This window comes from Brassica rapa, chromosome A08 (genome assembly GCF_000309985.2).
Source record: "Brassica rapa cultivar Chiifu-401-42 chromosome A08, CAAS_Brap_v3.01, whole genome shotgun sequence".
Taxonomy (NCBI): Eukaryota; Viridiplantae; Streptophyta; class Magnoliopsida; order Brassicales; family Brassicaceae; genus Brassica; species Brassica rapa.
In genome coordinates, this window is record NC_024802.2 from 11,311,614 (window position 1) to 11,374,559 (window position 62,946).

Sequence of the window (62,946 nt, forward strand, 5' to 3'; positions counted from 1 at the left end):
ATAGTCTGGTAAGTAATACATGTATTTAAAAAAATAAGTTAATAAAGTATGATAAATAATTATCACAAAATCATGTTGTACTATAGAACCGATCAAACTTAGTAGTATATTATATTATTTTCAGTTCATAAAAAACGATATTCACATATAAGTACTGAACAAATTTGAAAAAATGCATATGAAGTTAGTTAAAAATTATCCTCGCGCCAACTTATTTAATTGGATTTTTACTATAATTCAGATACAACCACTTAAACTATATTATGGAAAATTAAAAAATACAAATAATTTAGAAAATATTGCTCCATATTCTCTCTTTTTTTTATAAAAAAATAAGTTGACTTGATTTTTACTTATGAAGCACAATTACTAAAATCAAAAATAATTATTAGTATTTTGTTTTGGGCAAAAAATAATGTTTAGTATAAAAGATGCTCAAATACAAGTCCACTTCTGTAATTCAATTTAAATAACAAAATAAATTTACAAATATAATTAGGTCCAAAATTAATATTTATATTATTTGAGTTTCAAGCTTGCAGGTTTCTGCGGGTTATTCAATCATATATTATGTACTAAACACATTGAGATTGGTATAAACTCTTCACTAGGTTTGGAATACCCAAGTTAAACAAGATTTTTCTCTTTTGAAAAAGTATTAACCCCGTGCTTCAAAGCTTGATTCAAAAGTTTGAATTGAGTTTTGAAAAAATATCATCCAATTTATATGGGATTTTATCGGGTCAACCAATATTGGATAGCGGGTTAATGATAGTTTTTACGTTTTTACCGACTTTTATCAGATTCTTATATATAAGGTTTTAACAAAATTCAGATCAGATTTATATGAATCACCTGATTTACTTCTGAGACTGTAGGTTTGGTTCGGGTATGAAAACACTGCTAAAACTATTAAAAATTCTACAATATATATACTATTAGATTAGCCCAAAATCTGCCAAGTAATTTTTTTGTCTCATCAACTCAACAAATATAACTCTTACAAAATACACAAAAAAATGCAACGATGACGTTGTAACATAAGAATACACATATAAAATCTAAAATAAACTATTTGATAAATTATATAATTTTAAACTAAAATTATTTTACTTTTTCGATATTATCTATACTATTAAAAGAGAAACATTCTGAAAAAATCTACTTATAAAAAGTTGTTGGACCATTTCATTAGAATTATTATGTTTTGGTCCTAAATTAATGACTCTAATTATACACAATTAATATAACAACCCGTTTATCTTCTTGTGTTACCATGAAAAATTAATAAAATCTCCTAATATCGTGGGATCACAATCATTTGTTGTGCGTGGATATTAAAGTCACTAAAATCACAATCATATGAAAGATAAAGTAATATTCATATTCTATACATCAACTAATAATATCATTAAACATATTGTACAATAACATCTTACATTATATAGTTTCAAATATTTCCAAAATAAAATTTAATAAAACCACTTTCACAAATCATATGTTAAAACAAAATTATATATATATATATATTACGTTAACTTAATTTTTATAATAAGCATTATAATTAAAAAAGTTATTAAGAAAATTTTATAACTATTAATAACCCTACAAATATGTTCTATTGAATTATTAAAAAAAAAAAGTATCAAGTAAACCTTAAGCCATATCAATTTAACAAATGTAACTCTTATAAAATACACACAAAATATAATGAGAGAGTAGGTTTAAGTATCTGGGTCGGTTGTTTTCTATCTGAGTATTTTAGGTCTAAAACATTTGGACCCAAATAAATATTTGAATTTTTTTTCATGTCAGAATTGGTTTGTAATCATAATTCGAATACATATTAAATACATGTAATATTTGGATACATAGCAGGTCTAGGTCGGTTCAGATATTTAAAGTCTAAAAAAGATTAAGTACCTGAAAACCTACATAATGATCTGAAACTTGAAAAATATTAGAAAATCTAACAAATACTCAAAATATAGTTTAATATCCGAAAAAGATCTAAAATTCTTCCCGAGATACAATCCGAGAAACTAAAAATATCCAAACTTTTATCTGAATATCTGAAATAAATGTTTTAAAAATTTAGAATTTTACCTGAACCCTGAAAGTATAACTGAAAACTCAAACCCAAAACAAACAAAAATGAATATCTATAATACCAAAAATATATTCGAAATACACAATATACTAATATACTCAAAATATTTCATGTACTTTGGGTATCCGAGTCTTGAGTAGGATCCGTACTAAACCAAGATATGTTGGTCCGAAAATTACCCTATATATACATTTCTTTGGACCCGGATCTGATCAGTTTTTTTTTTTGGATTTGAATAAATGCCTAAACTTAAGAGAGAGAGTTATATAAAAATGTATATACAAAATCTCAAATAAACTAATTCATAAGTCATATAATTTTAAACAGATTCTCTTCTCGATATAATATGATTTTGTAATATAATAATGTACAACAATCCTAAAATACTAATTTATATCAAACTTTATCTATAATCCAAAGTCCGCGTTTTCGAAGCGCGGGTCAAAATCTAGTTTTCCTTTGTAATGTCTGCAACAATCTGATTTTAGCCCACTGATTAAATCAAGAATCTAAGAAGTAAGCAAATAGTTATCAATGATCTTGAAACTGTGGAGTTCCTCACGAAATCAATGTCGGTTCCTAACTTCGTCCGAGCCTTCTCTTCATTCCTTACCTTTTGATGATATTTTCACACAAAGTTTATGACTGCCCACATTTTTTTAATATCGAGAAGTACATCCAAAAGGTTAGTACCAGAGCTTTAACTGTCGAGCGTCTTCTCCTCAAAGATATCAACAACACCTCTACCTACACCACCAGTAGCTCCAGCCAGAAGAATATTCTAGAATTGTCCATTGCACTAACCAGTTCCTCGGTTGATCCGCTAGTTAGTTTCTCAAACACTGAATAAGTACAATGTTTCGATGAACCTACCAAAACAGATCAAACAACATCGTTTACTCCATTAAGCTTAAAACAAAAGAGTACTGAAAATGCGTCTGCCGGGAGTCGAACCCGGGTCTATTGCTTGGAAGGCAATTATCCTAACCGTTGGACTACAGACGCTCCTGTTAAATAATAGGAAACAATGTATTTAACGTATACTATTTTTACCAGAAACATTTGTTAAGTACTTGAGTGTTTTTTAAACAAAACAGTATTAATTTGAGATCTCTTAAATATGCTGTGATTGACTGGGAGCAGATGAAATGAGGTCTTAAATATAATTGACTAATACTTTTCTTTTGTGATACTTCACCATTCATTTGACCAGATAAAGTTTATTTGCATCAGAAATCATCTCTAGTGAAATCATAAAGGAAATTTCAAAGACATTTTACTTGCAAGTCACTTTCTGTGACCTCCAAGTGCATTCGCAGCTAGTTCATTGTGTGTGTCCTATGATTTTTATGATTTTTATCTCACCGTTTAGAACTTTTGGTGCTTTATATTAAGTTGTTTATGCGGTTATGTTAATGTTTCCGGCCGTCCAGCTTTTGATGCAACAGTATTTTTAATCAGTACGGCTACTTTGTTGTGATTCAATGAGTTTTCCATGGTTGGTGTATAAGCTTTATTATGAAACTTAGATTGGTAAAAAAAAAAGAAGAGAGCACACTTGCTTTAATCAGCATTAACAATGAACATGACATGATATAATCTTGAGTCAATTAAAACAGTCAAAAATTGACTCATCATTCTCAATAGTCGTCGAAATATTATATGCATGATGCAAACCAGCAAAAAATAAAACGATTTGGTAAAAAAATACGACTTTTAAGAAAAGTTATCGCAATGGTTGATATCATATTATGTCGTTTGTAGAATATACCGCATTGCTCTTTGCTTCTTGTTGGCTCAATCCACCAACCACCACCATTCAACCATAGTGTTCCTGTCCATAGTTGGCTCAATCACGTAAAACGATATTCCCATCTTCATTCTTTAAACATTGAAGCACTTGATGTACTAACTAGTTTTTTATTGAAATTAAAAAGATATTAAAGGTGAGCACTATGTTGTATATTTCATAATAGTGAACGTAAAAGTTCAACAAAATTTAGTATACCTAAGGAAATTATATGTTATTCAAGCAACACATTGTATATTTGCATTGGTGTCTGGTGAATGATATTATTGGCACATCTATACTATACTAAAAGGAAGATATCCTCATCAGGGAGGCCCTCCACGTTGGATTAAAAATTCGACCAATCACGTTATAACGTTTTGACACGTCAGCTGGACTTTGCGTTTTTTTTTTAAATCTGTCGTGTTATGAGTTTGGGCCATGAAGCCCATCATATTTGAAAGACGGAGTCCCGAGAAAATGCCGACTCGAGCTTGCCCTTCCTCAGATCTTGGCTGAAATCCAGTTTCTCTTCGATCGGCGGAGGGACGATCCAGTTTCTGTAACGTTGCGTTGTGATTTATTCGTCTTAAATCATCTTAATTCGCAATCCCACTACGAAACTTTCGTTTGCGTTGTTCGTCGTCGAGATCGTGTATAAATATGTTCCACTGCGAATCGTGATATATGCATCTCTCTTCTATACATCTCACTCATATTCATATCTATGCGCTCATCTTTCTTAATGGCTAACTCAAAGGTCTTTTTTCCGATCTGAAGTCCGGGCGGTGTTCATCCGTTGTCGAGCTTCGATTATGGGAGGCTAAGAATGTTAAGTGTGGTGGGGAGCTTATGTGGATGGATCTGCTCATGGTGAGATTTAGCGTGAGTGATCTTTTTCTGTTTTCTTTTGTGTATCAATCGTTATGGGTTAGATTTTTCTGTCGTTGATCCTTCATGTTTCCGGTAAACCTGATCTTGATTTTGTTTTTTTTTAGAAAGAAAAAGTCTTCCTGGGAAGCTTATGTGGGATTCTCATACCCTGCAAATTCATATTGTTTATTGATATACCTCTGAACATGCGACTGATCGCTTTTTTTTTTTTGGTTGAACTAAACTTTTTAAATAAAGTTGAAAGCTTTTTTTTGTCTCTTTTCTTTTTTTTCTGGGACTGAGAAATATTCTTCATTCTGTGTATACCTTGCCACACTTATGTAAGTTGTATAACTGATTGCTTTAAGTACGATGTTATCTTATACTTTTCTTCTCTTTGTTTTTGTCCTCTGTTTCTTTTTGTGTGAATCTAATTGATATAAATGTTCCGCTTGGACATGTAGATTGGTTTTCTGACTGGTGCTTCAAGCCTTGAAGATATACCTCTGGTATATTGACTTCTCTGTATCCAAATGTTACTCTTCTAAAAGGATGAGAGCAGGTAACTAAATTCTTTAGCTTTTGAATTTTTTTAGTTGTTAAATCCTTTACTGGTTTCTGCTTTGTAGCTTTCAAACTGTTTTGATGGTCGTTATATGTTTATAGATCTTGCGGTTTTCAATTTTCAGACAATGACCATACCATTGGAAGCTCGATAGAGAGCTGGAAGATGAAGAGCAAAAGGTCTCAGAAATTAGGAGGAACAATAACAACGTGTGTGAGTTATTCTATGATACAAGAACCGGCAACTAATGGGCTCAAGAGAATGATGGAAACCACTCTTATGGAGATTCTAAAGAGGCTGGAAAGAAGCTATGAGTTGATAACATCAATGCTAACAGTGGTTCTCTTAGACAGATTATCAGGTGTTTTATATGGACAATAATGACATGTTCTGTGATTTTTTTTAGATTGTAGTTTGTTACAAGGATAACAATTATCATGTCTTGAAGGACATATGTTTCAATTAAGGCATGCCTGTCCAGAAGAAGTTCTTCTTGGTGTGAATGGTCAGTGAAAGATATGTCAAACTCAAACCAAACCATTGTGAGTCAGTAGATTTTATGAAAGCAGACAAAGGAATTAGAAACGATGTCCTCATAAGACAGAAACAGTAAGATTGATGATGGTGAGCTTTGTAGTGATCCTAAGATAGACAGAAATGCGAGGAATTTTCAAGAGAATATTTATCTGATGCTGAAGGTTCTAACCATTGCAATCAAGAGCATAGAGCTGTAAACTGGGCGAGCCCATGTCCATTAGCCCATATCCATTTGTCCATTAATGGGCTCAAGAGAATGATGGAAACCACTCTTATGGAGATTCTAAAGAGGCTGGAAAGAAGCTATGAGTTGATAACATCAATGCTAACAGTGGTTCTCTTAGACAGATTATCAGGTGTTTTATATGGACAATAATGACATGTTCTGTGATTTTTTTTAGATTGTAGTTTGTTACAAGGATAACAATTATCATGTCTTGAAGGACATATGTTTCAATTAAGGCATGCCTGTCCAGAAGAAGTTCTTCTTGGTGTGAATGGTCAGTGAAAGATATGTCAAACTCAAACCAAACCATTGTGAGTCAGTAGATTTTATGAAAGCAGACAAAGGAATTAGAAACGATGTCCTCATAAGACAGAAACAGTAAGATTGATGATGGTGAGCTTTGTAGTGATCCTAAGATAGACAGAAATGCGAGGAATTTTCAAGAGAATATTTATCTGATGCTGAAGGTTCTAACCATTGCAATCAAGAGCATAGAGCTGTAAACTGGGCGAGCCCATGTCCATTAGCCCATATCCATTTGTCCATTCATTGTTTGTGGACAGCAAAGTGACCATGTCCATTAAGAACCATGTCCATTAAAGACCATACCCACTAACACCCATATTTTTATGGGCTGCCATGGGGTCCATAATGACCATATAAGAAAATTTTAAATTTTAATTTATAAGCATACAATTATATATAAAAGTTCATAAAATTAAAATTCATCCATAAATTCAAAAGTACAACAATACATAAATTCATAAATACAACAATTACGGTTTTGGTGGGAAAAATTGATTTTGCAGTTTTGGCGGAAAAACTCGATTTTGCAGTTTTGACGGAAAAACTCGATTTTGCAGTTTTGACGGAAAAACTCGATTTTCCAGTTTTGGCGGAAAAAACTCATTTTTGCGGTTTTGGCGGAAAACTCGATTTTCTGATTTTGGCAGAGAAACTCGATTTTTCGGTTTTGCCATGGAGTCTATAATGACCATATAAGAAAATTTTAATTTATAAGCATACAATTACATATACAAGTTCATAAAATTAAAATTCATCCATAAATTCATAAGTACAATAATACATAAGTTCATAAGTACAACAATTTCGGTTTTTGGCGAGAAAAATCGATTTTGCGGTTTTGGCAGAAAAACTCGATTTTCCGGTTTTGGCGGGAAAATTCGATTTTTCGTTTTGAAGAAAAACTCGATTTTCTGGTTCTGACAGGAAAATTTGATATTAAAATTTAAGCGAAAAAATCGATTTTACGAGTTTATCGGAAAAACTTAAATTTTATAAACCTTAGGTTTTGTGACCATTGGACAGTCCACGTCCATAAAGCCCAAAACCAATAAAGACCATTTTCTTAATGGTCTTCCACATTTTGTCCAATGAAAACTAATGGAAAAAATGGGTTTGTCCATATTAAGCCCGTTTGTATATGGACATGGACAACCATTGGACGGCCCGCCCATTTGACACCTCTACAAAAGCACTTGATTGTGACAAGAGAAGCCAAGGACTCGCCAACTGCATACACTCCTTCTGAAATTTCTCTTAATATAAATCTGATGAGATGTCAAATTACGAAGTGGTTACATAGGAGATCGTCTAAATGAATCTAAAAATCTGAGAGATATCCTGTCATGGGAAGATGAACAAGAACCTCTTAACAACAACAAGAGAGATAGACGTGAAGAAAAATCAACACCTCACATAATTATACTTGATATGATTCACTGGTCATTAGTTTGGAATTTCATATGTTACAGATAATGTATTCACGTATGAAGGTTTCTCTTTTCTGTCTTGAGTGTATATGTGTTTGTTGTTGTTGTCTCCGTACGTGTCGTAACTGCATCTTTGCCTGACCCTGTCTTTTTCAGTGAATGAGTCATGACTCATGAGTCTTCTGGGACTTAGACGAATTTGAGATCCCTGAAGAACTCAATGCTGCTCATGTCTTATAGACAATCAAACAGATTAATTATGTTGGGTGTTGGTCTTCGTGGTCATGCCTCGATAAAACAATACAGTAAAGCTAGGTTTTGCAATGGCTTGAATGAAAATATAGAAATCGATGGCAAGAGATCCACCTATGTTCCTAGAATCAGATACCTTCCAGATCACAGAGAAAGAAAGGATCTATAAGCATGCAAAAGCCAAGACAAAGGAAAAGATGACAAAGCGGAAGCTAGACAAAAACAAGCAAGCAAGAGCAACAAGGTACAGAAAATAGGGAAGCTAGACTTCATTGCAGGACCTGCAAACCACCGACATCAATCATTGCTGGAATTGGTTCTCTGATCTGTAACTGGACTAACGGTTGGGCCTTTGCATGGAAAGCCCCTAAGTTAGAAGGAAAGTGAGGAGACAAAACGGCTGTCAAGATTATCAAGCTTCTGAGTCAATTGCTTAGCTATCGGAGGGAGATTCGAATAGAGGAGATCCTCTTCTTGACCCCCCCCCCCCCCCCCCCCCAAATTTTTTTTTGTAGATTCAATTATAATGTTTACACTAAGGTTTGAGTTTTTACCAAGAAATGTTATATATGCTGTTCATAGAAAATAATTACAAACTGCTAACAGTTATCAAAAAAGAAATACTTAAACGTAACATATAACACAATTTTACATTAAATGCTCAACCTTATCAACACAACATTTTTTTAATTTGTCTTTAAAAATATAGAACTTAAAAAATTGACATTTATCAAAAACCAAATAAATTAATATAAAAACTAAAAACTATCAGAAAAAATTAGGTCGACATCTTGGTTAAAATTCTAAAAATATATATATATTTTTAAATGTAATAAATATTTTTTCTAAATTTAATAAATATTAAACACCAAATTTTCCATATATTAAAAATGAAAATCAGTATCAAATAACTATAAATAAATATTGTTAAGGAAATGAATATTGCGCACCTGATACGTTATATGTAATATGTAGGTGTCCATATTGGTGCTACCAGACTCAAGCATAAGCATGGATGTATTTTTATATTCAACTTTAGCCTTTTTCTTTCTTTTGAACTATAAAGACAATCATATTTGAATTTCTTTCAAATATTTTCCACTGATCAACGAGCCATTCATTTAGCGTATGACATTTTCTAATTACCGGGTTGACTAACAAATATCCTTAGCCATGTATGTAACTTAAAAATTTATTCCTACTGCTTTCTGTTCGTACTAACTATAAAGTAAATCATATGTGGATTTACTGATCATGAGTTTCCACAAATAATCAAACCATTTCATATATATCTCATACTATTGAATTGTCGGTAACAATAACAAATTTTATTACCGATTTTTGCTTCTAAGGCCACCAGTATTTAAAAACTAAATCACCCTCACAATCTGTCGAACTCACGGACACCCACATAAATTTCTCTTTCATCTGTCCAATGGTAATTACCTTCTCACAAACAGCATTTTCAAAATATTAGAACATTCACACAACTATTACATGCAAATGCAAATTCAACGTACAAAAAAAATAAAATTAGCTAACAAAATATAGAATATCTCAAACAAAAAATACACCATATCCAAATTAGTGATAGACTAACAGCTTGAATGGTTTAATGGCTTTTCAGGCAACCAGTTCCGTGTTCTTATCTTGCATATATTTAAAACGGATTCAATATTAAAGCACAATGAAACTCTAATGAGACACACAACAACATGTATTTGTTTGTTTTGATTCATTTCTCAGACTAATACTAAATAGTCTCCATCGCCGTAAATCATAACGTCAGGTTTCTAAACAGTACAATAGACTAAAACTTAACTTCATAGTAATGGAGTCAGAGTTACTTACAAAGTCAGCAACAAATGCCAATGCTTGATTACACCACAAAACCAAAAATTTGATGATAAAAAGGTTTTAAAGTAGTACTCTGGTTCACATTATATGATCGTTTCATAAAACTAATCAATTTTTATTTAAATATTATTACTAATATACATTTAAAATAAGTTAATCAATTGAAAATATTAAAGTGTAGTGTTGTTAGTTAACCAAATTTCATGAAAGTTAAAAATATCTTAAAAATATCAAAACATTTTATATTTTCATACATCAAATTTTCTCTAGAACATTTTACATTGTGAAATGGATTGAGTAATATTTAAAATTTATGAACAAAACAAAAATACGGCAAGCTATTAGGTTAAAGGAGAATTTTCAATAAAAATAGAATAAAAAATTATAAATTAACAAAAATTTAAACACGCGGAAAAATATCTATGTAAAATAGAAGTGCAAAAAAAGAATGAGCAAATATTTGCTTAACTCTAAAATTTTAAGAATAATTTATCAACTAAATAAGAGAGAAATAAAGAAAATATACAAAAATTTTAAGTAATTAAAAAATGTCTTAAATCAATGATAACATACATAATAGATAATGATGATATGATGATTTTCTTTTCATCACTGCATTATAAGACTAAACATTCTTAAATATATTCAATTTGCTAGGCATGTATTACAAAATATAGAGTCCAACAAACATTGGAAGACATAAAATTATTATTTTTTGTCTAATCTTATATACTACATTTAGTAATTCTGTGAAATTTACGTATTTTAGTTATCTTGGTTTGTATCATTCTGAAAGTTCATGAAAGATATTTAAGATTTAATAATAATTTCAAGTTTAAAATATAGTAATTAGCTAAAATATCATAGAAAGTAAGAAAAAGTATTTACTTTGATTTCATTTGGATTATGAAACTAATATTCAAAACATATTTGTAATTTGCTAAGCGTATATACCTAAATAAAATACATGTCGTAATATGGTGATAGTTCACAACTAGGAATGGCTACAAGAGTCTCTAAAACCATTCTTGAAATCCTTTTGCATTTGTAGCAATTTTTATACTCAATGATCCAGTCTCAAACAAGTTGTTCTAACTTTAAAATCTTTTGATTGCTTTCTAAGAAGCAAGCTTAGAACTTAAAGCAATAGGTTGTTTCTTAAGCTCTTTAAAATCTTTTGATTGTTTCTTAAAATCTATTGATTGTTTTCTAAGAAGCAAGCTTAAAATCTTTTGACATAACACAATTTCATTGTTGGCCCTAATCGTCAAGATGTGGATCTTACACTATGGGGCAACCAATAATTTATGTTCAAATCATAAGTTATCGGAGATATCAAGTTCTCATGGTGACAAGTATATTTCCAAAATATATATAACTAAAATAAAAATACAAACACAAACTTAAAAGTCTGATACATACTGATTAATAATTATTATTTGCATGAAAACTATTATTCGCTTCATTATCAGCCACACAGTTTTACTTTGACACAACAATGAAAACATCGAAAGAAAAACAAGAGTAAAGTTCAATTAATACATGAATTAGAGCTAAATTTCCAATGTACAATTCATAAGCTTATAATCAAAAAAACATAATTAAGAATTGAGAACTGTTTATGTATTCTGAATTCAATTTTGATATTTTGGTCCAACTAACGAAAAAAATTATTATAAAAAATGCGACGAATAAAATATATTTGCAAAATTTAAATAATAAAAGTCAGAGCATGTTTCTTTTCGTATACTATATCGTACACACTAAAAGTTTATAAACACAGAAAATTTTACAATATTTGATCTTCACACAACAAATCAGTCAGAATATACAAGAGGAACTATCCGCGCGTAACGCGGAAACCGACCTAGTTTGTATAATAAACACAATTTGATACATGGTAAACAAAAATCGGGACTGTTATAGCAAAAAAGTGACAAATTTCTTACAGAGTCAATCGTTGAAATCTTAAATTTTTGTAAACACACGGAAATTTGGAAAAAATATTGTATTTGTTAAAATAATTATATCAATCAAATTAAACTTAACTTACAACATTTAGTCTACTTTTTTCAAAAAAAACACAACGGGTTCATATTGCCATCACTATTAGTCGAACGTCTTGTCGTTTTTATGGACAGTCCAAAAATCATCAGATCATTTAAAATTAAAGTTTCTTATATCATACGCGCGGGGTACTATTCTTTTATTCCTTTTCAGATTATAAAGTAGAAGAGCCTGGATCTGGTGAATTTGCTAATACTTCAATGTCAAGTCTTTACAATATAAGAGAAACAAAAAAAAACTTATTAGATAAAAGCACTTATTTATAGAAGAAAATCCGCTGTATATTAATAGAAGATTATTAAAAAAATTGTAACCTTAAGTTTATACTAATGAAAAAAAGATCATGCTTAGGTGTCACTTAATTAAGATATCAATTTAGTCTACGTGGCAGGTTAAGAATCAATTGAAAAAAATGTTGGTCCAAATCAAATTACTAAGGAATATTATATTAACTTAAAATATAAGAAGCGTGTATTTTTCTTAAATAAAAGCTACGAAATTACTTAATATGATTAACATATATATAGTAATTAATGATTATGAATAATAAATATTTGATAACAATTTTTGCATCTTTCTTCATTTTTGTTTAATTTTATATTATTACAAAAATTAAACAATCACATTAATCATATAATAAAAAAATTAGATTTTTTCTTATATGTTATATTTTGAAAATTTTTAAATGACTTTTACAAAAATGAGGAAACCTTATATGTTATATTTTAGATTTCTTAAAACGATTTTAAATTACAAAAATGAGGAAACCATATATGTTATATTTTTCTTATATGTTATATTTTTCTAATATGTTGGATTTTTTCTTATATGTTTTATTTTGATTTTTTTAAAAAAAATTAAATCACAAAAATATAAGTTTTCCTTAAGCATACGATTAAAAGCATTAAAATGACATGTATCAATTTGATGGTTGATCTGAAACCTTTTAAAACCATATAGAAGATAAATGTCAAAATAATTCAACTGTGGAAACAATACTGTTCACTTTTTCAAGAATGTGTTCGGTGGAAAAAAATAAAGTTTTTGTGTCATAATTTGTTTAATGTCTAATTTGATCAACCCATGATATATTAATTTTAGTTTAGTTCCAAAATTTTTAATAAAAATTAATCCGGTACATCGGAAAGAAATTATATAATAATAACAAAAAATATTATATATGTATAAATAAAATGTTCAAATATATAAAAAAACTATCGATAATATATACAAATAAACTCACTATGCCTAAGATGCATGTCTTATCCTAGTATAAGTTAAAAATCAAAATCATGAACAAGTTGGTGGTTGATGACACGAACCACCATACCTCAAGGTAGGAGATATATCCATATGGAGAGATTTTAGCTGTTCCTCTAAAATCAGGACAACACCAACTTCACAAAATCTCGTACCATAACCCTGAATCCTATAGCTTTACCATCTTCATGATTAAAAAATCTCTTAGTCTAGGACCCGGGAGCGATATGACAATCATATTGTTCTTTTTTGACGAAAACTAGGGTTTGGGGCTAATTCTGTAAACCGGTCTGCTAAATGACTAGGGACATAATAATGTAAATGTAATCATTGCATAGGCACTAGATTCCATGAGCCAAGAACCCAAGTGTTTAACTATGGGTTTTACGCAATTAAGACAGCTACTACAAAACTAAAAGATGGGATGATTCGTGTGGTTCTTGGATCGGTCACGTTACTCCGAAAGAAGACATAGCCTAAGTCTTTGTCATCAATGAAGTTTGGTTTTTGATTGATGCAACTGGTCCCCTACTTCGGTATAAATTCCACAACTTACCCAGAGATTACAAAACCAATAAAACAAAAAGTTCACAAGTTTAAAAGTGGGCACAAGATGATTCAGGCTGATTTGGTTCTCTTTTTCAAACTGCAATAGCTTTAACCCGTTAAAGAAACATCTTCTCATCTCCCTATTAATATTTATAATCCTAAAACAGGTATTTTCTTTAAGTGTGTTTTCCTCTCTTAAGTTAATTCGCATTTGTTCAAAACATCTGGCTTCTGGGATCTTTAGGAATGATGAAATGGGGAAGAAAGAAAGTACATGTCCCTTCTTCATCTTCTTTGTCTCGTGCTCATCATGTTTCTTGGTTTTCAAAGTTGAGAGGTTCTTCTGACTTGAAACCTGCAAAGGAGAAGAAGCATCATGATGAAGCTAGCCAGAAGATGTCTACAAAATCTTCCTTGAGTTCTACTAAACCTGGAAATGATATTCATGAGAGCAGCAAAAGGTTACAGAGAGTATCAGTAGAAAAGGAGAACGTTGCAAAAAGGTCAGCAGGCATGGAGTCAAATGAGAAGTTTGAAGAGATCATGAGCAGTGTGAAGAAGAAAGCAAGAGATTACCGAAGAGAGACGCGTGGCTTCCTAGAAGTAGAGGCAATGGATAGAGACAAAGGAGGAACTGTGATCATGACGCCAAGAATTCACGTGAACAGAGATAAGAAGAGACGTGACCAAAAGCTTCTCCTACAAAAACCAAAGAGATCAGAACAGGAGTCAGAGGTCAAGGTGCAAAAACCAGCCACAAGAACATGTACAAGAAGCTACAGTAGAGAAGATTTTGTGAAGCTGAAGGAAATAAAACTAAGAGAAGTGAAGCTGAAGGCTGACCAACGGAGGAAGTCTATGTACCTAAGAAGGGAGCTAGGAACCAAAGAAAACAGCAATGTTAGAGTCTTTTCACCAAGAGCATGCAGAGTTAAAGCTATGGAAGACTTGAAGAAGGCTAAACTGAGAGCACGCGAGCACGATGGGGGAGGAATGGAGAAGGAAAGCTTTGCAGTTGCGAAATGCTCGACCGATCCTCAGAAGGATTTTAGAGATTCAATGGTGGAGATGATCATGGAGAATGGTATTATCAACCACCCTGAAGAACTCAAAGGGCTTCTGGTTTGTTATCTTAGACTCAATACCAATGAATATCATGACATGATCATCAATGTGTTTCAGCAGGTGCACAGTGATTTATATTTACATTAATTTTGGTGTAGAATAGTAATTATCCCTCAGTTTTTAATATTGAAATTTTATAGAATTTTTTTTCCAAATTAGATGACTTTTTCAATTTAACTTTGTATCACCCTTGGTATTTTCTTGTGTATTTTATTATTGGTTGAATTTTGTTTAAGTGAATAATTAATGATAATTATTTAAAAATGTAAAACAAAATTAAATGTTTTTTTAATCTATGTACACGATCTTGAAATTGTGATCTAATAAAAAGCAGAGGGAGTATCAGTCATAATCTTTTGCATAATAGAGAATGTAGCAGAGCTTCTAGATGATGCCTAACTCTCACATGAATCAAAGTATCAAAGACAGAAATAACTGAACAAAGTTGTCAGGTTAAGCTTCTATAGTCCTGAAAGATTAATGTTACAGTCTGCTACTGAAAGGACATACATGTGATGATAAAAAGCAGAACCATACTCAAAATACAATGAACCGACAAGTAAAAAAGAAACCTATGTTACAAGAAACTATAAACAGATCTGAAGTAGAGATCATTTAACATAACAACTTCTCTATCTCAAGAAGTCAGATGTCCAAGCTGTTCTGTAAGTGTATTTACATTCCTCGAATCCCACCAACATTTCTCAGCTTTATCATCTTTCCTCTCTGATTGAACTTCCTTTTGCCCAGTTGAGCCAGGGTTCTCTGTCAAAAGCTGCTGCCAGAAGACATCATTCCCTCCTGCTGCTGAAAGAGGAGGAGAGGGAGCAACTGTGTTCTGTTCTTTGGAAGCATCAGGCTCAGAGTTCATGTCGATGGTCCTTGGAGAAGTAGGACATGTGTCGATACTTAGCTGAATGCAAGGGAGAGGAGGGCTTTCAGGACAAGTAGATGACTCATCCACATCAAGTGTCATCATGCTTCTTGTTTCTTGTCCCAAACTCTCGCTAGAATCTTCAGATACAAGATTCTCCCAAACCGCTATTGATGACTCTAACTGTTCCACCTGAAGCTCTCTTGCCTGTGAAGAAGGGCTTGTGGAACCTTCCAACCCGATCCTAGGGAACCTTCTTTTCCTCTCGTTAGTCTCCTGTAGACACGGAGAGAGATTGAAAGCAAGCTCCGGTTTCTCCAACACCTGAGAGACAAACGAAGCCATCGTCTTCTGACGCTTCTCCATGTGTTGTAACTGATCTTTAAGTTCTTTAACTTGTTGCTGAAACATCTCTCGTTCCTTCTCTTGTTTATGTAACTCTTCAAGCAACACTTCTTTCTCCTTGGTTAGTCTCTCGATCTGATCATTCATTCTCTGTCGTTCTGAATCAGTCAATGGGTGAGGTTGGAGACTCGGTGAAGAGTGGCTGTGAACAGGTTTGCGTCTGTGAATGTTCTTCATAAGATGAGGCTGACCTCTCACGAAATCATCGTTAGCAAACTCCCATTGCTCTGGATCAGCTTTTCTAAAACCCTACAAACAAAAAAAAAACTTAAAATAAACTCAAGAATGTTCTGTTTAAAAAAAAAAAAAAAAGACAGAACAGAACTAAACAGTTACGTATGTGTTAAGCTGTCGGATAAAGCTTGCGAAGTTATTGTGTTTGAAGAATTTGGGAAGAAGGTCTCTTGAAAACTCCGGTGGGTTCCAAACGATGAAGCTTTTGTTGCTTTGAGGACTCCACGAGACGATTGAATCAGACGAGGAGTCGTCAACCATCTCGTACGTTTTGGTGAGGAAAGGTGGGAGCGAGCCTCCATGGTTACTCTCATCCATCTCTATAAAAGCTTTTCAAGAAAACCAAAGATCAAAACTTTCGATCAAAAGAAGTGGATAAAGCTTCGAACTTTAACCAAGTGAGAGAGAACCCACCAGTGTTTTTGGTAATGAAACCAATCGAACAGAAGCTTCTCAGAAACCCTTTTAAAACTACTCCGAGATTCAATGAATCTAGAGCCCTTTTGTATTAAATTTTCACCTAATCCTATAATATAAAGAAAAAAATGCTTCTCGAAACCTCTCTGCTTCTCGAATTTTCAAAGATCAGTGATTTTTGTCGTGCTCTGTTTCTCTGAGGAAATAACAGAGTCTTGTGAAGAAAAGTAGACAAGACGATTGACCCGGTGCTTGATATTATAAGAAGAAGAATTGTCAAAGCTTTCGACGATATTTATTGGATAGAAATTAAACGAAATAAAGATATTGATTTTTTTTTTTTTTGACATCTAAAAGTTTGATCAAGTGCGTACGAATCGCACAACACAACACATCTTTTTGCAGAGATTGGGTTTGGTTGGAATTTTTATTTATTCATTTTTTTTTACTTTTTTATGAAACTGTGGTCCATGGCATGGCACCATGCTATGAGGTTTTTAATTATAAACTTTTTTAATTTAAAAATTCAATGATACGTGTATATAGACAGATAATCATACATTTGTGTATGTAGAAGCATATGACCGTAAGAAATTTCGTTGCTATCTTTTGGGATTTTGATTTCATAACTATAGAAAGTCTTTTTTTTCTTTTTACATCAAAAAACTATTCTATTATTTGGATAACCAAAATGGAATAAAACATCCAACAAAAATTTCTATGGAAAGTGAAAAGACTCATTTGAATGAATCTATAATAATAAAGTTGGCTTATCTGTCCTCTCATGCGTCCATGTCACTCTGGAGATAGGGGTGTTTTGCGTCACGTGTCGCAACATCAGAGCTCCTGCGATTTTTGCTCCCCGGCGCTCTTTGATCTATCGAATATTATCTGGGCTTTTATGACAATAGTTAGAGTAGGCCCAGACATTGAGCCATATTAGAGACCCATCCAAAATTAGGTTTCGCCTTCCTTTTCCTAATCCTCTTGCACGTGTGACCTCCACGATGAAATTCAGACTTTAAGCACCGATCTGAATTCAGTAACGTCAAACTAATCCATAAATCATTTCTTTACTTCTTGAGTTTTTCGTTATTACTCCGCCCACTTGAAGCAATCAATCTATCTCTTTGTTTTCCACAGTAACCGTTGAAGCTTCGGCTATAAATATATGTCCTTCATGCGATGATCAGTACAACTCAAACGATATCCAAAAGCAATTTTTTTCGTAGCAACCCATCCGAGAATGGCTAATTCCTTCATCATTCTTGCGGAATTAAAAAACAGGGACCAGTCTCTCCAAGGTCACCCTCTCGATCACTCTCTAACTTTCTTTATCATCTCCTTGCTACTTTCGATTTCAAAATTTTAGTGTTTTGTTCTTTATTTTTTTTGTTGTGGAATAGTGTTGGAGGATCAAAGGATTGATCTTTTGGTTTTAACACATTTGATTATAATTTTCTGCGCAGGAAGATGACAGGCTTAGAGTATGTGATCAGTGATGCTACTGAGATTATCCCGACAAGATTATATCGATGCTGACGTATAATATCGATGCAAACGTATAACAAGGTTATATTGATGCTAACGTATAATATCATGGACGGTACAATATACCAGGCTCCACAGCGTTGTAGTGCCTTTGCAGCTCGAGTTGTATGTTTCTTCATCCTTTCTATTTACGTTCATGTGTTGCTTGGAGGGCATAGACTAAGCAAAGGTTTTTTTTTAGTTGCTGCTAAAGTGTTTTTTGTTTTCTTCTCTTTCTCCTTTAAGGTCTGGCTGTTTAGAAGGTTTCTCTGCAGCTGCATTAAAGTTGGGGACAATTAGTCATTTTAAGATTTTGTTTTCTTTAATAAGTTGGTTCTGTCTCAGTTTCATGTGATGTAAATCTTTTCTGCTACTAAGAGTCGATTTCAAAGTTTGTTGCAAGCTCGACTAGCTATGTCCACAAGACCGGACTGAGAAGTATATGTTTTTTGTATGAACTGCATGTAGATGCAAATGTAAAAATACTTTTCATTAACTTAGGAAGCTCATATCTGAACAGATTTAATTTATCAAGTACTTTAGAATTTGTTGTTCTTTGTTGTGATTAACTTCATCGATCTTATGATATGATCTATAGTTGTCAGTTGATGCTAAAAACCAGAACATGCCTTCTGAGACAAAGCCCCCAATGGTACACAATCTTTCACACCACTTCTCTTCCGGTAAATATAAAAAATATTTTTTTTAGAGAAGTTGGGTTTTATGGCTGTGCTCTGTGACAGAGGAATTGAATTTGATGTTTTTAGATTCATCAAAGATGATGTCTTCGTAGAAATCAGGAGCAACACACCTTATATAAGAAAAAAAAAAGAATTGAACAGTATCTATGTCGAAGAAGTCAAGAGTTCTTTGAGCAACGCGTTTCTTCAGGCCGATATTGTTAGCTTTGACCAAACCCATCTTCAGAATCACTAAGATTCAATTTTAAGTGAAGGTTTGTTTGCTCATGATTGTTGTTCTGTTTCTGCACCAGACACTTAATGGTTGCAAATGCAGCAGATGGCAGAGCCGTTCTCTGTAGGAATGGTGAATCCATAGACTTGTCTCGAGACCACAAACCAATCTACTTACCGTAAAGAAGAAAGTCTAAGGAAGTGGCGGCTTCAATGATGCCAGTTACTTAAATGGCATAGCGATTGGGACATGTAACTACCACGAGGGTCACGATCTCCACTCTTAGCAGAGCCAGGAGATCAAAAAGATACATTTAACAGAGGAAGACAAGTTTCTAATAATGGGATGCGACGAGATTTTGGACGTTTTGACAATTCAAAAGGTTTTTGTATCGTTAGGTGTGAATTACGTCGATCACGATGACCCGATAACGCTTGCTTTGAGGTCTTTAAGGCTAAATAAGCTTGATAAACCTAACATTGGTTGTTTGATTCTTGTCGGCTGATGACATAAGAGCAATGGTCGCTCCTCCGGTGGAGGATCAATGGTGTTGTAATTTTCTCAGAAGAGATTGAGGGCCTTATTTGATGGTTGAATGAAAAGATAATGACATTCCCTTTTGTGTTCTTGGCTGAGCTTTTTCTTGCTTTTGTATATTTGGTGTCTGTATCTAACTTCGAGTGTCTATGTGCCCAAGTTTTGTGTAAGCGGTTATTTGTTCGTGCATGGATTGAAAGTTTTTTTTATGTACGTGCTACATTTAGTTTATATAATTACATGGATTCCAGTTTATGAAAACAAAATAGATTTGTATGCTTGGTTGCTAACTACATACATACATTTCCAATTTTGTATGCTTGGTCAGTCGCTATTTTGTCCACTTTCTTAAGTAAGAAAATAGTTTTGTAATATGAACATTAACAATATACAATATTAAAACGTGAGAAACCAACACTTGTCCAACATGAAAATAGTTTTACAAATTTGTTCACTTTTTAGAAGATTATAACTACACTAGATATTCCACAAATTAACATTCGATAAATTAATAACATTATAAATTAAAACTTTTTATCGATTTTAAGTTGGATCAATTTAAAATATAACACAAATCGATAAAATAATAAGATAATATCTTTTTGAAAATCCCATGCAAAGTTATCGTCTCACTAGAGTCATATAATAATTTATATATATAAAGTTTCTATAAGTATAAATAATATATTGTATTGTTTGATTTAGATTTACAATTGATTTTATTTTATAATATCTAAAAATTTGTCTCTAAAACACATTTAAATTACATGATACATATCTCATAACACTAAAAATGAACTATAAGTTTCTGTCTAACATGAAAAGTTTCTATAACTTCCATAAAGCAATACTTTCACACTTTAAAAAAATTAACTGCATCCACATAAATCAATGGAATGTCAAATTAAACAACAAACAACTACAATTATTAATATATAGCCGTAACCCACCATCTAACAAAATATATATCTTCAACAAAGAGAAAGATTCACATGAAAACATATTTTCCACTATATTCACAAAACAAAAGAAAAAACAAATAAGATGGAATCATATATTTTAGTCAACAATTATAACTCAGACGAAAGCATTGACAGCTACGACGAATGCTCTTCAGGCACAAACCATGCATCCATTTCAAAAACTTTAGACTATGATATTTTGCAGCGGAATCACTCATGATGATAGAATCAACAAATTCAGTTAATGAAATTGTGTTTGGATAATAACAATCCAGAGGCTCATTGAGGGGTTAAATCGGTACTTTTCCACCATAAACCTAGCAAATGACTCGACCATCTTCGTCACTCCGCATATGAGAACTATGACAAAAGTACATATCTTTATAGTATATTAATGTTATGCATAACCAATTTTGAAGAGGTAAATAGTTTTTGAATAAGTTGTCCTGGAAAAATAGTCAATTCAAATCCAATCAATGTGGAACATGATTAAGAATTCACTGAGGATTTGAAAACAAAGTATTTAACCAATACAACCAAATACAAGCATTTACATTTTTTCTTATAATTCATCAACTTTATATCAGAAAATATCATTCACTTTTAACATATATTCATCTTCATGTTTTTGAACTCCTTTTCTTTATTAAAACCATTTTTTGATAAACTTCTTTACTAAAACCATAAAATAAATTGTTAATTCATTTAAAAATAAAACATACAAATCCGGCGCGTAGCGCCGGAAGACTACTAGTATACAGATGTGATAGAGTTTGGTAACTATGGTTGAGATGACACTGCTACCAAAATCATGACGTAGGACAAATGATCCCTCCGTATTAATTTTATCATTTTGGTATAATTAACATGTGAGGGAGTATTATTCAATGTAGCCAAACTACCATGCATTTTTTTTTGGGTAAAATGTTAATATAACTACCATGCATTTTGTAATGAGTCATCGACTAAAAAGAGAATGGCTTAACTGTGCAAATTATAACTGGGCATATGTGCCATACGATAATGTCCCCTTTGCTTAATGAATTAATTTTCAAACTCTGCATTAAACTAAAAATAAGACTTGCAGTCACCAAAGAATAAAAAAACTCATTTCTATGTATCAAGTCTATCGAATCCATTAGGTGAGGGCATATTAACTGAAACCTGAACCGATCCGAAAAATCCGAACTAACAACCAAACCGAAGTTAAAAAAAAAACGAACGGGTTTAGGATTCAACCAGTCCGGATACCCGAACCAATTACCCGAAGTATATATATATATATTATAGGCCCGTCTCTGGGCATGTGCCCAAGGCACATTTACACATGGCCCATAAATTCTTTTGTAAATTTTAGTTAGAGTTTAGGGTATTTTTCTAAAATACTAGGGCCCATTTTTTTAGATCACATGTATATTTTTATAAGCTGCACAGGGTTCAGCACAACCATAAACTTACATCTTACATTCACATTCTTCTTTTCTTCTTCTCCTTCTTCAACATTTATTTTCAATACATACTCAAACTCATTTTATGACTGATTATATGTATGTATCACTATATTTTGCGATTTTGATTTATGTTTGATTACAAGTAAGATTTGTAATTTGTTTTCTCTTTGCTCTTTATATCGGCATGAGTTCAAACATTCATAATTATCCAAGTTTGATTTCTGTTTGATTTTGATATCTCTTTGATTTTGATTTATGAATAGATGGATTCTTTACCATTTTATATTCAATATAATACAAATAAAAATTACATGAAGAAAAAGAATACATGCGCGTGTTCCTTAACGTAATGACAAATCAGAAAGATCATATATCTTATATTAAGTTGTTCAATTTTTTAACTTCGGCAGTATTTTTTGTGGTTTCACATGGTCAAATCAAGGATACATAGAATTTTTATTATTATTTGTTACACAGTTCGGTTATATCTGAAATAACCCAAACCCGAACCTTAAAAACCCGAACCCGATCCAAAATATAAAATAACCCGAACGGATTCTGTAAATCTCTATCCGAAAATTCGAAGCATCCGACCCAAACCCGAACGGATACCCGAACGTCCAGGCCTAGAATCCATCATATGTAATAAGACTGCAAAAATTACACACACACACACAAAATTGCAAAACAAGAAACCAGAACACAACAAGAACAAGAGAGGAGGCACTGGTTCTAATGCTGATGCAAAGCCTTTGACCTCCTTGTTCTTTTTCGGCAATGGATGGTGAAAAATATGCGTTTTGGAAACAAGATGCTATAACTGCTGAGCATAACTTGTGTCTTGATTTTTTTGCTTTCAGAAACTGTTCACAAAAATTCGTAATTACGCAAACAAAAGTGTCAACATAAATATAAAAAAAAAAATTAACTAGTATCCTCCTTGTCGGAGGTGCAGGAAGCGATTGTATCCTCTGGCGACATGATGAGGATGATTACAAAACTTGGTTCTAGTTGGAAAGAACTTGGGAGCAAATTCGACAACGGAGAAATGAAGTGAACTGGTGCACTTTGGTTTGGTTTCCGCAGGCCATTCTTCGGTTTTCACTCAAGCTTTCCATAACCGGCTTTGAACAGGAGATATGACAAGACTATGGGGTGAAAACCAAACTTGTCAGACTATGTGGTGTGGAGAACCGAATGAGACTCGAGACCACCTTTTCTTTGCATGTCCATTCTCTTACACCATCTAGACAGAATTTTCAAAAGCCATCTTACCACGTCCTACACATGAATGGAACATCACGGTACAACACGCCTCTCTCCTAGGCGTAGTGATATTGATCTGTGCCTTCTTCGGCTGACTTTCCAAACAGTATTCCATGGAGTTTGGTGTGAACGAAACAACATGAAGCATAATAATACCTATCATACTGCTTTAGAACTCATTCAAACAAAAATCATTTGAAACAGGGTATCATCTTTACGTTTCAGGAATGCGACCTTCTACAGTAAAATGATGATTAGGTGGCTGGAGAGAATCAATAGGATTGTCTCGGAAGTCTTGTTACTATCCCAAATTATTTTTCTAGTTTGTAATCTTACCAAATTTGCAGTACTGTAAACATTTTTTCTTTTGTTAATAAATAAATTTAACATTTTATTAAAAAATAATAATTAGTAAATGGGCTCACTTTTATTTGAATTTTATAATATACTAGACGAGATCCATTTTTAACGTGAAACAAATCAGATACAACTTCTTTTTTTTTGTCATCCACTTTACAGACTCATATACACTCTGTGAACCAAACTGGGAGATCTTGATCCATGTGAACTACAAAAGACGTTTCCTTTCTAGCGCTACGGGCTAAGCTATCCGCCTTCTTGTTCTGCGTTCTTGGTACATAGATAATCTCTGCTTGGGAAAAACTCTCTTTCAAGCTGTTTATATCCTCCAAATAACTTACAAATGCTGGTCATTCCTCTGGTGTTGAAACCATCTTCACCAATTGAGAACAATCCGTTGCAAACGTAACCTGAAATTATCGTAAGTTTTTCATACATTCTATTGCCCATAACAAGGCTTCCATTTCTGCATGAAGGGGAGAAAGTGACGCCCGGACATTCCTTGCACCCATCAAACCCGCAAATCCCTCTAGAGTACTATACCATTCTTGGCCTGAAAAAATATTATTTTCTTTCCAGGAACCATCCGTAAAACACCATCTTCCTGGGATTGACGGAAGAATCATTGCCCCTACCGGTTGGATCCTCTTGTTATCATTCAAAATTTGAGCCTCATCCCAAAGTTTTGATTCCGTTTCAGCCAGTTTAAGGGTATCCAACGGATCCACATCCATATAACTAAAGACTTTATTATTTCTTCCCTTCCATATATACTATAGTATCCGTGCAAACTGATGATCCTCCATCTGTGGAACAACTCTCCAAAAAAGATGATCAATGTTCACAAAGAGAGAACTTGTTGGAAACGTAGTTAGACATGTTGGAATCTTTGAAAGAGCCCATGTCTGAAGTGCAGGAGGGCATTCAAAAAACACATGGTTGATCGATTCCTCCTCCGCACCACATATTGCACAAACAATGTCGCCGGGTATCCCTCGCTTATGCAGATTTTTCTTGACTGCTATACACCCTGTCACCGTATTTTCCAGCAATATGCTTTCAAAATATCGACTGTGGGTCCAAACACTACTGGTGGTTTTTCCTTATCTGGATATATCCTTTCAATTTGATATCCAGATTTAACCGTGTATTTTCCATTATTTGTGAAATGCCATCCATCCTTGTTTGCTATCCGAGTTCTACTCAGTGGTATACTCACTATTAATTTCACATCCTGTGGATCCACCAAAGCCTGAATCACCTGTGAATTCCATCGTTGCAAATGAGGATCAATAAGCGATACTACTTCTGTATTTTAAAAATTGATGTTTACGATTCTTATACATATTAAAAATACTTTTTTTGTTTATTACTTTATAGTTTTAACAATAAATTTGCATTCTGTTTTTACAGTTTATTTTATGTTTCACTTTAAAAAATAAATGTATTAATCTATACTATTAAAGTAGAATTTCTGATAAGATTATTTTATAACCAAAAATAATAGGGTTAATAATTTTATCAAAAATAATAATCATATGTTTTCAAAGCGCGGGTTAACATCTAGTCTATAATATTAAAACAAAATCTATCTTATTAAAATAGAAATACTTTAAGCTTTTGTTCAGCAACATATATAACAGTTAAAAAAATAATGTTGTTTGGAAACATAGATAGCAATAAGTTAGGAAAAAAAAGTAATAGGTTTATGCTATTAAAAAAATTAGAAATTCATTACATTATATTAAAAGTAATTGGCTTATGTTATTTAATATACATATTCAAATCAAAATAATAATTTAAAATTGATTTATATCAAAAGTTCATTCAAAAATATACATATATTCAAATTTGATTTTTACTAACATACTTTTCAATAACCATTATAAAAATATTTTCAATATATATAAGAAAAATACAATACAAGGCCCAATTTCAATCACCAACTTAAATTATGGTTTTTATATTTCACATTAAAATTTAAAAATATAATATATATGATTATTTATATGATTATACGTATAAAATATTATTAATTATAAGATTACTTATTTGATGGTACGTATAAAATACAATTAATTATGTGATAACACATATTTTTGTAATCTATGATAACACATATATGATATATAATAGCGATTAGGGGTGGGCGTTCGGGTTCATTTTCGGGTTTGTTTAGGATTTCGTGTTTGGTTCAGATCTTTGAGGATTCGGTTCGAATTTGGATAGCCAACTTAAATTAATTTTCTTAAAAATAAATTTATTATATGCTTTAATTTTTAAAAATATATAAACAATAGAATATACTACATATAAATTTGAATAACATATGTCAGAGTATCTAACTTAACATATAAATTGGTTTGGTTTAAATATTTGGATAGAAAATTAATAATTATTTAAGTATTTTTTTGGAATTTTGAGTATATTTTAACTATTTTAGATATTTATGCTTGATTATTTGTATATATTTTTAAGTATTTAAATGGACTTAAAATTATCATATATATTCTAGATGTTTATATATATATAAAATCTATTTTGGATATCAAAATACTTCGGTTCGGATCGGATTAGGTTTCAGTTCTTCAAAACTCAAATACCAAAGTTTTGAATAATTTGGATATTTAATCAATTTCGGTTTGGATTTGTTACTATTTATTCAGATTGGGATCGGTTCGGTTCTTCGAATTTGAGTTTTTTTGCCCAAACCTAAATAGTGACATAAAAAATAAATGGCATCATATTTTTTTTAAAATACACCGCGCGGGCGCGTGTGTAAAAATAAACTATTAAGATTATACCTTTTATTTTATAAGGTTTTTACAGTGGGCATGCCATTACTTTTAATTTTAATTCAGTATTATTTATTTAACTGCTGCAAGAGAAAATTCTCTACCAATACTTAACTACTAGGTTAAGACGCAGAATAAATATTTTATATACAAAATTATATGGAGTATATGCTATTATAGTGTTTGATGTTTTTGACCTTTTTAACCTCTGAATACAAAAGATGTAATTGTTTAGCCAAAAAAAAAAGAGAGATAACGGCGTCGTTCACGGTCACACATAATTTCCCATTTTCTGCTTTATTTACCACTAGATTCTGACCCGCCCTTTTAAAGGGCGGGTATATTTTTTGTTTTACAATTTTTTTCAAAAAATAATTTTCATATTTATGTTTTTAAGTCATATTTGTGTTTTTCTGTATAATTATAGTTTTGTAATTTTTTTCATTATTAGTAAGAGATTTTGATAATTGTATTGAATTTGTGATGTTGCGTAGCTATAAACTTGTGAACTATTATTAGGTAACAAATATGAATAACAAAATAAATACAAAAATATATTTGAATTCTAGATTTTTTGTCATATATCCTTTAAGAGAAGAGGTAACTCCTTATGTGAACTGATTTGCATGAAGAAAGATAATTGTTTATATTGTTAGAATATATCTCGTTACTTTTTAAGTACGCCACGTGGGAAAAAATTATTGGACTAATAAGATAAAATCAGAAAAAAAAAACTAAAAACATGTTACCAACCGGCAATCTGATACTGGTTGATCTGACAAAACTTCAAAATTTTATATTAAATTAATAGTAAATAACAATATTAATTTATTTGTTATTAATAGCCTATTATAAATGTCTATTTCATTTTTTTGGTTTAGTATATTGAAACGGTTACCCTTAAAACCCAGTGTGTGAACTGGATTTAAATATCTTTTTGGTTTAGTATATTTCCGCATTAAACGTTAAGAATTTGATTAATTAGCGTTTGTTATGTAAATATTAGTCGACCATATATAGTAGTATTTTATTATCACACACTCAAATCCATTATGTACTCGTCGAGTATTATTATTTTTATGTATTCGATAGGAGTGGGCTGCGAGAATATTGGAACCAAAAAAGAAAGAAGTTACAAAACTCAATATTATTAATTGTTAGTTATAAATGGCAGTTTGTATAATAAGTGGTTCTTTAAATTAAAGAATTAAATAATTGGACACAACATATATCAATGGTCATGATCCTAATTTAATAGTATTGATGTGAACTGGATTTAAATATCTTTTTGGTTTAGTATATTTCCGCATTAAACGTTAAGAATTTGATTAATTAGCGTTTGTTATGTAAATATTAGTCGACCATATATAGTAGTATTTTATTATCACACACTCAAATCCATTATGTACTCGTCGAGTATTATTATTTTTATGTATTCGATAGGAGTGGGCTGCGAGAATATTGGAACCAAAAAAGAAGGAAGTTACAAAACTCAATATTATTAATTGTTAGTTATAAATGGCAGTTTGTATAATAAGTGGTTCTTTAAATTAAAGAATTAAATAATTGGACACAACATATATCAATGGTCATGATCCTAATTGAATAGTATTGATATATGATATATACTACCCATCATGGCAACTGCTCTTGTTCATTTATTACTCACCAGGAAGGAACAAAAACAAATCAAAATTTCCGGTGAGTTTTCTCTCAGTCGGCTAAAAATTACGTGAAGAAGAGGTGGACCAGAAAATTCCGGTGAACCGAAGATGACTTCGGGGACTAGAACACCGACATGGAAAGAAAGAGAGAACAACAAACGGCGAGAGCGGCGGAGACGCGCGATTGCGGCTAAGATCTTCGCGGGACTTCGGATTCATGGGAACTTCAAGCTTCCCAAACACTGCGATAACAACGAAGTTCTTAAAGCTCTCTGCAATGAATCTGGTTGGACCGGCGAAGACGACGGAACTACTTACCGTAAGGTAAATCGAAAACTCAGTTTCTTTATATGAAACTTTGAATAGATCTGTTCTTTCTTTGTTGAAGACATAACTTTTAATTATTACGTGAACCGGACTGTTGTGATTTAACATTGACCGGTTTAGTCGTGATTGCAAACGTCAGATCGAAACCGTTCTGGTGAACTGAAAAAGCATGACTGTTGTGTATTTGTGTAAGATTCGCTGATGCTTTAAGACTTTGTGTTCACTTTCGGACAAAAATATTACACCGTAATGACTTCTTCACCCTTAGCGAGTTATTAAGTATCTCTCTGGGTAGGATCGTCATATACCCTTTTTTTTTTTCCGTCAATAGATTTTTAATTTATATAAACGGGCCCAGCCCAGAAACTGATTACAATATAAGCCCACTAAAGCTACCGGGCTAAAAAACGTTACACAATTGGGCCCATTTCCAGCGGCCCACCTTGAGAAACCCTAGAAACAAACACAGGAGCGAAGCGCGGCCGCCTCGCAGATCACTATTTTCGTCGCTTGAACACGTGTCAACATCCTCGGCGTCGAGGGTCACGTGTCGCGAGATCGACGCATCGCACCTGCTTCTCGTCTTCGCCGGAGATCCATCCATCGGATCAACCAGCCACACCGGAACTCCGAAGTTCCGAACCTCTTCACCGTCAAGAGCTTATGGGACTCTAATATCGGAGAGAATCAATCGCCGTGGCGAGATCTCATCCACCCCCGTTCACCGCAGCCGCCCAAAGCCTCGCATGCAACCTCACTCTTTCCGTCGGAGAACTTTCTCTCCTCCGACGCGACCAGAAACCACTCCAAACTAACGACTAAACACCGAAATAAAAACAAACGAAAAAATTAAACCCTAAAGGACTAGGGGACTGAAGCCGGCGACGTAAAGCTGTGATAGCCTTTACCTCCCGGAAGCTAGATCCGACGACGGCGGAACTAAGGGAGCTTCCCCACCGCGGAGACAAAAACCGGCGTCGACGGAGCTGTGAGAGCCTTCGCCTCCCGGAGCTAAAACTCGCACTATTGGCACCCCCCCCTCCTACCCGCAAACCCGCCGTAACTCCCGTACCAGAACCACACCGGTTGGTGGCTGATCTGAGCTCCGACCGACGGACACCGAAAAAGAGAAGGAGGGACAAGCCCGGATGATTTTATCGAAAGGAAAAGGGCTCCGGCGACGGCACGGACGCTCACGCGCCGGCCGACCGCCGGATCCCCTTTGTAAAGACTTTTCTCTCTCTTATCAGTCGAATGATCGTCATATACCCTAAATTCGTGTTTCCTCGTCAGCTTAATATTTTTGTCTGAAAGTGATATAATATACAGTACCTTTAATATTTTTTTTGGTAAAATAGTACCTTTAATATTTTTTCGGCTTTGCGAATTTTTCTTTGGTCATAATTTACTTTAGTTAAGACTTTAGTACAGCGATCGAGGAAGACTTTAATCTTCTTTTCAGATTCTTTGAAATTCAATTTTATTTATTTTCCTCGACAAACCATGATAATTAAAATGGGATGATTATTCATTGTTTGACCATTAAGATACCAAGGAGAATCATTGTTCTTTACCTTTTATTCTTTTTATTTGCATTTGGATTTTCAATTTCTCAATCATAGTGTCATCCATGAGCAAAATTTTGTTCTTTGACCATATATAAACCAGAGAAAATCATCGTATTTTACCTTTGTTTTTTTTCTTGTTGCATTAATATTTTCAGTTACTCAATCATAATGTTATTTTGTTCGTTAATCATCATCTTTTGCTTTAGGTGAAAAGGGTAAAGAACAGTTTTAACTCTCTCTTGCGTAATATTAATCCACTAGGAAAAGATTGTTATTTTCAGAATTTCTCTGCTTGAAATGGTTTATATGTTTGTGATAATATTTCTTTCACTTTGCATAAACACTTGTGTAGGGATGCCAACCAATGGATCGAATGGAACTCAGGAATGGTTCTACTTCAGCGAGTCCATGCTCATCGTACCAACCTAGCCCTCGTGGTTCTTACAATCCAAGCCCTTCATCTTCCTCATTCCCTAGTCCTACAAACATATTTGGTGATGCTAACTCACTAATCCCATGGCTCAAGAATCTCTCTTCAAACTCACCTTCCAAGCTTCCTTTCTTCCATGGGAACTCTATAAGCGCTCCTGTGACTCCACCATTGGCTCGACGCGTGACCAAGTGACCATCCCTGACTCTGGATGGCTCTCTGGAATGCAAACCCCACAGAGCGGACCGTCTTCTCCTACTTTCAGCTTAGTCTCGAGAAACCCGTTTTTCGACAAAGAGGCTTTTAAAATGGGAGATTGTAATTCACCAATGTGGACTCCTGGACAAAGTGGAAACTGCTCTCCAGCTATTGCTGCTGGTGTTGATCAAAACTCTGATGTACCAATGGCTGATGGAATGGTGGCAGAGTTTGCGTTCGGTTCTAATGCGATTGGAATGGTGAAGCCTTGGGAAGGAGAAATGATACATGGAGAATGCGTTTCAGATGATTTAGAACTTACACTTGGAAATTCAAGAACCAGATGAATTCTGAGAAGATTCAACCTCGTTTGCTGTCAGTCAGATCTTATATTTAGTCTCTTACTTTCTCTTTTCATCTTTTGTCTGTTTTTTTCAGTGATGATTAAAGGTGATTGAGGGAAGACGAATATTTTAGAACTTTATTTTTTTTTCCTTGTTGGCCTACACTAAACTTGTAGTTAGTATATTATATCTCCAGTTTTTTTTTTTAAACATTTGTGGAAATTTGATTTTCGATTAAGCAATGTAGTTATTACCATAGTGGGATATTCATGTAAAATATTGAAGTCAGTTTGAACGTGATAACTTATCAGCAACCTGCCAACCTGTGTCTTTGAACATATTTTATTTTTAACATCCCCTTGAGCATTACAACATGTTTTGGTAATCATATCTCATCACCAAGATGGTTTTTAGAATTTTTTAAAAAATAAGTTAGTCCATATAATTACATAAGTATCATTTAACAAATCAAACAATTCTTAATTTATATATTTATATATAGTTTACATATACTAGAATAGTAAAGTATTATATATATTTTGATTGGTATACTCTTAAGTAACTAAACCACAAAAGCGTAAATTAATAAAATAAGTAATTTTTGTTGTTGTTCTAGAATTAGATGATTTTTACACCGAACTGGTGAATATATACTAGACATACATTTATATTTCGAATCTGCACTTATATTTTATAACAGTTTGATATATTAGATTTGAACACTAATATGTGAATATAGTGCCAATGAGTTTCTTCAAAAATTTGATTCTTAGATATGTATCTGGAGTAGAAATATTTTTTACAAATGTCTATTTTTTTTAAATTGACATTTCTGTAATTCATTGAATGCATATAAGAAGTTAAAAAAAAACCAAACTCATATCAGTGAAATATAAACGAAAATGAAAACATAATTTTATAGAGGTGAAAAATAAAATTACTTATAGAGAATCAATTGTAAACAAATCGAGAGTAGAAAACCTAATCCCCTTTCGTTATTTTACAATCGATGTTGCCTATCTGGTTTTTGTGATTTTTGTCAGCGGAAAACTTAATTTTATTTTATGCAAAAAATAATTAAAATAAGTTATAATTATCTCTTCAGCAACGATGATACATTTAAGAGACCAACATTTGTATTCGTCATTTTAAAATCGATAAAAAATTTAGTTTTTCGAAATGTTAAAACCATTTAATTTTAATGAACATACATTAATATAAAAAATTCACATCGCGCTAGTGTAAATGATAACAGAAAACTAGATTAGGTTGGAAGACCAAAGATATGTATGTAGTAGTATGTTCTAGTTGTACGTAACCAAAAAAAAAAAAGTTGTACGTAATCAATAGAAAAGTCAACGAACAATGACGACCAGTCGACCACATGTGTCTGATATTATTAACTAAACGTGACAATATGAATTTAATTGGACCTTAAGGACATTGACCTCAACTTAACCGTACTGTACGAAGTAATATTGACTTGAGAATGCACACATTGGATTATGTTCAATTACAAAATGTCCCAGAATTGCATAGTGGATCCAAGTACAATTAGCCTTAATGAGCTAACAATTAGGCCCATATCTAGATGCAATTTTATATTCAGATGACCTTCTTCCGACCAAAACCGAACACTTTATAAATTCTCCACCGCTCTTTTCACTCGAGGTCAGCCCTCTCGGCAGATATCTCTTAGAGCTTACTTTAGTGCGTAAGTTCTCTTGTTGGTTCCTTTTCAATCTAATAAAGAGAGATTGGTATATATATATATATATTTCGTCATCATCTTCTTTGTAGCCTGTTTAGGGTTTTCGCCGTGGTAACATATCAATTTTCTATAGTTCTTATATCCATCTGCAGTTTCTCATGATCTTAAGCTTAGTTTGTTTGTAAGTAGACATATATGTCCTTTACCCAATTTTTCTATCATTATTATATCATCTTTTTGTTCCTCTCGATTCGACCTTGGATTTTGAGGATTGGTATAACTTTTACCTACAGTTTTTGTCATGATTTTTGTTCTTATTTTATCTTTTGAAATTCTTGCTTTTAATCGCTTTGGAAGATCTTTTGTGTTATGCTGAAATATATGGGGTGGATTTATGTCATATTGTGTTACATATGTTATTTCTATTAGGGTTTATGTTCTTGTTTTTTTTTTTGCTTAAACTTTTTATGTTCTTGTTTGTTATCTATTTTCCGTTTAATGTTTGCATTGGTTGTTTTACATTTTGTTTTTACCTTTTCAGAATGATAACTGCATTTTCATGGGTACCAAAAGGGGTTGCAAAGGCCATACCTGATCGTGCTGAACTTCCTTCTAAGGAGGAAATCGAAAAGCTCAAAGAGACTTGTGATCAAGTTTACAGTGAGGATGAAGAAGACAATACTGAGGATGAAAAAGAGAATGGTGAAGTTGCTCACGCGAAAACAGTAGCAGAAGCTTTTGGAAAATCTTCTAGTATCAAGAATGCTTCTTCTTCAATTGAGGTTGATGACTTAAATGATGATTTTATGAAAGAACTCGACATGGATAATTACGATGAAGAAGATGATAGTAAGTTGGCTTATAATGGTTTTAACTAAAAAACATCGGCAGCAGATGAAATGACTCCTTCGTTGTTGTGTTTCGATTCAGGAATTGAAATTTTTAGCTCCGGGAATGGAGGTCTTTATTATGCAAGCAATAAGATGGATCCACATCTCATGAATCATGATGTATAAGCTCATAAAATTTATCTCTTATTTTCATGGAATATTATTGTATTTTGTACATACAAATAATATTATATGTGTTCTTCAGGATAGTGATGACTCAGATGAAGATGAGGACCAGACAGTCTTAACAACCAAGTCAATGATTGTCTGCGCTAAGACCGACGACAATGATGCTAGCTATCTTGATGTTTGTCATATTCTTCTTGCAGTTTTATTTATTTATTTTGGTCCACATACACGACATGGAGCTTGTATGAATGCATGACCAGGTTTGTGTATGCGAGGAAACATCGAATGGTTACCCAAATATTTATAGTCGTGGTAGATTTGAATTGCCAACAGCTCCGTTGTGTACTGCTTGGTTTGATTGTCCACTTAAAGGAGGAGAAAAAGGTTAGTGATGTGTATTAATCATCAATCAAAGGATTATACCAACCAACCAAATGGGACTCTTCATTCTTGCTATAAGTTGATTATATCATTTGAATCTGTATTTGTTTCCTTTTGCTTTTCGTATTGGCAGGAAATTTCTTAGCTGTTGGTTTGTATAAGAAGCCCATGATAGAGATATGGGATCTTGACGTTGTATGTAAATTAAACTGTATTTTTGCATATGTTTGTTTCTCTGACCATTCACAAGATTGTAATATATGTTGTTTTTAATGCCCCAGAAAGACGAGGTGTTACCTTGTGTACAATTAGGAGGAAAAGAGAAAGGGGTGAGTAAATTAAGTTTTAAATTTGATTTGATTACAGCAAGAAAACAAATGTATACGTTAATTTGATTTGCGGTATTTTGTTTTAGAATTACAAAGAAGGTAGCCACACTAGATCAGTTCTTGGTCTTGCTTGGAATAAAGAGATTCGGTATGTGCCATGATTGATTATATATACATCCTCAGATTTGCTTCTTGATAGACTTGACTGAGTTTTCAACTTTATTGGGAAAAAAAGAAACACTCTTGCTAGTTCTAGTGCTGACAAAAAGGTTAAAGTTTGGGATATGGCTACTGAAAAATGTATGATTACTATGGAGCATCACACGAAGAAGGTAAGAACATGACTCTCGTAGAATGAGAAATTCATTAATTTAGTTTCATATACTCTCATGGTTTATTTTTTTGTATGGTTCACAGGTTCAAGCGGTTGCTTGGAATCATTATGCTCCAGAAGTGCTTCTTAGTGGGTCGTTTGACCAGACTGTTGTATTGGTAAGTGTTTTATGTCACTACCTACAAAACAATATGTGAACTCACTAACTAATATTTATTGGTTTGTGTATATGTTTACGTATAAATGTTTCAGAAAGACGGAAGAAAGCCTTCACACTCGGGTTTCAAATGGTCAGTCATGTCCAAAGTAGAAAGCTTGGCCTGGGATCCACACAGTGAACATTCCTTTGTGGTGCGTTACATTTTAAATCATCTGTATGATTTTCTTAGCGGTTTTAAAGACTTATTTGTTTTCATTTGTTTCACATCTTTTATAGGTAAGTCTTAAAAATGGAACTGTAAAGGGTTTCGATGTACGTCAAGCCTCAAATTCAGCGTCTGATTTAAAACCAAGTTTCACTCTCCAAGCACATCACAAACCAGCCACCTGCATCTCATACAACATTTCAGCGCCTAATGTAAGTAAAATATTAGTAATATCCCTTATCTATCAGATAACAACCAAGATTCCTGTAAGAAATTAAGGGTATCAAATTCTCATCGTGTAGTGGTTTATTGATAAGTTTTTTCATGTTTTAGACGGCCAATTTGGTCCGAAAATTTAGGATAACCACAATTTAATAGAGGAAATAAATTATTTCAAAACATCTCATATATCTATCAAGTTTTTTTTAGAAAACTGGACAGTGACGCCTACTCTCTCTTGTGTCCTTGGTCCTTGGTCTTCGTTGTGTGTGGTTTAGTGGCTCCCTTCTAACACTGTTTTGGATTAACAGCTTTTGGCAACGGGATCTATGGATAAAACGGTCAAGCTTTGGGATCTTTCAGACAACAAGCCTTCATGCATTGCTTCTCACATACCAAACGCTGTAAGAACCAATCAACAAATAAAAATAAATGATTTCATTTATCTTAAACCTGATTCTTAACTTGTTCTTATGACTCAAAAACTTTTGATGTCACACAGGGAAGCTTATTTTCCATTGATTTCTCTCCGGATAACCCTTTCTTGCTCGCTATCGGCGGCACAAGGGGGGATCTAAAAGTTTGGGACACACTTTCTGACACAAATGTCTCCCGTAGATACGGAAGCAGCCGAGCCCGACCATAATAGTCTTAGTCAAGCTGTGATTGGTCTTAGATTCGAACACACTTAACCCAAATTTGCTTTGGTTTTATTTTTCATGTAGCATAATAGCTATTATGCCTAATGAGCAGTAAACTAATTATATTTAATTACTTTAGTTCATTGGAAACATGGCGTGAAAATTGATGAATAATTTATAAATGATGGGAAGCGCCGCTACACCTCTCACTCTCCATAAAATCCGCCGAAGCAATTTCTTCCGATTGTTAAACCCTAAACCTCAATTCAAACCCCATCGTTCTTGTCTCTCTCTCTCTCTCAAGCAAGCAAGTAAGTTCTTTTTGATTCTTTCTCAAAGGTCTTAGCTTTTTGAAATGGCCAAACCAACTTATGAAATTGAATGTGTCGGTTTGATTCACTGACGTAAAGAACATTACTTTCGAGGTGCCCTGAACCCAAATAACCGGTTTTGATTTCCATTTTTGCAGAATGATAACGGCACTTTCATGGATTCCGAAAGGGTCTTTAAAGCCTGTTCCTGACGCTGCTGAACCTCCTTCAAAGGAAGAGATCAAAGAGCTCATTGAGAGTGGAGCTTTCACTGCAAGGTGAGTTTTATTGTTCTTTCTTCGTTTCTCATTGAGAAGATGATGATGATGTTATTTAGTTGGTTTTGATTGTTACAGTGTGGATGGTAGTGACGAGGATGAAGAAGAAATGGAAGAAGAAGAAGAAGAGATCAGTGAGGTTGATCATGCCAAGGCTGTAGCTGAAGCTTTTGGAAAGTCTTCCAATAGCAAGAAGGCTTCTTTACTATGGAGGTTGATGATGTAGCTGCTGGAATGAAAGAACTCGACATGGATAATTACGATGAAGAGGATGATGGTACGTTTTGTTTTTGTTTGGCTCTTTGGTGTTTGTTCTGCTGTTTTATGTTGTTGTTGTTGTGTTGGACTTAGGCATTGAACTCTTCAGCTCTGGGCGTGGGGATCTTTATTATCCGAGTAATGAGTTGGATCCTTATCTCAAGGATGCTGCTGTAAGCTACATCCACTCTTTCTGTTTTACGTTGAAAACTTATTGTAGTTCAATGTTGTTTATATGGAATATAAATTAATATTCTTAGGATGATGATGATGATGAAGAGGATATTGATGATACGACAATCAAGCCAACAGATTCAGTGATTATCTGCGCTAGGAATGAAGATGAAGTCAGCCATTTAGAGGTATATGCTCAATATCCTTCTTACTGCTGTCGGTTAAGATGTTAAAGATTGGTGCTCATATGATATGAAAGCTATCAGGTTTATGTGTACGAGGAATCATCTGATGGCTCTCCAAACATGTATGTTCATCATCACATTATTATACCGGAGTTTCCCTTGTGTACTGCATGGATGGATTGTCCTCTTAAAGGAGGTGACAAAGGTTAGTGTTGTACACTTCTGTTATGGTCATCACTCTTGCTACCAATGAAATATCATTTTAACTCTTTTCTTTACGTATTGGCAGGGAATTTTGTAGCTGTTGGCTCAAAGGAAACGCCGACAATAGAGATATGGGATCTTGATGTTGTAAGTAAAAAGCAACTATCCTAGTAGGTTTGCTGTTATCTATAAATAATCTGTTAATAAGGTTATTGTTATGGTTTCAGAGGGACGAGGTGCTACCTTGTGTACAACTGGGAGGAGTAGAGGAGATGGGGATTATTAAGAAAAAGAAGAGTAAGAAGCAGGTGTGCCACATCAAACTCGTTTATTTCCCTGTTCTTCAAAAGTTCATGTCAAAGTCATTTTTTTTTTAATTTTGTGGTTTCTTTTAGAAATATAAAGAAGGTAGCCACACTGATTCAGTACTTGGTCTTGCTTGGAACAAGGAGTTTCGGTATGTTTAAAGCTATATTACTAGTCCCTATGATTGTAAGTTTCCTATGTAGAGTGTCTGATTATCTTTTAAATTTTATTGGATGGAAAGGAATATACTTGCTAGTGGTAGTGCCGACAAAAAGGTTAAGGTTTGGGATGTGGCTACTGGAACATGCAAGATTACAATGGAGCATCACACAAAAGAGGTAAGAACATGACTCATAGGATGATAAATTCTTTAATTCAGTTGCATATTTATTTTCTCATGGTTTATAGTTTTGTATGGCTCACAGGTTCAAGCGGTTGCTTGGAATCATTATGCTCCAGAGGTGCTTCTGAGTGGGTCGTTTGATCAGACTGTTGTATTGGTAACTGCTTTCTTCCATGTTTTGTTTCGCATGTTACTGACAATTACCATTAATATATGAGTTTGTATATGATGTTGCAGAAAGACGGAAGACAACCTTCACACTCGGGTTTCAAATGGTCAGTCATGTCTGACGTCGAAAGCTTAGCTTGGGATCCCCACTGTGAACACGCCTTTGTGGTGAACTACACTTTCCTTTTGCTCTTTTACTAGATAATATGATGGTTTAGCAGTGTTAAAACATTTTTTTTCTGATTAACCGTCTCTCTTAGGTAAGTCTTGAGGATGGAACCGTGAAAGGTTTTGATATACGTGCTGCACAGTCAGGTTCAGATTCTGATTTAAAGCCAAGTTTCACTATCCAAGCACATGACCAAGACAAAGGAGTCTCCTCCATCTCATACAACCTTTCTGCTCCCAATGTACTTCTATCCCTCTCTATTGTTTTTTTTTTTTTTTTTTTTTGTTATTAGTTCTCACCATTTATGATCTGTGATGAACAGCTTTTGGCTACGGGTTCTATGGATAAAACGGTGAAACTTTGGGATCTTTCGAACAATGAGCCTTCATGCATTGCTTCACACAAGCCAAAAGCTGTAAGAACCTATCAACATTTAATCTATTTTTGTAATTTTCTGCTTTTCTTTATTTCTAACCATTTTGAGTTTGTCATCAGGGAGCTGTATTCTCCATTTCATTCTCAGTGGACAACCCTTTCTTGCTTGCTATTGGTGGCTCAAAGGGAGAACTACATGTGAGTAAAGATTAATACAACTTTCTTTTTTTTTATTAGTGAATATAACTTATGACTTTGTGCTGGCAGGTTTGGGACACACTGTTGGACGCTAATGTCTCTCGCAAGTATGGAAGCAAACAATCTTGAAAACCCCACAAGGATCGCTTGTTTCGTTGAAGCTGTGATGGTCGTTTGATTCGATCACACTCATGCCAAAAGTTTTGGAGTTTCTTTTCTGTTTTTTTTTTTATATATATACTATGATTATGGTTAATCGTGTAAGGGTGTGTCAGCTTTTATATGTTTGTTAAACTCTTTTTCAACTTGTATCATCACATGTTTTACATTTGTGTATGTATTAAGTTCATGCGTTCTATTATGGTGAACTGAAGTTATGAATTTAATTAATACATTTTATTTAAGGTAGTGGAAAATAGATTGAAAGTAGTTTGATATGTTACTATGAAAAGAAGATGTTGGATCTATGCTTGTTGCCTAGTAATCATACTTATGCATTCATATGACCATAGATTGTTGACGAAGTGCGCAGACGTGATAAAGTGAATTTAAAAGTAATGAAACATCACAAGAATTTATTAACCTTAATCCTCTGTTAATTTTTCTATTGGTTGAAATATAGTTAGTGGTATAGATAATGATGTTTTTCTATTGAAAATATACAAAATTGAATGTTTTCTTAATTTGTGTCTACAAATCTAAAACGACAAATAAAATGATACGGAAAGAAAAATAGACTGTTTTAAATAGACTGTTTACATATTTCTTTGATGAGTTAAAAAAATTTCTTGTCAAATATATAAAAGATCGATAGCATATGTAAATAGACTGTTTTCATATTTTTTTGATGAGTTACCCCTGGTATTAATCGGAAAGTATTCTAAATTTGAAGTGTGGTAGTCAGTTCACTCTGTAGCACTAAGTGTATTTTTTCCGAAGCCGACAGAGTTTATAAAAAAAATAACAATCGATTTTCAAAATGAGCCAAAAAGAATTCCTATGAGCAATTTTATTAAAGTCACGTGGGAATGGGATCTTTGTTGAAAGTAAATGTACGCGCACTGGAAAAATACTGCAACCGGTCCACAATACCCAAGTCACTTTTAAAGTGCAAATTTTCATTGGGGTTAATCATTAATTCATTAATATTGAAACTCTATGGACGTATTAGTCAAAGTCTCGATTTTAAAGAATCTTGTGCTGTGTTCCAAAAAAAAACGTGTGCATCATGTCAATGAACATATTAGTACTGTACTAGTTATCTACTCGACAAATAAGATGCACATATATAAAACATATGTTTTATAATTAGGGATATTAAATTTTTCCCTTTTGCATTTTAGTAATTATGTAATTCATATTTTTAAGTTTAGTATTTACAATTTGCTCTATTTTTAACAAATTTTTTATATTACTATTTGTTTTGATATAAGAATTACAAATATTCAAATATTCACCCAGATTCGAAGAGACTATATCTAAATGTTTTAATGAATTCGTAATGATTTTGATGTGTTGTCTGATGAGCTTGACATGTTATTTATACTGCTCAACTCGATTTAACTACTTTATGTATCTTACACATGTCGTGCCTTGATCCACAGGTCTCTGGTTGTTGAGTAATTGCTTTGATTTCAAGGTGACTCTGTCCTGGCCATCATCTTCTTGATATAGAGTTTGATACTTCGAGCTTGAGATAAGACTTTAGGCGAGATAGTTGGACTTTGCCCATGATATATATATATATATATATATATATATATATATATATATATTTATTTATTAAAATAAATCTATTTTTAATAGACTTTTACTAGACCAACATTATGTGCTAAATTCATATCTAACATACATTGTATCCGCCGAAGAGTAATTACAAAATATCATTTTTATAACAATCTAGTAGTTTCAGTCTCTGAAAATCTTTCTGATTTGTAATATGGTATCAGAGCTAACATTACAAATGATCACAGTGGCCAGGTGCTGATTGCATATTTGGCAAAAATAAACGATTCGCAAGCTTTTGTAAAACAAAGTATTTTGTGTGTTTGATAATACTCCGTAACATATGGGTCAAAACTCAAAGGCCAAAGCTTCGTTCGATTAATCGAAAAGGCAGGTGAAGCTGTTAAGGCAATAATATAACAGATTTTATATGTAGCTGTTAAGGCCAAGATTTCATTGAAATGTTTCTTAAACACAATACACCTCGTAATTAGTGATCGTGGTTAGAGATGGATAAGCGGATCAACCATTTGAGTCTATCAGTTTTTTGATACTGTAGAAACTGAAAACAAATAAAATTATTTGTAATTCGGTTTGATGTTGTTTCACTTTAGTACGGTTTGTTCTCAGTTTGCATTTGATTCGGTTTAAGTTTAATTAAAATTAAGGGCCTCCACAATGGAAGCTCTTGAGGGAGTCTTTAGGGAGTGTGGACCCTATTTTCTTAGAGTTTGTGCAAAAAGAAATCTTTAAAATTCTTTGGTAAGGATTGATCCTTATACTGTTCACGGGTCCCATTGACTACGTGGCGACCCATGAATGATCATTTTTTTTTTTAAATCCAGGATTAATCCGAAATGCCCTTGTGCTAAGGATTCTAATGAGTCTCACCGTTACGCATGGTCTAATATGAACACATAAATAAACTAATAAATCATCGCCAGTGAATGTTATATAATGTAAATATGTTTGATCAAAAAATATAATGTAAATATGTAATAGGATATAACTAAAATTTTATAAGATTTCAGGGTTTTTGGTTTGAGTTAGCTAGGTTACATCAATTAAAATCGAATACAATAAAGCCAATCGGTTTATAAAAAAAACATTCGGGTCGATTTTCATATGGTTGGGTTTTCTTTTGCTACACTTACTATATCGGTTCACCTGCATGCTCTAATAGTAGCAGGTATCTCTTATATAGAGGGACTTTACTCTGGATTGCCCAAGTAACTCCTATGTTCATTCTATTTTATCCCACCAATTAAAAACAATATAATTTTTAATATATTTTAATCAGAAACATGGTGAAAATCGAAATTGCCCTTAATGAAACCAAGTATTTACAGGATCCAACCTAAACTATTTGACTCGACCCACTATTAGTCGGATCCTTAACCAGATCCGCGCGTTCCTTTCTTCTTTCTCTTCCTTTGTCGTCTCTCACTCTCTTCTAAACCTTCTAAACCTGAAAATTGAAAAAAAAATCCTATAACCGACGAAAACGATGAAGCCCACCGCATTGACTGCTTCCTTCACTGCTTCTTCTCTGATCTTCCCTTAGTCCCTCGTGCCCTTCCTTGTTACTCTGATTTCATCATTTCCCCAAATCAGTCCGTAACCCTAGATTTGACGAAATCAATTGAAAAAATTGATCGAATCAACTGCTCCTGCGGCGTATTCTATTCTCCTGCTCCTTCTGTCGGCGACGCAATCGACGGAACCCTAGACTTCATCTCCCATCTCCTGTTTTCGTTCTCGTCTCTTCCGTGTAAAAGGTATGTTCTCTCTCAAATTTTTGATTGATTTTGTTGTGGGTTTGGGTTTGAAAGTCCATTTGAAAGTATTGTGGTTGAAAATCGGTTAGGTTCAGATTTTTTTTAGAATGAGGATTACAGAGACTGAAACTTGGACACGTTTGGTTTTGAGGTTATAGAAATTGAAAGTTTGGTTTCAGATTTGAGATAAGTCTAGTGATTATTGAAGACTAACTGTTTTGGTGATAGAGTGTCCTAGACTGTTTGATATGTGAAACCGAGTTGAGTGATTGATTAATTGTGATGTAGTGATCGAATTGATTGGTTGGAGTTTTATTATTGAATGAATGATTTAGGGTTTTGAGATCAGACAGCTATAAGAATCAATGATTTATTTTGTAGATATTTCATTGAATGGGTTTGTTAACGTTGGTGGTTATTGAACGTTTTATTGTGTATGTATATATTCAGGGGATCAAGATATTGAGAGGCTATAGATAATGGCAGGCCGAGGTCGAGGGAGAAAAAAATCTCAGCAGAAAAAGTCCACAAAAAGAAACAGTGCTCCTGTAGAAGAGCAGCATGTAGAAGAACTTTCAACAGAGAATGATAGTGATGATCTGTCAGCACACGGAATTGAGTCTGATAATCAGGGAACCGATAATCAGTCTGCATCATCTCAGGTAAATTATTTCCAAATGCTAATAAACAGACTAGTAAGAAACAAATGCCAATGTAATTTTTATTTGGTTTACAGGAGTGCCAACCACTGCCACCTGATGAGCTATGTTTCAAGAACACCGAGTTCACCCAGACGTGTAAGATACAGAGCAAGTGTTATGTGACCGAGACGGTGAAGTTTCTGAAGAAGGCTAAGTTTAAGCCTGAGCTCCAGTGGTTTGAAAACCACCCTCAGTTTTGCCATTTTTTCCACATGCCCGATGAACCAAACTTGAAGCTGCAGGGTATGTGGATGCTTCTACTGCGCACTGTTCCTTTACATGAGTCAGAGGACACATCTTGGTTTGCTGTTAATGGAGTGCCCATTCGGTATTCAATGAGAGAGCATGCTCTCATCTCGGGATTGGACTGCCATGACTACCCGGCTAAGTATAAGAAGATTGGAAGCTTTGCGTTTGTAGACATGCATTTCAAATCACATAAGGAGATCACTATGCTATCTGTGAGAGAGAAGTTGTTGAGTATGAGTGCGTGTGGGGATCGACTCAAAATGGCAGTGCTTTACTTCTTAGGCACGATTATCAGAGGGAAGGGAAGGTATAATGCCCCGTTCGACCCTTTCATATTAAGAATCGTCAACGATGTGGAGGTTTGTAAAACCTTTCCTTGGGGTCGGTTGACGTTTGAAGATGCTCTCCGGTCTATCACTCGCGTGATGAAGCATCTGAAAGGGAAACCTAAGAATAATGTCAACTTTCCCGGGTTCATAATTCCTTTGGAGGTAAATTTGATTTATCCTTATGATTTTTCTTTTTTCGAGTGTATTTTTTTGTCTTATGATTTTTTTTTTCTTTTGACAATCAGATTCTGGCATTTGAGTGTATCCCAGCTCTGAAAGCACGATTTAGAGAAGGTGTAGAAGGCTGTATGAGTAAGTGTCCGAGGATGTGTAAAAAGCGGTTCCAAAGTAACAGCATGAAGGGTTATCCTCTTGAGGATTTGTACGACACACTAGGAGAAATTAAGGTATGTGTTACGTGTTGTTTTGTTTTTATTAAGTGAGTGGAATACAATGTGTTTGATATTTTGTTTGGTATAAATTTTCAGGTTATTGAAAGTGTTCTTGTTCCTACTGTTGATGAGGAACCTCTCATGGCACGCTTAATGGATGGGGAGCCAGACTATGAAAATGAAGAAGGCGTGAGTAATTTGTGGAGCACGTGGTTGACTGTTAAGGAGAAGCCTATCTTTTGGCAAGAACTCTATGAGTTAGATGTGGCTGCAAGGGAGTTTCCTCAGAAGAAAGACAAAAGGAAAGTGCATGAAGAAGCATCCTCCTCTAATACAAGTTTGGAGGACGTTTTGAAAGGGTTTGAAGAGAGGTTGATGACAAGTTTGAGTGAAGTGAATGGGAAGGTGGAAAAAATGAACAAGAGGCTTGGGAAGATTGAACGTTGCCAAGTTGTTTTAAAAAAGAGGTGTAAAAGGATGAAGGCAATGGAGAAGAAGCTTGAGAAGATTGAAGATTGCCAATATTATTTAAAAAAGAAGGCCAAGAAGGTGGAGAAAGAAATGAAGGAAATGAAAGAGAAGGAGGAGGATAAGGAGAACAATGACGGTTTCGACTATCAAGGCATGGATTATGACTGGGATGGGCAGCGGAATGACAGCAATGGAGCGGACGCAACAACCAAAGAACCTGAAGATGCAGATATGGTTGAAAATACAGAGGTGGTAGAAGAGAAAGAGAGTGAAGAAGACGCTCAGAAGGACGATAGAAGTTCTGAGGAAGAGACAGAACCTGAACCTGAAGCAGAAGCTGAAGCTGAAGAAGACAAAGAAAAAGAGGATGAGGAAGAGAGTGAAGAAGAGGCTCAGAAGGAACCTGATGAGGTTGAGATGAATGAAGCCAATGAGATTGAAGAAGAGGTTGAAACAGAGGCTCGGGTTGAAGTTGAAACCGAGAAAACTCCTACACCACCACGTGGTAGGACTAAGGCAGCAGCCGCGAGGAGACAAATCCTAACAACACCAGAGAAGTTGTTCGGAAAGGCTGAAAAAATGGTTGAGGAAGAGGTGAAAGAACCTGAGGAAGAGGGTGAAAAAATGGTGGAGGAAGAGGTGAAAGAACCTGAGGAAGAGGGTGAAAAAATGGTGGAAGAAGAAGTGGTAGAGCCTGAGGAAGAGACTGGAAAAATGATGGAGGAAGAGGTGGAAGAATCTGAGGAAGAGGCTGTAAAAATGGTGGAGGAAGAGGTGGTAGAGCCTGAGGAAGAGGCTGGAAAAATTGTGGAGGAAGAGGTGGTAGAGCCTGAGGAAGAGGCTGGAAAAATGGTGGAGGAAGAGGTGGAAGAATCTGAGGAAGAGGTGGAAGAACCCGAGAAAGAGACTGAAAAATATACTGAGGAAGAAAAGCAAGAGTGGTACATGGTTGTCTACGAAGGCAGTACTTGTGAAACGAAGGAAGCTGACAAGGGAGCAGCCAAGCCTTCTGGAACTGGGGTCAAGCATAGGCCAAAACAAATGGCATTGAGGAAGCACGCTACTAAGCAGGCTCCTAAGCCGAGGGGTAGACCGAGAAAGGATACTGAACCAAAGAAGTTCACAACGCCAGAACAGACAAAAAGGATACGTTCACGTTCACAGTGGGTTTCCACTCCTTTCACTGAAGCTAACACTGACGAGATTGAAGGGCACAAGAAGAAGCCTAGAACAAAGGCGTAGAAGACAAGAAGCTTAACATATTTTGGATGTTTAGTATTTATCTCGGATTTGTTGTGAACTTATGTAAGAAGTTATGTTTTGTTGCTTGCTGGTTTGTAAAACTTGAATGATATCACATTTGTACTACTAGGTTAATTATGTATTACTAAGACAAACAAAATTTGTCAACAATAAGACAAAAAAAAATATAAGAAAAAAATGGCACATGTCTAAAACGTGTAAAACGTGTAAAATATAAGAAAAAAAAATAGCACATGTCTAAAACGTGTAAAATATAATATTAAACAAAACATGTTTGAATACTCTTAGTAGTATTCAAGGAAGTAGTAATATTTCATTCTTCATAGTAATATTTTTGTAAATCAGAATATTTTTAAGGAATACAACCTGAAGAAATTAAATTTATTAGTAATACAAATGTATTTAGACAATTTTAGATTATATATAACACATTGGCATAATTTTTTTAAACAAAATGCGTATTTTCGGAATTTCATCCCATTATGGCCTTCACATCAAGACATTAGTATAGAAGTAGAAGGATGTTTTCTATAGAAATGAGAGGTTTTCAACTAATTTGAGAATTTAAGAGTATTCTATGTCTAATTTGGCAAATAAACACAAATATGACCATATAATCTCGTAATATATGAGATATTTTTTCTAAAAATAAATAATAAGACAAAAACAAAAGTTCTTTGAAACATGCATACTACATAGTAATTCAAAGTAGTTCAAAGTAGTTCAAGGTAGTCCAAAGTAGTACCTAGTAGTCCATATTAGACATAGTAGTTTGCAGTAGTACCGAGTAGTCCATATTACACATAGTAGTTCACAGTAGTACCGAGTAGTGCAGTGTTACCTAGTACAAGAGTTCCATGTTACTCAGTGGGGGAAGAATTACTTCCACATTCAAAATACTCATGCAAACGTCCGCCTCTCCTTCCCCTGCCCCTGCCTCTTCCCCTTCCGCGTCCTCTTCTTCGTCCACGAGATTCTCCGGCTGATGGAAACCTTTGCTTTTGAGTGGGTCCTTTCTTTTTTTCGTATACCGGGGGAAGAAATTTAAGTGCTCGAATCTCGTCAGGTATGACCCATTCAGACATATGAGGAACTGGATAAATCGTCCTACAGTATGCCAATGCCCACAACTCCACCAAATAGTATTTTGAACAAAACTCTTGTAGATGAAGATCTCTTCCTACGCTCAAGAACTTGGCAGCAGCAGCAGCATGAACACATGGGATTTTGTCTAGATCAAAACACCTGCAGGTGCACATTTTTCTTGCCAAATCAACCGTATAAATCTTTCCGTCACTACCATTGACATTTTACTCAAGGTGGAAGCTGTTTATCTCAACAACATCTAAACACCTCGCTTCCAAACATCTTTTTGACAACTCCTTTTCCACTGTTGGCACAAGCTTCTTTGTGACTGGTATTTCAGCTGCCTTCTTCCTATGTTTGTTAAACCATTCAGTCATTTTCTTGATGATAACATCAATCATCGGTAGCATGAAGAATTTCCTCGCTTCCCGAAGAACACCATTAATGGATTCTGCTTAACATTGTATCTGTCTCCTTCAAAGTAACATCTTGCCCATTTTCTCACTTCAACACTTTTCTCCAGATACGCCGCAGCAGAAGGATACCTTCTGGAAAAGGCATCGTAGAGATCATCGAACTCAGCCACTGTATAAGCATGTGCACACTCTGTAAACTTGCTTGCGCAAGCGTCTCTGTTGTTGAAAACATGTCCTTTGACATGTCCTTTGACATTTTGAGACACCAATTCGCATCACGTATTGACTTGATCAAGCTCGCATTTCTATCCGAAAGAAACACCAATTCGCCTTCATCTGCTATCACTGACCTCAACTTATTCATAAACCACATCCAGCTTTCGTCTTTCTCACCATGAACTACACCAAATGCGATAGGGTAGTGGTGACGATCCGGATCTTGAGCCGTCGCAACAAGCAGAACTCCACCATAAACATGCTTAAGATGTGTTCCATCCACAATGATAACTTTCCTCATCGCTGCGAATCCTTCTATGGAAGCTCCAAATGCGAAAAATAGATACTTAAATCTTTTTGCCGCATCCACTTCAACATAACTTACTGAGTCAGGATTCTTCAACTTAAGCATGTACATGTAGGAGTGTATCATAGAAAAACTCTCTTCCGGAGTACCTCGGACTTCATTAGCAGCCATCCTTTTTCTTCTCCATGCTGTGGCATACGACACATCAACACCAACCTTGTGGGTAACCATACTGATCAGATCAGCTGGTGTTAGTGTGTCATATCTACCGGGATATTCTTCACTCAAAACAGATGCGACAACATGTGGTGTGCCTCTTCTTAAGGGTACTTGTAGTTACTACTGAGCATGTATGAGACTTGTTGTAAGTTCTAACCGTCCAAAGATCTGAATTCTTAAGCTTTACTACACGCAAATACCACTTGCAACCTTCTTTGGCTCCTCGACATTTTGCCACAAATCTCACAGTATCGGACTTCAATGTTTCATACTCAAAACCATTCTTATGCACACCCCTCTGAACTAGAACTTGCATGGGTACCTTAGTTCTGAATTCTTGACCCTTAACCAAATCGAGACCATCATCCCATTCTTCTTCTACTGCAGTCGTGGCTTCAACTCCTCCTCTTGCAGCTGCAACTCCGGCTCTTGCAGCTTCAACTTCCGCTCCTCCAGCTTCTTCTTCCACTCTTACTTCTGTTCCTTCATACCCATGCTCTAAATTCTCATGCATCTCAATGTCTTCATGTTGTTCGGGTGTGTAAAGCGCGACCACACCATCCATCTCATGATCCTGATCAGTTCCATCTTGCTCAGTGTCATCTTGCTCAGTGTCATCTTCCTCGGTCCCATCAGAAAGACCAACATAGCTATCATTAGTTTCATCATCATCTTCATCAGAAAGACCAACATAGCTATCATCAGTCTCATCATCATCTCCTAAAAGTGACATACCACCATATGTATCATCCATGTCGCTGCTGATCTCCACATGTAAAACACTTCTACATTTATCATGATTTACTTGCATGAGATAACCCAAAACGTCTTCATCACACCAAATATATGATGGCTTGTTCGAATACAATACCATTGGAAAGTAACTAATCTTCACCATCCCATCTCCATTTGCCTTAATCTTTCTGCATATACTTTCAACCAATTCAGAATACGTAATCTCTTCCACAGCTGTCTTCATCACTAGAGTGTGAATTTCATCTTCTCCTGAGATCCATCTTCTCTCACCCCCATCTTTGATGTAACTTCCTCCGTAATCAAAACATATGATTGTAATAGGTGAGGCCATAGATTTCCTGAAACAAAAATTATGATGAGTTAACCGTTTAAAGAATCTAAGTTGTCCAAGATCTTTGGTACATACTCTATTTAGTAATACAATTAATACAAGTAATACAGATTGTAGCTTAGTAGTACTAGTAATTCCAGTATTTTCTACAAATTTTCATTTTTGTTGATTTAACCCTTTTAACAAACCCAGGGGGTATTATACAACCCACAATATCGTCTATCAATATTTTAATGTATTATTTTGGTTTAAAACAGTGAAAAATAAGTAGAAATATACAAAATAGTCCTGAAAAAAACATCATTTTCATACCAATATACCTAAAACTTTAATCTTTCATCGGTTTAAGTATGTTTAATCAACAAATAACATGTTACAAAACCCACATTATCGTCTAACACCATTTTTATGTTTTTTCCTATCAAACTCGTGTTAAAAGAATCGTGTTAAAAGAAGAGAACCTTCTTCAAATTTTATTTTCATTTTTCTTTGAAAACTTTTACGATTTTTACAGCTAAGTTTTTATTTTTTTCGTTGCCCATAACACATAGAACATAAGTAGTATATTAGTATGAAAATTTCATGAAAAAATCGTACCAATTTTCGTCAAAATAACCTCCAAAAAACGCTAATGGAGCTTGAAGGGAAAGAAGAATTCGCAGGTGGTTGGAAAAAAGGGAGCAGGATCTGAGAAAAGGGAACAGATGGACACCTGTGGGAAGGAGAGAGGTAGATGGAGTGTGGGATCGCTTGTTAGGTGTCCATTAATTATGGACTTTATGTGGGAGGATGAGGGGTCCGCTTTCTATTTTTAAAATTAGAAAGTAAGGTGTGGGGTCCGTGTTTTATTTTTTTAAATTAGAAAGTAATGTGTGGGGTCAGCAAGAAATATATAATAATATAATAGCTGAGGGTAATAAAGAGAAGGGAAATATGGTAGGGTAGTTAGAAAAGAAGTGGGGTATTGAGAATACAAAATTTCCAACTGGGTCAATATAGATTACTTTCCTATATAGAGTCACATCCCCAACTATGCTAGTCGTGGGTAAAGAGAGTACAATGGCCGAGAAAAACGCAACGCCACTGCAACCGCCGGAAACGCAGGAGGATGAGGAGGAGAAGAGGGAGATGTATGCTGTATGGGCTGTACCAGAGGAAGACGTAGAAGATCGGCTTCGAAGGCTAATGGAGGGACTAAGGTCGGAGTTCGGTGGTCCACCGTTTGATCCTCACTTAACGCTCGTCGGACCGCAGAAGCTTACTGCCGGCGAGGCAAAACTGATGTTTGAGGCGGCGTGTGAAGGTTTTAAGGCGTATCCGGCCACCGTTGACCAAGTCTCCGCAGCAACTTCCTATTTTCAGTGTGTCTATGTGTCTCTCCGGCACAACGTAGAGGTAAAGTCTCTCGGAATTATTATTTAGCTTCTAACTATACTGTTCTTTTTTGTAATTTATCAGTCATATTAAAATCAATCTGAAATGAACCCAAGAAAATAGAAAAAGGTAAAACAAAATTATTTTTAGGTGCATCAATTATATGCCTAATTTTTGAACTACACAAACTAGAACATAACAATATAAACTAATTTGCTATATGGTTAACACCATATTAATATGTTTAATTGCTATCGAAATTTGAAATTAATTTTATGAAAATTTTGGAAGATTTTTTTATTTTTTTAAGAAAAATAAAATTTTATTTTTTTTAAAGAAAAATAAAATTTTATTTTCAATTTTAATTTCAAAATTAATTTTATAAAAAAATTCTTTATTTTTTTCAATTTTTTGGAATTTAAAGATCGTTTTAATTTTTTAGAAAATTTTGGAATAGTTTTTATTTTTTTAAAAAGAAAAATAAACTTTATTTTCAATTTTAATTTCAAAATTAATTTTATAAAAAATTTCTTATTTTTCAATTTTTTGGAATTTTAAAGATCTTTTTAAGTTTTTAGAGAATATTTTTATATTCAATCAGTACCAAATAAAAGTAAACATATTAGTAAGTACATTGAAAGTTTCACTAGCCCAGTGGTAATTAGACCTTGTCATTTGAACCAACCAACCCGAGTTCGAATCCATGGGTTTACATGATTGTATTTTCAAATCATGAAAAACGATGTTGTTTTCAAATGAAATGAAACGACGTCGTTTCACTTAACGCCAACATTTAACGTCTAGTTAACGCTGTGTTAACTGTGAGTTCACGGCGTGCTAAATTGGCAAGTCAATCTTAAGTTTATTAATAAATTAAAAAAATCAACAAAAATAAATGATTTTTTAGCCAGACTCGAGTACAGGTATTCTTTGGCAACTCGTGAAAAGTTCGTGTTTTTTTTTTGCCGAATTCTAGATTTTTAATACTAGATAGTCGGATTTTAACGTTCGGTTCACTGTTCCCACAAATAACATAACTTATGTTACATAAGTGTGATATTTATTTTAATATAAGTGTGATGTTAACTACGGTCCACTAAACTCATGTTCTTTATAATTTATATACTTAATTATATATTTGTATATTGTATTGCGTAAATGTATAGTTATGTGATGATTTATATTTAGTGTAGATAACAATAATTTTTTTCAAATAAATATTTGTGAATGTCACAGTCTCTCTTTTATCTTCCTATACTATTATTTATATTATCTTATGAAACTTAGATAACTTAGATTAACTTTTAAACACTACAGAATGTATAATTTACAGAAAATGTATGCGTTATTGAAAATGAGTCTTACTTACCTTAAGTAGAAAGGTGACTAGGAAATCATTGTAAGTTTATGAAGGCTCTACTAAGCAATGCTAATGCTTATCCAAAACCTTTAGTGTTTCGATTTCTTAAAAAAACTTATCCCAAAGGTCTGTGTTATTTTAAAAAGGCAACAATAATGTGCTATACTATATACGCAACAATTAAAACAAAATTTGAACCGTGATCGAAAACGCATCACATCAATCTTTAATAGAATCATTAATCTACTACTTTTCTTATAAGACTGAAAACTCGCCCAAAGAAAAACAATCAAATGGGACACTGGATTATTTGTTGATTGCCAAAATTAACTTAAGTTATAGAAGGTCATCTAATTAGTAAATTTTTAATTAAAATACAAAGCTATATACTACAAACATTGTTTGGTGTTATGTTTATAGGTAATGAATGCTGCCGGACATTTTATGGGCCACTTCAAAGCCTTCACCGGAAAACGTATGATCTAATCTCTATTCAGTCGAATTTTAATCTTCCATTGGAAATGTGAATTAACTGTTGATAATGAGGCTAGAGTCAAAATCATATTATTACCACGAAACGTGTGTCTGTGTGTGTGACATGTTGGGATGTCGCAGTTTACGTGCCACATATGAGCATACTTTACGGCGATCTAACGGTGGAAGAGAAGAAGAAAGCGCTAGAGAAAGCTTCCACGCTTGATTCGAGTCTAGACGGTCTGAATTTTCGGATAAATCGAGTTGAGCTATGGATAACCGATGCGGACGTTGGATCTTGGGTGAAAATCGACGAACACAATCTAATTTCTTAAATGAAATTTATGAGAGAAAAACTATTATAGTTTTTGGTCTATTTTCGATTTTACTCTTGTGCTTATTCGGTTTAATTTATCGGTTATAAGGCTTAGTGTGGTATAATCATGGTTTGGTTCATATTTGTTATCGGTTGGACCTATATGATGTTTGCAGTTTGCTTTTTTTATTTGTTGTTGTTGCTTGCTACTAGTTTTGTGATAAGATCTAATGACAATGTGAAATTTATTAAGTCTCTGTTAATATGGATAAACATATGCTTCTCGCAATTGTTGGAGTATTATTACTTGTGTTTCTGGTTAAGTAGTTTGGTCTATATCCTGAAGAAGGGTGAACTAGTCAATGATTACAATATTGGATTCTTATCAGAATGATAATAAGATATTTTAAAATAATTAAACACACAATTACGGACCAATGTCGAATATAACAGTTGACATTTGTTACTAATAACAAAATTACTTATAAGAGTTCCAAAAAGTGAAGGATAAGAATTCGTGTTTATGAGGAAGATAAGATAAAATGAGACAAGTATAGTCATTAGTTGAGACAACTATATGCATTTGTTCTAACCCAGTTTATAAAGATTATTGTAAGATATTTGCTCACCGTTAGCTAGCATGATCATTCGACATTTTGGTAAAATTTTGCAGGAAATTCTAGCTAATTGTTTCCAGTCTTCCACTACTATATACGCACAGATTTATCACACATATATTCGCTATCTAATAATACTATATGAATGTAGCTAGTAAATAATTATGGTTATAAGAAAATTATGGTTTCCTCTGAAAGGTGTAACTTTCTTTTGGTTCATTAATTTTTTTAATAAAAGGTTATTTCATTACTTTTGATATATATATTTTTTAACGACTTTCATATTAATATTTTTAAAGATGCAAACGGCTGGAAAATTAAAACAAAAATCTTTTGATATTTCATGTTATATTTTAAAGTTATCATTGATTAATAGCAGTTTTCCAGTTAATAGATTTTCACTCTCCATTTTTCTTCTCATTTCTTTTCTGTTATTTTCCAAGAAATATTAAGGAAAATAGAATTAAAAATCCTATTTTTGCTTGTCTTTTTTTTTCTGTGGAACCTTTTCCTTGCTAACCAAACAAGTAAATATTTTTTTTGGATTAGTGGGATTTTTGATAAAACAATTATAAAACAGAAAACTTGAAATCCCTTATATATTATTTGAGAAACATTGCAACATTTTTTTGTAGCCACGTGTCATCACTAGAATGATTTTTAGAATCCTTAGAGAAATATGTTGGTCCATCTAAATATATAATAAGCTTTTTATTAAACCACAATAAATATATTATTAATGTGCTTCATTATTTCCTTAAATAAGATTACGGAATTGCCTAATGTGGCTAAAGTATATATGACAATTAATGATTTTGAATAATAAAGATTTGATAAAAATAAGTGTGTATTATAATTATGTTTGTTTAATTTTAAGCTATTAAAAAATAAATTAAACAATCATAGTAACCATATAATAAAAATTAAAAAATTATTTATATATTATATTTTGAATTTTTAAAAACGAGTATAAATTACTAAAACTGTTAAAAGTTCCACATTCAAATTTTGTGATCTATGATTTAAAACTTTTGTTATGACATGATACAAATAATTAAAAAATAATATAAGTTGAAAATCTTATTTAATAAGTATCAAAAATAAAAGATATATAAATATATGTATCATTTTAAATTAAACTATATACCATACAAAAATACATAAATATCTTAATTTTGAAATTTACTTTGAACATTTTTTTGATAAAAAATTTGAAAAAATATTGACAACTTAATTTTTTTAAATATTATAAATTACTTAAACCTTTAATCCCACATTGAAAATTTTGTTATCACTAATTTAGACTTTTTGCTATAACAGATACAAATGATATAAAAAAATATGAGCAAAAACCATCATCTAATAAATATTAATATTGAAATATACCTTATATATGTTACTATCATTTAAATTTAATTATATATCATATCAAATAGAAAAAATAGTTTTTTATTTATAAAATTTATTTATATGTTCGCACCAATTTAATTATATAAGTAGTAGATAATGACTTTTTAATTATTCAATATATATTTATTATTTCATAATATGTTATAAACATATAATATATAAAATAATATATATATATATAATGTTCATCCCGCGCAAGGCGCGGATCTTAACCTAGTGTTTCAAGTGTTCCTCTTTCCTTATATATCAAAATTATTTTCACATTTTTATAGCTGTCAAAATCTAACTATTTATTCACACTCAGCGATAAGCATTAAAAACTACTACGTGACTTTTGTGAAGTGCACGTTTCCAAAATTAATTAAAAAGATGCTATAATATAATAATACTATATTTTAATCTAAAAATTTAGTATCTTCTTAGAATATTCTTTTCATTTTAAATAAGAAAATTAGCTTTTAAAATATTTTATGGGAATTCAATTTGGAATGTAATTGGCATATGTTAATAGATTTCTCAGAAAAACTCCAAAACTTGGAATTGAAATTAAGAGAGAGATAAGAATCATTAAAAGGTTACGACATGAATATATTAGACAACTTGTCGTTGGTTGAGACAAAAAAAAAATTATATGCCCATGTTTTAAACTGCAAATGCCAGAATCTTGACCTTACATTGCATATAAATATATTTATCATACTCGAAGAACTATTTTTATATAAAAATAGTTATGCATATTGGTTGACAAAAAAAAAATTGAAAGATGCTATACACGTTCAAATTCACATGTTGTGACTTGTGAAGTTGAATAGTAACTTAACAATTTTTTTCTAAAATAATACTGGAAAAAAAGAGATGAGGATGAAAATGTCAAATCTTCAACTATTAGATGTATACATCAATAAATTAGTTCACATACTTAGCATGAAACCTTATCCAGTTAGCTATTTTCCTTATACAACCAAAATGGCTGTTATAAGGAAAATAGCTAACTGGATAAGGTTTCATGCTAAGTATGTGAACTAATTGGAAAATACAGTAATCGTTTTGTTTCCTTTTGATTTCTAAAACGATTACTGATATTTCTATAATTCAAACAAGCGGAAAATACAGTAATCGTTTTAGAAATCAAAAGGAAACAAAAAAAGTATATGTATTTTTATGTGTTCGCTCCCAACAAAATTTTAAAATATTCTATATACTAATTAATTTATTATAAATAACAAACATTAATAGTTAAATTAGTTATTACAAGATATCAAATTTATTTAAAACATTTATTTTATCATATTTATTTATTTATTATGTATATTATAATATACTAAAACTAAATCGTAGTATATTTTAATTTATTACATAATTATTAAGAAATATTAATATTTATTTAAATGTTTAGAATATTACTATAAAAAACTTTATATATCAATTTTTCGCTTAATGAAAAGTTCACTGTATAGATGTAACCAATGTTCTAAAACACACCGATTTGGACAGCTTTCTCGGCGACTAAGCGCTCTACGGACCTTGGTCGTGGTGTTTCACCCTTATTCGGGCAAAAAATCAGGAAAAAAATCTGGGTTTTTCAAGTTTGAAATCGATATCTTTATCATAAACCTATCATATTTGATCATCAATAACAAATAAATAGAAGCAAAACGACGCAAATCACTAAAAAAAATTGAAGCACCATTGTGAAAAAGTTCTGAAGCGCCGCACTTAGGGTTGCAGGTTCAGTGAGGAAGATAAAATGAAAATGACTTTTTTGCCTTTCATTAATAAAAAACAGAAAAACAGCCATAAATGCATCACTTGGGCTTTGTACCCAAAAACTGTCAATCAAACTAGACACAATACCGCTGGGCCACAGACAATTATTATGTTTTTCTTAGTGATTCAAATATATATCTCTATAAAGTCGATAATAGTTCTTAAAAAAATCTCCGATTACTCTCCAAATTTTTTCTGATTTATTGTTAACTCGCTAGGTCCGGATCGACCGTACGCGTTGCGTTTAGCGAATTTTCAAATATGGCATATAACTAAACAAACATATTTGCTTTTTTATGTTTTACAACAAAAAAATTATTTGTTTTTACCAAAAAAAAACTTATTTGTTAAAGTATATATGAAATCACGTTTTTTAATACAATTCCACCATTTGATAAGGAATTTAATTCACAAAGGTTGGTCCTAGAAGAAAACTGCGTCGGCGCAAGTGAAAACGCGGTCGTTTAAACGAATCCTATCGTACACGTGCGGAGTGATCTACGCCGTTACTATTCATTTGAGTTTTTAAAACAACGGCTCGGATCTATTTTACTTGCCTTCGTCAACGCATTATTACCGTGGCGCCAGAGATGACGTATCTTCTCCAAGGAACCTTCCTCCACGTGCTCACGATCACGTGACACATACGCGCTCAACAGAAGCTCCTTCTCTTCCTTGTGGTCTCCAATGACTTTTCACAGACCGGCTTTCTCTTCTCCATCACGGCATCACACACCTCTATATATATCGCCACTGAGTTATTGTCTCTCTCTCACAACATTTTCTCTGAGATACAGTTTTCTAGATAACTTCGTACAAGATTGTGTAAGGTTTTGATTTGTCGTTGACTCTCCAAGATTTTCGGACCAAACTAGTTTTGTCTGTTTTTTCAAAGAGATGGAAGTGGGTGTCCTAAAGCCGTCTTTTTCGATCGGAAAGCTATCTTCTCTGGCGCCGGAGAAGATTCTGGAGCCATCTGTTCACTCGGAAGAAGAGGTTTTAGAGGACGGAGAAGAGATCGATGGTGGTGTGAGACTTATGTATTTGTCTAATGAAGGAGACATTGAAGGGATCAAGGAGCTTCTTGATTCCGGGATCGATGCTAACTACAGAGACATTGATGATCGTACTGCTCTCCACGTGGCGTCTTGCCAGGGGCTTAAAGATGTCGTGGAGTTACTTCTTGAATGGGAAGCTGAAGTTGATCCTAAAGATCGATGGGGAAGCACGGTAATAAGAAACAACACCATACACTTTTGGTTTGTACTGTTAATAATGTATTAACCTTTTTTTTATTTTAAAAAACAGCCTCTTGCAGATGCGATATTCTACAAGAACATTGATGTAATCAAGATACTTGAGACTCATGGAGCTAAACATCCGGTAATAATCTAATGTGGTTCGGTGTTTTGATTGTATCTTTAATTTGATGTAATTGCCATTTGGACGATTTATATTATTTACATGATTTGTATGTTTTCAGATGGCTCCAATGCACGTGGAAGCTGCTCTTGAAGTCCCTGAATATGAAATCAATCCCGACGAGCTTGATTTCACTCAAAGCAGAGAGATATCAAACGTAAAAACGTTATTGGCTTTAGTGAATCTTTTACTTATGTGTTCAATACTTTTTTCGTCTGATGGTGTGGAGTTTCTTGTATTTATAGGGAACTTATTGTGTGGCAATGTGGCGTGGCATTCAAGTTGCGGTGAAGAAGCTCGATGATGAAGTTTTGAGCGACGAGAATCAAGTGTAAGTGGAATGATCTTGTCGAGGGTAGTAAGGTTTTAGATTCCAAATGCCTTACCATGATTGTTGTGGTGTATGTGCGTGTAGAAGGAGATTCCATGATGAGCTTGCATTGCTCCAAAGGCTTAGGCATCCAAACATTGTTCAGTTTCTTGGTGCTGTTACTCAAAGTAATCCAATGATGATTGTTACTGAATATTTGCCTAGGGTATGATGACTTTCTCTGATAAAATTTGACATCTTTCTTTCTTAAAAACCAAGATCTCATTTTGATACATTCTTCAGGGGGATTTGCGCGAATTGCTGAAAAGGAAAGGACATTTAAAACCAGCTACCGCTGTTAGATACGCCCTTGATATTGCAAGGTATGCATTTTTTAAAGCTATGCTCCTAGATTTTGATCCGTGGGTTTATTTTTGGTTTACAAAATTAGAAATTATTATTTAGTATATGTCTTATATACTTATAAGTTTTCTCCATATAATTTATAAAACCATAATGACATAATCTGTAATATAATGTGCTTTCAAAACAGTGTTTCTTTTTAATAGTATAGATGCCTGTTCTTCGTAGTTCATAAAAAAATTTATTAGATTTGTTTGTAATTCTTACATGTTCAAATATCTTTTAGGGGAATGAGCTATCTTCATGAGATCAAAGGAGACCCTATCATCCACCGAGATCTTGAACCTTCGTGAGTTCGCATTGTCAATATCAGCGTGTTTTTTGGTCGTCTCTTATATGTGCAGTTAGTATCAAGAAGCTCTTTAATTTTCTGGCAATGGTAAAAATAATATTTGCAGAAACATACTGCGGGATGATACAGGGCATCTGAAAGTTGCAGACTTTGCAGTAAGCAAGCTTGTTACTGTTAAAGAAGACAAGCCTTTGACATTTCTAGACACTTCTTGTAAGCTTTTCTATATTTGGGAGCTTTCGTTCTTGATCTTCTTGATCAAGAGTCTTGATTAATGAATCCCGTTATAACTCACTAATTGTAGGTCGATATATTGCTCCCGAGGTTTTCACCAGCGATGAATACGACACCAAAGCTGATGTTTTCTCCTTTGCATTGATAGTTCAAGAGGTAAGGACACTTCGTTTACTCTCTTTGTTTGTTGACTCAGAGTTGATCCGGAGAACTTTTTTTTTTCAACGAAAAACTATTCTATTATTCAAACTTGAAGTAACAGGTCAGGGTCCAGGGACCGAATGATAGACCACTAATTTTTGGGGACCATAGGCAAATGTTCTGCTTTGACTCGTTTCAGTGTCTGAATGTTTTAGATGATCGAAGGAAGAATACCCTTTGCGGAAAAGGAAGACAGTGAAGCTTCAGAAGCTTATGCATGCAAAGAGCGTCCATTTTTCAAAGCTCCATCTAAGCATTACCCTCATGGACTTAAGTCGTGAGTCTTTTTCTTTCTTTTTCTCTGAAGAAAACAGTTTTGCATCAATTGATTGGTTTTGTCCATGTCATTAATCGGTTAGGTTCAAACCGTGTTTTTTTGGTATCTCATAGGTTGATAGAAGAATGCTGGTTAGATAAACCGGCCAAGCGACCGACTTTCAGAGCGATCATTAAACGGCTTGAGTCCATTCTTCACCATATGGGCCACAAGCGACAATGGAGGGTCTCTCTCTCTTTGCACACTGATCAATGAGATTTTTGTCTTGTGGATTATGTTTTGTTCGTCTCTCTAATGTGTTTCTTCTTCCACATGTTTTTTGTTATCAGATAAAGCCATTGACATGCTTTCAGAAGTTCGAGCACAAGAAAAAACATAATTGGGATGTTAGCAGCCCTGATGGCTCTTCATCGGGTTCACATTTGTGATTCTTTAACCGGTTAAAAATGATTCTTTTGTATTCTTTCCGCTTTAGTTTGGCTTTCCCCTAAACAGCCGAATTTTACTTTGTAATGTTGTTTTACTTTGAAGAAAGTATTCGTGTGGTCTTGGACAGAAGTTGCATTTTATTTTAGTATTAAGTTGTAACGAGTCTTCAGATTTTTGAAGCTGTATAATACATGTCTAACGAATTATAAGGAATTTGTTTCAATCGAGTTTTTTCACTAAATGTTTTACATTTCTTCGAGTTTGATTCGGGTTTGTTCACGACAATGTCTTAAGTAATCTTCGACTTTCAGTCTCTATCAAATTGCTGGTGGTTCGTGGAAGAGACAAGGGGACTCTGTTTTCCCTAAGATACAATTTCCAAGCTTTAGTAAACAATTTTCGGAGGGAAAGAAATGGAAGGAGACATGGATAACAGCATCATACTTCAACCCAACTCATAAAGTTCATAAGCAGGTTCGTAATAGGTTCTCTTCAGTTCGGGCCAGAGGAGAAAGAAGACTTGACCAAACTATGCAAGTTTGGTTTCTTTCATGATAGCAACAGCGCTTTCTGTTTGTTTTCTTGCTTTCAAACAAGAGTATCAGTCAGTCTTTGTAAAACGACTTTTTAAATGAGTCATTTTAACATTCTTTAAAGAAGAGGTGATATGTCAAATGAATAGTAATTAAAAAGGTAATTTGGTAAAATAAATAAATTTGATTAATGTTGTGAATAATATAGTTTAGTGGAAACAAATTCAAAATAAAAATAAATAAATGAAATATTTTTTTTTTTTTTTTGTCATCAACAATACAGACTCATATTAACTCTGTGAACCAAACCGGGTGATCTGCATCCATGTGAACGACGAAAGACGGTTGTTTTCTAGCACTGCGTGCTAGACTATCCGCCTTTGTATTTTGCGTCCGTGGTACATAGATTATTTCTGATCGCGTGAAACTCTCTTTCAGGGTCTTGATATCTTCCAAATAAGTTGCAAAAGCTGGCCATTCTTCTGGTTCCGAAACCATCTTCACCAATTGAGAACAATCCGTTGCAAACGTAACCTGAGATTGACGTAAGTTCCTCATGCATTCCATTGCCCATAAAAGTGCTTCCATCTCCGCATGAAGAGACGAAAGACTAGCCCTTACATTCCTCGCCCCCAGTAATCCATCGAAACCTTCCAAAGTACTAAGCCAACCTTGTCCTGAAAATCTAGTACCCTCCTTCCACGAGCCATCCGTAAAACACCATCTTCCTGGGATCGACGGCAATACCGTGTCTATTCTTGGTGTTAGCATCCTTTGGTCATTTACTACTTGTGCCTCAGCCCATAATGTTGATTCTGTTTCCGCCAATTTAATCGTATCCATAGGATCTATATCCAAGTTGCTGAAAACTTTATTATTCCTACCTTTCCAGATATACCATAGAATCCATGCAAACCGGTGATCTTCCATCTGCGGGCGAACTCTCCAGAATAGATGATCCATATTTGTGAATAGGGAACTTGTTGGAAAATAGACTGGGTTTGATGGTATCTTCGAAAGAGCCCAAACCTGGAGAGCTGGAGGACATTCAAAAAATACATGATTTATTGATTCCTCAGGAGCTCCACATCGGGTACAACAAATATCCCCTTGAATCCCCCTTGCTTGTAAATTCTTCCGAACTGCTATGCATCCTGTCACTAATTGCCATAGAAAATGCTTTAGCTTTGGTGGACACCGTATTTTCCAGCAGTAAGCCTTCAAAACATCAACCGTGGGACCAATCAGTAATGGTGGTTTTTCTTTGTCTGGATAAATCCGTTCTACCTGATATCCTGATTTAACCGTATATTTTCCATTTTTTGTAAAGTGCCATCCCTCTCTATCCACCCTCTGATTCCTACTTAGTGGAATACTTTCTATAAGTTTTGCATCCTGAGGATCCACCAAAGCCCGAATTACCTCTAAATTCCAAGTACGCGAGGTAGAGTCAATGAGGGACTCTACTGTAAGATGGGGATATAGATTGTGTTGATTTTTATTAGCTGGTCTCGGGCGAGTGGTTGGGAGCCAAGGGTCATTCCATACTGATATAGAAGATCCTGATCCCACCCTTTTGATTAGTCCTTTGCTAACCAGAGATCTAGCAGAAACAATACTCCGCCAGCCATATGACGGAGAATATGAGCGAATCGGTTCCAAGGGTGAAGCATTCCTATAATACCGACCTTTGAATACTCGAGAAAATAATGTATTTGGCTTCTCTATCAGACGCCATAACTGTTTACCAAGCATTGCTGTGTTGAAATCAGTGATATCTTTAAAACCTAAGCCACCTTCCTCCTTATCTGCACATACCTTGTCCCATGATTTTCAGTGCATTCCTCTTGTGCTTCCCCCTGGGCTCCACCAAAATTGTGATACCGCACTTGTTAGTTTTTTCACCGTTGCTTTAGGTAATCGATAACATGACATCGAATGATTTGGTAATGCCGTGATCACCGACTTAATAATCACTTCCTTTCCCCCTTTTGTAAAAAACTTGAAAGTCCATCCATTTACTCTATTATTTAAACGATCCTGAACAAAACTAAAAACTTGAATCTTTGATCCCTCCAGA

General features: G+C 33.8%; 7 protein-coding genes, 1 long non-coding RNA gene, 1 other non-coding gene and 1 pseudogene across 19 annotated transcripts; 8 read left to right on the top strand and 2 right to left on the bottom strand.

Moving 5' to 3' along the window:
* Window positions 1–3,043: 3,043 nt before the first annotated feature.
* TRNAG-UCC lies at window positions 3,044–3,115 on the bottom strand. Its single transcript has one exon. It is a non-coding gene; the product is annotated as a tRNA-Gly (tRNA).
* Window positions 3,116–13,839: 10,724 nt separating this feature from the next.
* Window positions 13,840–15,503, top strand: LOC103834086 (transcription repressor OFP5-like). 2 transcript variants are annotated; one of them, XM_009110143.2, is made up of 2 exons: window positions 13,840–13,985; window positions 14,063–15,503. In XM_009110143.2, the coding sequence occupies exon 2, from the start codon at window positions 14,065–14,067 to the stop codon at window positions 15,028–15,030; it is 966 nt and encodes a 321-aa protein (XP_009108391.1). In that variant the 5' UTR covers window positions 13,840–13,985; window positions 14,063–14,064; the 3' UTR covers window positions 15,031–15,503. The 2 variants fall into 2 exon arrangements, with proteins under 2 accessions (XP_009108391.1, XP_009108393.1); XM_009110145.2 differs by having other exon boundaries at window positions 13,842–13,985; window positions 14,149–15,503.
* On the bottom strand, window positions 15,368–17,124 carry LOC103834087 (heat stress transcription factor A-4a). 4 transcript variants are annotated; one of them, XM_009110146.3, is made up of 3 exons: window positions 16,871–17,124; window positions 16,553–16,785; window positions 15,368–16,471 (listed from the first exon to the last, which is right to left on the bottom strand). In XM_009110146.3, exons 2-3 carry the CDS (start codon window positions 16,772–16,774, stop codon window positions 15,581–15,583), a joined length of 1,113 nt encoding a protein of 370 aa, XP_009108394.1. In that variant the 5' UTR covers window positions 16,775–16,785; window positions 16,871–17,124; the 3' UTR covers window positions 15,368–15,580. The 4 variants fall into 4 exon arrangements, with proteins under 4 accessions (XP_009108394.1, XP_009108395.1, XP_009108396.1 ...); XM_009110147.3 differs by having other exon boundaries at window positions 16,553–16,776; window positions 16,871–17,123; XM_009110148.3 differs by having other exon boundaries at window positions 16,559–16,785; window positions 16,871–17,121.
* A 708-nt stretch (window positions 17,125–17,832) lies between these two features.
* On the top strand, window positions 17,833–20,121 carry LOC103834088. Of its 7 annotated transcripts, XR_626405.2 has the most exons (4): window positions 17,922–18,177; window positions 18,343–19,086; window positions 19,171–19,358; window positions 19,424–20,121. It is a non-coding gene; the product is annotated as an uncharacterized LOC103834088 (long non-coding RNA). The 7 variants fall into 7 exon arrangements; XR_004450270.1 differs by adding an exon at window positions 17,833–17,915 and having other exon boundaries at window positions 18,017–18,177; window positions 18,343–20,086; XR_004450272.1 differs by having other exon boundaries at window positions 18,343–19,358.
* A 6,203-nt stretch (window positions 20,122–26,324) lies between these two features.
* On the top strand, window positions 26,325–31,426 carry LOC103834089 (annotated as a pseudogene).
* A 350-nt stretch (window positions 31,427–31,776) lies between these two features.
* On the top strand, window positions 31,777–36,319 carry LOC103834091 (uncharacterized WD repeat-containing protein C17D11.16). The gene is made up of 13 exons (XM_033277379.1): window positions 31,777–33,780; window positions 33,862–33,941; window positions 34,027–34,128; window positions 34,211–34,334; window positions 34,465–34,526; window positions 34,613–34,660; window positions 34,747–34,808; window positions 34,896–34,992; window positions 35,078–35,152; window positions 35,247–35,345; window positions 35,431–35,571; window positions 35,890–35,982; window positions 36,081–36,319. Exons 1-13 carry the CDS (start codon window positions 33,345–33,347, stop codon window positions 36,222–36,224), a joined length of 1,563 nt encoding a protein of 520 aa, XP_033133270.1. The 5' UTR covers window positions 31,777–33,344; the 3' UTR covers window positions 36,225–36,319.
* Window positions 36,320–36,364: 45 nt separating this feature from the next.
* Window positions 36,365–39,549, top strand: LOC103834090 (periodic tryptophan protein 1 homolog). The gene is given in 17 exon segments (XM_033277378.1): window positions 36,365–36,534; window positions 36,689–36,808; window positions 36,887–37,010; window positions 37,013–37,085; window positions 37,160–37,239; window positions 37,327–37,428; window positions 37,507–37,630; window positions 37,715–37,776; window positions 37,857–37,937; window positions 38,025–38,086; window positions 38,177–38,273; window positions 38,361–38,435; window positions 38,516–38,614; window positions 38,707–38,856; window positions 38,938–39,030; window positions 39,111–39,188; window positions 39,258–39,549. Coding segments are annotated over 17 exon segments (1,614 nt in total). The 5' UTR covers window positions 36,365–36,400; the 3' UTR covers window positions 39,318–39,549.
* A 294-nt stretch (window positions 39,550–39,843) lies between these two features.
* On the top strand, window positions 39,844–48,148 carry LOC103834322 (uncharacterized protein At3g43530-like). Its single transcript, XM_033277373.1, has 5 exons — window positions 39,844–42,691; window positions 43,142–43,353; window positions 43,428–44,132; window positions 44,216–44,377; window positions 44,459–48,148. The coding sequence occupies exons 2-5, from the start codon at window positions 43,171–43,173 to the stop codon at window positions 46,073–46,075; spliced, it is 2,667 nt and encodes an 888-aa protein (XP_033133264.1). The 5' UTR covers window positions 39,844–42,691; window positions 43,142–43,170; the 3' UTR covers window positions 46,076–48,148.
* Window positions 48,149–50,237: 2,089 nt separating this feature from the next.
* Window positions 50,238–53,226, top strand: LOC103834092 (cyclic phosphodiesterase). The gene is made up of 3 exons (XM_009110152.3): window positions 50,238–50,822; window positions 52,582–52,636; window positions 52,777–53,226. Exons 1-3 carry the CDS (start codon window positions 50,460–50,462, stop codon window positions 52,968–52,970), a joined length of 612 nt encoding a protein of 203 aa, XP_009108400.1. The 5' UTR covers window positions 50,238–50,459; the 3' UTR covers window positions 52,971–53,226.
* Window positions 53,227–55,190: 1,964 nt separating this feature from the next.
* Window positions 55,191–60,580, top strand: LOC103834093 (integrin-linked protein kinase 1). Its single transcript, XM_009110153.3, has 12 exons — window positions 55,191–57,975; window positions 58,054–58,128; window positions 58,229–58,324; window positions 58,413–58,498; window positions 58,583–58,703; window positions 58,781–58,860; window positions 59,127–59,189; window positions 59,299–59,405; window positions 59,497–59,582; window positions 59,783–59,904; window positions 60,018–60,129; window positions 60,234–60,580. The coding sequence occupies exons 1-12, from the start codon at window positions 57,643–57,645 to the stop codon at window positions 60,330–60,332; spliced, it is 1,380 nt and encodes a 459-aa protein (XP_009108401.1). The 5' UTR covers window positions 55,191–57,642; the 3' UTR covers window positions 60,333–60,580.
* Window positions 60,581–62,946: the final 2,366 nt, after the last annotated feature.

Bases quoted from the DNA above. Each gene is read 5' to 3' on its own strand.
- LOC103834091 (XM_033277379.1), top strand. From the start codon at position 33,345: ATGTTATTTCTATTAGGGTTTATGTTCTTGTTTTTTTTTTTGCTTAAA. The intron at 34,809-34,895 runs GTATGTGCCATG...TGGGAAAAAAAG, and splicing joins GCTTGGAATAAAGAGATTCG to AAACACTCTTGCTAGTTCTA. The intron at 35,983-36,080 runs GTAAGAACCAAT...GATGTCACACAG, and splicing joins CTTCTCACATACCAAACGCT to GGAAGCTTATTTTCCATTGA.
- LOC103834092 (XM_009110152.3), top strand. From the start codon at position 50,460: ATGCTAGTCGTGGGTAAAGAGAGTACAATGGCCGAGAAAAACGCAACG. The intron at 50,823-52,581 runs GTAAAGTCTCTC...TTATGTTTATAG, and splicing joins CTCTCCGGCACAACGTAGAG to GTAATGAATGCTGCCGGACA. The intron at 52,637-52,776 runs GTATGATCTAAT...GGGATGTCGCAG, and splicing joins CAAAGCCTTCACCGGAAAAC to TTTACGTGCCACATATGAGC.
- LOC103834087 (XM_009110146.3), bottom strand. From the start codon at position 16,774: ATGGATGAGAGTAACCATGGAGGCTCGCTCCCACCTTTCCTCACCAAA. The intron at 16,472-16,552 runs GTTTAGTTCTGT...TTTTGTTTGTAG, and splicing joins AGCTTAACACATACGTAACT to GGTTTTAGAAAAGCTGATCC.
- LOC103834093 (XM_009110153.3), top strand. From the start codon at position 57,643: ATGGAAGTGGGTGTCCTAAAGCCGTCTTTTTCGATCGGAAAGCTATCT. The intron at 59,583-59,782 runs GTAAGGACACTT...TGAATGTTTTAG, and splicing joins TTGCATTGATAGTTCAAGAG to ATGATCGAAGGAAGAATACC. The intron at 59,905-60,017 runs GTGAGTCTTTTT...GGTATCTCATAG, and splicing joins TACCCTCATGGACTTAAGTC to GTTGATAGAAGAATGCTGGT.
- LOC103834322 (XM_033277373.1), top strand. From the start codon at position 43,171: ATGGCAGGCCGAGGTCGAGGGAGAAAAAAATCTCAGCAGAAAAAGTCC. The intron at 43,354-43,427 runs GTAAATTATTTC...TTTGGTTTACAG, and splicing joins ATCAGTCTGCATCATCTCAG to GAGTGCCAACCACTGCCACC. The intron at 44,378-44,458 runs GTATGTGTTACG...ATAAATTTTCAG, and splicing joins ACACACTAGGAGAAATTAAG to GTTATTGAAAGTGTTCTTGT.
- LOC103834086 (XM_009110143.2), top strand. From the start codon at position 14,065: ATGATGAAATGGGGAAGAAAGAAAGTACATGTCCCTTCTTCATCTTCT.